This window comes from Heterocephalus glaber, unplaced genomic scaffold, assembly GCF_053883595.1.
Source record: "Heterocephalus glaber isolate CG9 unplaced genomic scaffold, H.glaber_assembly_v1.0 deba00000071, whole genome shotgun sequence".
In the NCBI taxonomy this organism is placed as follows: Eukaryota; Metazoa; Chordata; class Mammalia; order Rodentia; family Bathyergidae; genus Heterocephalus; species Heterocephalus glaber.
In genome coordinates this window covers 27,192,422-27,246,477 of record NW_028258137.1, presented here as the reverse complement: position 1 = coordinate 27,246,477, position 54,056 = coordinate 27,192,422, and the positions used below count along the sequence as shown (strand labels likewise).

Genomic DNA, 54,056 nt, shown 5'->3' with positions numbered 1-54,056 from the left:
CCTTTATCTACCAGTGTGAGCAGGAACACATCTTGACTGGGACATAGCCCCAGATTCCACATATTTGAAATCACAGAGACAATTTTTTGTGTGTGCTTTGTTTTTACATTTTTGTTTTGGTTTTGTTTTTACCCCCTCTTTCCTTTTCTTCTTTCTTCACCAGTTTTCCTTTGTCCTTCTTTCTTGCTTATCTCTTTTTCTTTATTTTTTCTGCTTGCCCCTTTTACTTTTTCTTCTCTTAATATTTTTCTTTCATTTTTAATCCCCATATCATTTATTTTTCTCCTCTTTTTCTTTTATCTTCTACTTCTCATCAGTTTTTTGCTTACTTTACCTAATTCTATAAATATCCTTCTACTCCCCAATAAGAGACTTTGTACCACTTCTCTCTCCTCCTTCTCATATCATACAGAATAAGGCTTCAAAATTTTCCTCTTGCAAACCACCAGCAGAGCTAAGAGACAACCCACAATGTGGGAAAAAATTTTTATCAACTGCTCCTCAGACAAAGGACTACTATCTAGAATATATAAAAAACTTTTAAAAATCAGACCTCCCAAATATAAAGACCCGATTCAAAAATGGGCATCTGAAATGAATAGGCATTTCTCAGACAAAGAAGTAAAAGCAGCAAATAAATATATGAAAAAATGTTCAACATCACTGGTCATTCGAGAGATGCAGATGAAAAGAACACTGAGATTCCACCTCACCCCAGAAAGAATGGCTGCTATCAAGAAATCAACCAATAACAAATGCTGGCAGGGTGGTGGAGAGAAAGGAACCCTTCTCCATGGTTGATGGGAGTGCAGACTAGTGCAACCACTGTGGAAATTAATATGGAGATACCTCAAAAAACTAGGATTGGCCAGGGATTTAGCTCAGTGGGTCCGCTGCCTGCCTTTCAAGTGCAAGGTCCAGAGTTCAATCCCAAGTACCCAAAAAAACCCAACCTAGGATTAGAGGTCTCGTTTGACTCACCTATTCCTCTGCTGGGTATCTTCCCAAAAGAATTAAAAGAATCATTCTACAGCGATATATGTGCACCAATGTTTACAGTGGCACAGTTTATAATACAAAAAGCTTGGAAACAGCCCAAGTGCCCATCAACTGGAGACTGGATAAAGAAGACGTGGGTTTTTTCAAAAAATAAAATGGAGTACTACTCAGCCATAAAGAATGAAAAACTAGAGACATTTATAGCTAAGAGGATGTACATTGAGGCCATGCTCTTAAGTGAAATAAATAGGACACATGTGTAAATACCGAATAGTTTCTCTGGTGTGAGAAACTAAAAGTATAAATAAGGATCAAAATGTATAATTGATAATGTGAAATAGGTAGAAAAGGTCTAAAGAGGTAGGGGAAGTGGGAGGGGTAGGGGAAAGGAAAGAAGGCAAAGGAAAAAAATGTGAGAAAAGGAAAAAATTGGAAACAAAGTCTTTTTAAAGAGGGATGGGTGGAGGGGTTGAAGAGAAGGGAGGGGAATGGGGAAAAAATAAGAACCAAGATATATCATGTAAAGGTACAAGTTCCCAGTAATGAATGTAACTGTATTGTATACCTAAAATGTACCAATAAACTTAATTAAAAATTTTTCTCTTGCATTTCCCCACTCCCAAACCCAAATCTTTAATAATATTAACAGTGAAGCTTTATTAATCTTTTGATAGTTAACTGTAAAATTGCAAATGAATTCTTTTTTACCTTTAGTGGATATATAACTGTCATATTTAGTATGTATGATCTGTAACCTGGTTTGTCTTAATCTTTACACAATAATTGTGAATTTCTTTTCTAAGGTTAAGGGTGGTATGTAATAAATTCTTATGGTATGTTAATATGCAATTTGTCTTAGATGATACCACTGTAGCTAATTTGCTTGATATTACTAGGTTTGTATAATTGTGGCTATTTCTCTGTAAGCCAAACTCAGATTACCTTTGTGATTAACCTAACCAAGGAAGTGAAAGACCACTACAATGAAAACTACAGTACTCTGAAAAAGGAGATCGAAGAGCGCATGAGAAAATGGAAACACATGTGCCGGGGATGTAGCTCAGTGGTACTGTGCCTGCCTGACAAGCAAAAGGTCCTGAGTTCGATTCCCAATACCAGGAAAAAAAGAAAATGGAAAGATATCCCCTGTTCCTGGAGAGGCAGACCCAATACAGTTAAAATGGCCATACTTCCAAAACTGTTATACAAATTTAACTCAATCCCAATCAAAATACCAATAGTAAACTGGGCATGATGTCACACAACTATAATCCCAGTACTTGGGAGGCTGAGGCAAGAGGATTGCTGCAAGTTGGAGGACAACCTGAACTACATAGTGAGACCCTGTCTCAAACAAACAAACAAAAAACACCAAACAGACAAAACACACACACACACACACAATACGAATAGTATTCCTCACAGAACTAGAGAAAACACTCTTAAAATTTATAGAGAACCAGAAGAGAGTCAGAAGAGCAAAAGCAATTGTGGGCAACAAGGGCAAGGCAGAAGGCATCATGATCCCTAACTTCAAGTTATACTTGAAAGCTACAGTGATAAAAACAGCAAGGCAGCTGGGTGTGGTGGTGCACACCAGCACTAAGGAGGAAGGGGCAGGAGGATTCCCAAGAGTTCGAGGCCAGCCTGGGCTATTTAGTGAGTTCAAGTCCAGCCTGAAATACAAAGAGAGACCCTGGCTCAAATAACAACAAAACAAAACAGACTTGTGGATCAATGGAGCAGAATAAAGGATGCAGAAATAATTCCAGGCACACTCAACTACCTTATCTTTGACAAAGGAGCTACATGCTTTCACTGGAGGAAAGATAGCCTCTACAACAAATGGTGCTGGGAAAACTGGCTGTCCACATGCAAAAGATTGAACCTAGATGTGAACTTAAAACTACTCTAAAAAATTAAGTCTATTAAAATCTACTGGATAAACTCTGAAAAAAAAAGATTGAACCTAGACTCATATCTCTCACTGTGCACTAAACTAAAATCATAATGGATCAAAGATCTAAATATTAAAATAGAAACAGGGCCAGGGATTTAGCTCAGTGGTTACAGTGCCTGCCTCACAAGCACAAGGTCCCGAGTTCAATCCCTGGTACCAAAAGAAAAAGAAAAAGAATCTGCTGGAAGACAAAAATAGGTAAAATTCTTGAAGACATAGGTGTAGGCAAAGACTTTCTAATCAGAACCCCAGTTGCATAAAAATTGTACTAGGAACCAACAAATGGGATCACATCAAATTAAAAACCTTCCGGGGGCCCAGATTTAGCTCAGTGGTGCCACCGCCTGCCTCGAAAGCACAAGGTCCTGAGTTCAATCTCTGCTACCAAAAATAAATAAATAATAAATAAAAACCTTCTGCACAGCAAAGGAAACTACCAACAGAGTGAAGAGACAACCAAAAGAATGGGAAAAAATTTTTGCCAGGTACTCCTCACAAAAAGGACTAATTTCTAGAATATATAACAAACTCAAAAAATTTTGAGAACCTTCCCCCAAATTTAAAGACCCAATAGAGAACTGGGCATCTGAAATAAATAGACATTTCTCAGATGAAGAAGCACAAATGACCAATAAACACATGAAAAACTGTTCAACATCACTGGCCATTACAGAAATGCAATTTCACACTACACTTAGATACCATCTTACTCCAGGAAGAACGGGTATTGTTTAGAAATCTAATAATAACAAGTGCTGACAATGATATGGGGAAAAAGGAACTCTTCTGCATTTTTTTTTCCCTGTACCAGGGACCTTGGGCTTGTGAGGTGTGGCGCCACTGAGCTAAATCCCCGGCCCTGTTCTGCATTGGTTTTTTGTTGTTGTTGTTGTTTTTCTTAAATGTATAACTTTATTATTATTCACTAAACAGACACATATACAAAAATTAAAATTATTCAAAGAAAAGCAATACAAGGGAAAGAAAACTATAATAATATTCAAATATAATAGAACTCAACCAAAGCAAAACTGAAAAGTACTTAAACATTTTTCCATATAATTTCAAAAACATCTAAGGCATGAACAAGACATCAGAAGATGTGATTTGTTTTAGAAAGATTTTCAAAACTAATATTGAACAAATAGTGGTATGGAGAAAAAATTCTAATTAGCTAGTAGACCCTATAGAGGCCAAATTTTTTTTTAATTTAAATTTCAATATAGTCATGTGACACATGATGGATATATAATCTGAGAAATATGTTATTAGGCAACTTAACCCATGTGTATCACAAAGTACCACACAGAATACCAACTTCTAAATGCAAACTTAGAAGGTATACGTCAATCATCTGTGATGGCTCCTTGATATTATCCAAATAAGCAGTTAAACACAAGATACATGAGGCTACCACTGGCATAGCAGCACACTGTTTTACAGTAAACTCTTTTATACAAGTAGGACTATGCTCTAAAGGATGAAAAGCACAGCATGTTATGATAAGTACCTGAAAAAATAACAGTCATTTATCACACTTTTGAGTACTGTATACTGTACATAGTTGTATGTGCTTCTTCTGGAAACACACCCTCCCCTCCTTTGATCTCAGTGACTCTTCCTCCCCAACCCACTGATGAGCTCCAGTCTAGTCTCTATCTACACCTCTTCCTATAGTTTTAAACACAATCTATATATGGTCTTTCCAGATTCCAGCCTGTAACTCTGATCTCTCCCCTTCCCCTCCTGCCACCCCTACCCTTTTGAACCTTTTCTTCATATTTCAAATTATCAGTTATTCATTTTAATCCTTAATTACATTTTCAGTTTCTCACACTAGAGAAACAATTCGGTGTTTACACATGTGTGTCCTATTTATTTCACTTAAGAGGATGGCCTCAATATGTATCCATTTAGCTATAAATGTTTCTAGTTTCTCGTTCTTTATGGCCGAGTAGTAAGCACTCCATTTTATAAAAAAAAAACACATCTTCTTTATCCAGTCTCCAGTTGATGGGCACTTGGGCTGTTTCCAAGCTTTAGCTATTACAAACTGTGTTGCTATAAACATAGGTGCACATATATCACTATGGTATGATTCTTTTAATTCTTTTGGCAAGATACCCAGCAGGGGGATAGCTGGGTCAAATGGGACCTCTAAGCCTAGTTCTTTGAAGTATCTTCATATTGATTTCCACAGTGGTTGCACCAGTCTGCACTCCCACCAACAATGGAGAAGGGTTCCTTTCTCTCCACACCCCTGCCAGCATTTGTTATTGGATGATTTCTTTATAATAGCCATTCTTTCTGGGGTGAGGTGGAATCTCAGTGTTGTTTTCATCTGCATCTCTCGAATGACCAGTGATGTTGAACATTTTTTCATATGTTTATTTGCTGCTTTTACTTCTTTGTCTGAGAAATGCCTGTTCATTTCAGATGCCCATTTTTGAATTGGGTCTTTGAATTTGGGGGGTCTGATTTTTTTCAGTTCTTTGTAGATTCTAGATAGTAGTCCTTTGTTTAAGGTACAGGTGCTGAAAATTTTTTCCCACATTGTAGGTCGTCTCTTAGCTCTGTTGGTGATTTCTCTTGCTGTGCAGAAGCTTTTTTTTTTTTTTTTTTTTTTCGTACCAGGGATCAAACTCGGGTCCTTGCGCTTGCGCAGCAGGTGGCTAAACCACTGAGCTAAATCCCCAGCCCCAGAAGCTTTTTAATAAGATGAGATCCCAGTTGTTGATTCTTTGTGCTAGTTCCTGTTCTACTGAGGTTTTTTTTATAAAGTCTTTTCCTATGCCAATGTTGTCACGAGTTCTACCGAACTTATCTTCCAGCAAATTTAATGTTTCTGTCTTAATATCTAGATCTTTAATCCACTTCATCTTAGTTTAGTGCATGGTGATAGGTATGGGTCTAGTTTTAATCTTTGGCAGGTTGAAATCCAGTTTTTCCAACACCATTTATTAAATAGGGTATCTTTCCTCCAATGAGGATGGCTCCTTTGTCAAAGATGAGGTGGCTGAGTATGTCTGGAGTTGTTTCTGCATCTTCTAATCTGTTCCACTGGTCCTCAGGTCTCTTTCTTTGTCAGTACTATGCTGTTTTTATCACAGCAGCTTTGTAGTATAGTTTCAAGTTGGGGATTGTGATACCCCCAGCCATGTATGTCTCTGTTGCCTAGAATTTCTTTTGCTATTCTAGGTCTCTTCTGACCAGTAATCTTCTGACCAGCCACCTCTGACCAGTAATCTCGGTGGAAGAGCTCCAAAATGATATAGGGGGAAGAGATGTAACTCCCAAACCTACTAGATATCTGAAGCACGAGTTCATGTTGGATTCATAGGGAGTAACAGATGCTCCAGAGGGCCTGTTCTGCATTGTTGATGGGAATGCAAACTGGTACAAACACTGTGGAAATCAGTATGGAGATTCCTCAGAAAACTAAAAACAGAAATTCCATTCGACTCTGCTGCTTCCCTTTTAATATGTTTCCGGAAATAATTAAACACATAAACATATCATATTACAGTGATCCATGCATATCCATGTTTATAGCAGCACAATTCATAATCGCTAAGTCTTGGAAGCAGGCTATATGTCTATCAACAGATGAATGGATAAAGAAAATGTATTTATAAACAATGAAGTACTACTGTGACATAAAGAAAGATAAACTTGAGTCATCTGTAGGAAAATGGGTGCACCTTGAGATCATAATGTTAAGTGAAATATTCAGACATACAAGTTTAAATATTTCATGGTTTCTCTTTTATGATAAACCTAATATGTAAATAAACTGCAAAATAAAAGACAAAATGGGGAAAAAAGAAAGAGAGAAAATGTTACTGTAATCCAGCATGGCCAATTAGCTAAAAGTGTACCTTAATATAGTGTAATTGTCTTATGTGTTTTATGGTTTTTGGCCTGTTAGTCTGGCTGTTACTCTGTGTTTATGATAATTAATTTCATAAAGACTTAAATAATAAATAAATAAAATTTTTTTTTTGGTACCATGGATCGAACTCAGGATTTTGTGCTTGCCAGGCAGGCAGTGTGCCACTAAGCTACATCCCCAGCCCTTAAATAATAAGTAAATGAATCTGACACTGGCAAAAAATTTTTTTTAAGGGGAACAGAGAGGAAGGGAGAAAAAAATGAATTGAGATGTATTATATACATATACCAATTCTCCACAATGAATATAATTTTTTGGTATCAGGAATCGAACTCAAGATTTTGTGCTTGCCAGGCAGGTACAGCACCATTGAGCTACATTCCTAGCCTGAATGTAATTATTATGTACGGCAAACATGTACAAATAAAAAAAATTTTAAAGAAGTGGTCAGTGGTAGAGTGCTTGCCTAGTATACACAAATGCACAAGCAAGGCCTTGGGTTCAATCCTCGTTACAAAGTTAAGGTGGTACCTCAAGGCTTGAGGAAGATCCAGGAGAAATACTTTTGCCAAAATACTTCCAGAATATGTACCTTTAAATAGCTCCTCCCAGCCAGGCATGGTGGCTCACCTGTGATTCCAACACTCTAGGAGGCTGAAGCAGGAGGATCACAAGATCAAGTTCAGCCTCAGAGACTTAAAGACTTACCCTGACTCAAAAATAAAATAAAATAAAATAAAATAAAATAAAATATAAACAGAGACTGTACCTCAGTGCAAAGGCAATGGGTTCAATCCAAAAAATAAATGCCACAAAAATAAATAATAGCCCCTCTCTGCACCTGAAAATGTAGGCTGACCAAGGGGAGGGGAATGGGAAAAAAAGGAGCAAGATATATCATGTACAGATACAGGTACAAAATCCCTATGATGGATGTTCATTATATATATCTAAAATATACCAATAAAAAAAATGGTAGGCTGACCAGCCAACCCCGGTGGCTTGTTTGAAGAGCACTCCGGCTTCGAAGAGGAGGAAGCATCAGTGCCCCACCAGGAAAGCTGCTGGGAAACTAGCCAGGAAGCTACTGCAGGCATGGGGGGGTGGGCAGTGGAAATGAAAAGGACCGCAGCCACAGGAGACGGGAGAGGTGAAAGTTCAGGCTTTGGCAGTTGATGGAAAGTGAAAGGTGGAGAGAGAAAAACGGAAGGATTGACTGCAGCTGGTACCTTTCCACAGACAGGGGGACAGCAGGAATCTGGGGGCAGCAGGAACCTGGGAACAGAGATGGTGAGTTCATTTTGGGGTAGAAGTTACCTGTGGTTCATCTGGGTGAAGATGTCAGATGGTTCCTATGGAGCTAAAGCTCTGGGAGACTCTGAAAAATTCGGAAAAGCAAGCAAGGAGGGTGAGAAGAAACAGAGGTCCAGCCACAGAGGCCTCAGGACTGCTAGAAGCTGAGAGCACTGGGAGGCTCAGTGTTTCTGAGCAGATAGGCAAGAAACAGATTGATCAGGTCTTTAGACTGCATATAGGTGGACAGGTGGTGACCCTGGAGAGAGCCAGATCTAAGTGGGCTGCAGGTCCAGGAGAGGGCAAGAGCAAGATACAGATAAAGGGAGGAGAGGTGTTTTAAAGGAGAATTGGAAAATATTTCAATACTAATGGAGGGGGGAGGGTACCGGGGACTGGGAGTGGTTTACCACTGAGCTATACCCCAGCCCTTTTTATTTTTTGTTTTTTTATTTTAAGACAGGGTCTTGAATTTGTGATCCTACTGCCTCAGCCTTCCAAGTAGCTGGGGTCACAGGCCTATGTCACTGCTCCAAGCTTGCTAATGAGCTCCTTTGAAAAGACTTTATCTCTGGGCTGGGGAAGTAGCTCAGTGCTATGGTAGAGGGTTTGGGTTATTTCCCCAATACTTCCTCACAGAGGTCTGGGTGGAGCTCAGTTTTAGATAATTGAAAGGTACAAAGTCTCCTTCTTTATTCCCAGAGGAAGGAAGAAATACCTGGGCTTTGATCACCTCCCAGACCTCCCTCCTCTTGAAAGCTCATCCCCCAGGCAGAAAGCTCCTAGGGAGACTGCTCTGGGAGCAATTCTAAATCTGGGCTGATGACAACTGCATGTAGGGCTGTAGCATTTCACTCCCATCCCCAACCTCCAACAAGGCTTCCCCAGAATCCACCTTTCCCTCCTCTGGGAGCACAGGGCTGCCACAAGCCTGACCCTCATCCCAGGAAGTCACAAGCCAGGTCCACATCCACCCTCTCCCCCCAGATGGAGACCAGAGGTCTGCCTGCAGCTGCACCTAGCAGGAAGGGGCCATGCCTGCACACAGCCTCTGCAGAAGAGCCATGCAAGGGTCACAGTGTCTACTCTGGGACATAGAAAAGCTGGACACTGGGATTCCCAGGGCCCTTTTTTTTCCTCTTTCTTCTCCTTCTTTGCTTGTTTGTTTTTTGTTTGGGGAGGATTTTTTGTTTCTGATTTTTGCGAAATGGTCTCCATACATAGCCCAGGTTGGCCTTGAACTTGCAGTCCTCCTGTCTTAGCCTCCTTAGTGCTAGGATTACAGCTCTGTATCACCAGGCCTAGCTCTGGAGCTGTAACTGGATGGAGGGTCCTATAGGGATTCTTTCTAGTTCTTGATGTCTTGAGGAAAGAATTGGAAAAGATGCAGAGAGGTGAAAGTGTATTGAAAGTAGAAGAGAAGTGCCCTCCACAAGGTGAGAGCAGGCTGGTGAACAGACTCACAGTGGCCCTGAGGATAAGGGAAAGGGGTCTTTTGTATCCAAAATCCCTGGGTTGGTGTCCCCTTCATGCAAGTAAGGCATTGGGATAGTTGTCTCATCCAAAACTCACTTGGCTTGGTGCTAGATTTAAACTGCCCTATAGAAAGACTCACTTGGCTTCCCACCAGATATAAATGAAGGACTAAAAATAGCACTTTTCTGCTGGGCATGGTGGTGCATGTCTACAATCTCATCATTCAGGAGGCTGAGGCAGAAGGATCACCAGTTTGAGGCCAGCCTGGGCTACATAGTAAGTTCAAGGCCAATTTGAACTATATATCGAGAACTTGTCTCAAAAAAAAATATAAATAAATAAATAAAAATTTAAAAGGGACTTTTCTGATTGGTCCCACAAACAGCACCAGATTCAAGTGAGGGACTGAAGGTACTGCTTTCTGATTGTTTCTATGTACAGTGCTCAGGAGCCATGGAGTCATTTTGGGTCCTGTGTTTTGCACATGTCCTCTGGGTTTTTAGGACCTTTGACACTTTCTGCCAACTTAGTTTTCCAGTTTGCCCCAGCCTTAATCTCCTGCCTCAGAGTCCCTTTTCAACTCTGCCTCCCAACCAGCAAAGGGTTGCTCCTTTGCCAGGCGTGGTAGTACATGCCTGTTTTCCAGCCTAGCTAGGTCAATGAGGTGATTTAGTGAGACCCTGACTCAAAATTTTAAAAAGCTCAGTACAAAAGCCTGTGTTCATTCCCTAGAACTGGGAAAAAAATAAAAGGAAAAATGAGTTTATTTACAATCTGGCCACATTTGGGGGCAGCTAGTCCATCCCCTTTCAAAAGTTCAGAAGTGCCCCGCTCTATGAAAGGGGTAGAACAGAAGCCAGGACATATCTGTATGTAGATTTAAACAAGCACTGGCCCGGATGGGAAGTATTGAATCCTCCTTGGTACGGGGGTGCGGTGCGATGGGGGTCCAATGGCAGATTTCACTCAAGGACGCGAAAGCATGGAGAAGCAGCCCATCTCTAAAAGAAAAAATTCTAATTTTTAAAGATTTATTTTACCTTCTTGGTTACTTCATCAGAGAAAACCATTTCAGGACACACCAGTGAGAGACAGGCATTTTCCTAGGCAGTTAGAGAGTAAGATGAAGTAGGGAAGAAGTCTGAGTCTGGTGGCACCCACCTGTAGTCCTGGCAGGCACACTGGGAGGCTGAGGCAGGCGGACTGCAAGTTCAAGCCCAGCCTAGGCCACTCAGCAGTGAGTGAGATCCTGTCTCAAAAATAAAGAATAAAAAAGGGTAGAGATGGGTCGGGATTTAGCTCAGTGATTCTGTCACCTGCCTCGCAAGTGCAAGGTCACAAGTTCGATCCCCCGTACCAAAAAAGAAAAAAAAGGTAGAGGATATAGTTAGCGCAAAGGTTCTGGGTTCAATCCCCTGTACTGGGTAAAAAACAAAGTAGGCAGGAACCGAAGTTTAAGCAGCTGAAAGAGGCACATTTCTGATGGACGGCCTATGGACGACAGGCTAAGGCCTGGTTTTTTAGATTTGCTGGGGCATGCTGGAGTGTGGTTATCATTCACTTGCCTCTGGTTTCCAAAGGAGGCTGCAGAAGTCCTTATTGCTTAAGGAGGCAATTGGGTCTCAGTTTTGTGGAAGCTCTGCTGGAATCCTGCGTGACAGTAGGTTTAAGGCAATGACTGGAGACTTCCGGGCACAGCTGAGTGACCCTGTAAATCTCTTCTTTTGGTGTCCTCAGTCTTCAAGGGGGATGAGATAGGTTATGCAAAATCAGGGCTAATCAACCTTGTTTTGCAGACTTTTAGGCAGATACTCCCTGAATGATTAACTTGCCTATACTCTAGATTGAGGAGGGATTTGACCCACAGTTTTAAAGTATTAAAGGATACAATATGATGGTCAAGCTCTGTCTACATTTAGTTACCTATTGGACATCTGCAGGCCCTAGTGAAGGATCACAGTTTTGTTTTGTCTTTTTTTTTTTGTAGTTAAAAAAAAACTTCTTGTAAATCCTGAGTGCCTCAGAGAAAAATGCAAATCATGCCCTCCCCCTTTTTTGCCACTAGTTATTGCTAAAATGCCTTTGCACTGAGCTACATCCCCAGACCCGTTTTTTTTTTTTTTTTTTTTTTGAGACAAGATCTCACTAAACAGTTCAGGCTGGGCTTGAACTCACTATAGAACCTAGGCTGACCTCAAACTTGGGGTAGTTCTCCTGCCTCAGCCTCCTGAGTGCTGGGATTAAAGGCATGCACCACCATGCATGGCTACTGTCCACATTTCTATCAGCATTCTTGTTTCTTTCTTTGTTTGTTCTGGTACTGAGAATTGAACCCACTGCCTATGCACTGGAATATATCCCAAGCTTCTAACTTTTATTTATTTATTTAGAGACAGGGTCTTGCTATGTAGTCTAGGCTGACCTTGGACTTGTTATGTAGCCCAGGCTGGCCTCAAGCTCACGACAATCTTCCTGTCTCAGCCTCCTAGGTGCTGGGATTAGACATGTGCCACCATGCCAGCTTAATTTTCATTTTGAGACAGTCTCACTAAATTGGTAAATTGCTCAGGCTAGGCTGGAGCTTGCAATTCTCTGCCTCACCCTCTCAGAGTGCTGATTATAGGTGTGAGTCACTATGCCCAATCCTTTTTTCATTTTCATTTTAAGATAGGGTCTTGCCAAGCTCCCAGGCTGGTCTCAAACATGTAATCCTCCTGCCTCAGCCTCCCAGATTGCTTTGATTACAGGTGTGTGCCACTGTACCCAGCTTACAACAAGCTTCCAAGTGATTTCTATCATTATTATTCCTTCCTCCCACATGGAAAAACTGAGGCTCAGACACATTTATTTACCTGTGGCCATATGTTATTTGGTATATGACAGAGCCCAAATTTAAACTCATCAGTATGTTTCCAGGCCACACATTATGCTATCTGAATCCTCACAGCACTGTTATTATTATCCATCATACAAATGAGGAAACTAAGGCCTGCAGAAGTTAAGTGACTAGCTCTGGCTCCCACACATAGGAGACATTGCTTCTGGATTTCCATAATCTCTGACTCACCCAAGCATGTGAACTGACTCTGCTGCCTTTAGGAATGCTCAAGATGGTTTCCTCTCTGTGGGACTGTACTCACCTGATCCTAAGAGGTCCACGAGGCAGTGATCACTGAAAACACTGCGACTCAGAGAGGGGCAGTGACTGGCTAAGGTGACACCAACTCAGGCCCAGGTCTCTGGAATCTGTGTCCAGTGTTTTTGCCTCTGCACTGAGCTGCTCGCTCTTCTAATGCCCTTCCAGAGTCTCTGCTCAGCTCTAAAGGCCTGAGTCTGCCTGGCCTCCAGCCCTCACCACCTGGCCTATGTCAGTCAGAGCTCCTCAATGACCCTCACCACAACTGCTGCTGTGTCATCAAGGAAAAGGAGGCCACATGGTCTTAATCTTCCCTGCCCTACCCAAGACTCCTGCTAGGAAGCCCAGCCTTACTCAGCAGGGCCCATTCTCAGCCAGAATTCCCTCCATAAAGCAACAGCTAGGACCGTCATCCAGACGGAGCATCAGAGGATGCCCTGGGACCCCGAAGGCCTGTGGGATCCAGAGAAAGTGATCTTCTGGTACTGTGTTGCAGGGTGGCTAGGCAGAGTCAGCTGCACAGGCAGTGACCTGTGCAGTCACATGAGGCCCTGTGTTTATAAGATCTCTGCTCTTGGTTTAATGTTCTTGAAATTCTTAACTTTTGGATAAGGGCCAAGCTGGGATGTAGCTCAGTGGCGCTGTGCCTGCCTTGCAAGAGCAAGGTCCTGAGTTCGATCCCCAGTACGAAAAAAAAAAAAATGAACAAGGGCCCAGCAAATTCTATGTCCAGTTGGGTGGCCAGAAAGCTGCCCAGCTGCTTGGAAGATGGCCTCTCCTGTGTTGGCAAAGGCAGGTTGGCTTCCCCTATTGTCCTGGGGTCGTCAGGAGAACTCCAGCTGCCCAGGTTCTTACAGCTGGTCCCTGGCCTGTCTTCAGCTCTGCCAGCCATAGGTGATGGGGTGGGAGCAAAGGATCCTTCATGGTGAACTCCAACTGGACCCACAGACTGCAGCAGTCACCTGCTGCAAACCTCCCATCGTAAAGGTACCTGAGGCCCAGACAGGGAAAGAGACCTGCGTGAGTAGGTGTCTAAACCAACAGAGCGGGTCTTTCCCTACCGTAACCTGCATCCTGCTAAGGGAAGGGAAGCAGTGAAGAGGAGGACTCACACAGCACAGGGCTGGATCTTGGGAGATTTCTATCTTCTTAACTAAACTGGGTGAGGTTAGTTTAGACACTGGTAGGAAGGATCCTCAGAGGGTGGAAGCAGTCCTGCTTGGGATTCAATAAAGTAGCTAGGCCCAGCCAAGCCGCAGCATACATTCCTTTTAAAATGAAAAAAGGGGGTGGGGAGGCTGTGGGGATGTAGCTCAGTGATAGTGCTTGCCTAGCATATGTAAGGCTTTGGTTCAATTCCAAGCATCAAAAAAGAATTAAAGAAGAAAGAGGAGGAGGCAGAGGAAGAGGAAGAAGAAGAGGAAGAGGAGGAGGAGGAAAAGAAAATGGGGGCTGAGACTCTAACTCAATGGTAGAGTGCTTGCATAGCATTCATGAGGCCCTGGGGTTCATTCACGGCAACTTTTTTTAAAAAAGGAGAAAAGGGGGAAGAAAAAACCCCTGATTCCCCGGCAGAGCACCTTGCCAGGCTGCTTTTGGGAGAGTGGTATATGGACAGCCACTCCTGCTGTGTGCACACCCAGGGCCTGGCCCAGTGCTGAGGGCTTTTCAGCACTTAATCCGCCCACTCAACCTGTCAGATGCTTATTTCTGTTTCCACTTTGCAGATGTAGATTCAGAGTCGGGGAGGGAATGTGCTTTTCATGGGATTTTTTTCTGCAATACTTTTAGAGCTCAGCGATCCAACTGAGATAACACCTAGGAAGCATTCAATGCAGTGGCAAGCACACCATGAGTGTCTCAGAAAGGTCCCTAACGTAAGTCCTCAGCAGCTGGAAGTGGCAAAAACCAGGATTCAAATTCAGACCTATGCAGCTCCTGCCCTGTGTTTTAGTCCGTTTAGCAGGAGTATCCAAGTGCCCGAGTCTTGTCTGGGTAAACCTTGATTAATTTGAACTCAATTACAAGAATTCAGATTGAGGTTGATTTTTTTTTCCCCTGAGCTTCCAACCTTTAGGAGAAAAGAAGCAAGTCCTCAAGAACAAACCAGGAAAAGACCCAGGGATTTAGTTCAATGGCACTGCGCCTGCCTTGCAAGTGCAAGGTCCTGAGTTTGATCCCTGGTACTAAAAAACAAAACAAAACAGGAGTTATAATTTAGTCCATGAGGCAATTTCTCAGGAGTATTCCTACCCACTCTAGCTCATGGCCTGCACCTTCTGTCTGGCACTGGTTGAGCAGGCTGTGTTCCTCTTTGGTATGTGGCAGGGTGAGGCTGGAGGAGTTGGAAGGGACACTTACCTGCAAGGGCAGAGACCTGGGCAGTGTGACATCATCAGCTTCACGTCCTCACCCTTGATGCCCAGAGCCAGAAACTTCCAGGCTTTCTTGGTAGGGCTCTGTTGTAGCCCAGGCTTCCACATCTGCTTCTCCAGCTTTGGATCCTCCTTGATGATGAGCTCGATGCCAGCCTTGGAGCACAGCCCCCCTTCAAGCCCTCTTCCAGGGGTTGGGTCAGGGCATTCCTGATGGGCTTGTCCTGTGAGGAGTGTGGTCCTGGAGTATTCTGATTCAGGGATGCAGATGGGCCATGCTTCAGGTGCATGGCTGCCTATCCCAGTGCTGGGATGTGGTGACCACCACATTTTGGCTGTGTGCTGGAATGGGCATCAGCGAGGGACTCTCAAGCTCCAGGGTGTCTTGTTTATTCTGCAGTTTCAGAACCTGGGAGGATGAGAAAGGCAGGGCCTTGATGGGCAGGCTTTTAGGTGTGAGGCTGATGCAGGAGTCAGAGAACGACATGCTGGCATTGTCCAGTGGCCACAAGCCACTTCTTCTGCCACCTGAGCATGGAGGGCAGTGTGCTGATGCCTGAGCCCCTGCCCTCAGTGCTGAGGGAGATGGGGATGATGAGCTGGTGCTGCCGCCATGGCTCAGGTCTGAGATGACGTGGCCACCCAGGCAGTACTCAGACACCCTGGGCCCCCATGCAGCAGCCTGGGGCTGGGAGGCACTGCTGCTGTGGCTGCTGTGATGCTTGGAGCTGCACAGGGCTGCCACTGCTGCTGGCTCTGCAGAATGCTCCTTAAGGAGACTGAATTGACTGAGGCCACATCAACCCTCTGGGTGTGACTCGATCTCTTTTTTTTTTTTTGAGACAGGGTTTTGCTCTGTAGTTCAAATTGGCCTTGAACTCACTCTGTAGTTCACACTACCCTCGAACTCACAGCGATTCTCCTGCCTCAGGATTCTTAGTGGTGAAATTATATGTGGGTCCCATCATCTGAAAGTCTAGGGCTTCAGAGAGGCTACAGCCCATAGCAGGGATGAGGGTGTTTGCCACCTCCATCCCCTACTTGTATGTAGGGCAGGCTTGTTTCTGGCAGAGCTCGCCTGGTCTTCTTGCTTGGGGAGCTCCTCCCAGTGACCTGGTGTTGCACTGTGTCCAGCTCCTGGTTCTTAGAAGTGTCGCTGCTGAGGCTTCCTCCTCAGTCCCCTCCTCTTCCTTCAGGTAGGGGGCTCAGGGGGCCAGCTGCTCATAAGCCTTCCCTGCCCTTCCATAGGCTGGGTGCCTTGGTGGTGGTCCTGGTCCTTGGGCTCCAGCAGCAACTGCACAGCAGGTTTGCAGCCTTTAGATTTGCCAAAGAAGCCTCCCATGTCCACCTTTTGATGGTGGAGGTCCAGGGGTTCTTCACAGCATTGTGCATCATCTGTACTCCCCAATAGCATATTGGTGATCATGGCCCAGCAGTTGCCCAGCAATTTGTGAGCTTCCCAAACGATACAGTCCTGAGCTGGGCATGGTGGCACCTACCTATAAACCTAGCACTTGGGAGGCTGAGGTAGGAAGATCACCACGAGTTCGAGGCCAGCCTGAGCTACATAGCAAGATCCTGTCTCAAAAAAAAAAAATAAATTAAAAGAAAGAAAGAAAGAAAGAAAGAAAACAAATGAGCAAACAAATCAACAAAACAAAACAAAAACAAATGATACAACCCTCCTTCTTAGTTCAGCGGACTTCTGCACCTCAGTGTCCGGGAGGTTGTGCCTGTGCTCACTGCTTTCCCTTCAGGCACTTGACAATTAGTGTCCACCGCTCCCTGACATACTCCACAACCAGCTCAGTGACCTTCCGGGCTTCCCCTTTGGTTCATGGGTGCTTGAAAAGATCCTGACTCAAAACCCTCAGCCACCAAGACTGGCACCGACGATCCACACTGTCAGGAAAGTGGCTGGCCAGGAACTTCCAGTCCTGCTGTCAAAGTGCTTCACCAAGGTGCTCGCTCAGCGCTCGTCCTTGTGGGTCCATCTGACCTTACATGTGCTGTCTCTCCTCGGCAGTCTGAGCTGGTGTCCTGTGGTGCTCCATCCAGCTCCTCACCTCCCATCTGCCAGGACACGCCTTGGCCCAGGGCTGCTCAGCGCTCACCAGACCACCAGCCCAGCCAAGCGAGCAGGAGCCAGGCCTGGGAAAAGTCAGGGACTCCTCAGCTGTTCCAGCCTGGCTCCGCGCTCCCAGGTTTCAGTGTGCCTGCAAGTCCTGTGCCTGCCTGTAGGAACCACAGCCACTACCAGCGCACACAGATACACTTTCCTTTCCGTGAGCTTTCATGGCCACTGTACAACACATTCGCCAGTTACCTTGGTGGGAGCATAAATTGGGCAGGCTACACCGAACTGGGGAAATCTCTTCTACAGGATTCAGACATTATCTTATAGCATTCTTGGCCTCAGGGTTGGTGGGGGATAGAGGGTTAGCAAGCTTAGCTAAACATTCCAAGAATTTTACATAGAAGTCACTAAGATGTTAGGTCACATACAGAGATTGAAAGTAAATGGCTATTAAAAGGGCCTAAACATTCCTTACAGAACTAGAGAAAACAATCCTAAAATTCATATGGAACCAGAAGAGAGCCAGAATAGCAAAAGCAATCCTGGGCACCAAGAGCAAAGAAGGAGGCATCACAATCCTGGACTTCGAATTATGCTACATAGGTACAGTGATAAAAATGCATGGTATTGGCACAAAAACAGACATGTGGATCACTGAAACAGAATAGAGGGTAGAGAAACAATCTTAGACACATGGAGCCATTTGACCTTTTACAAAGGGACCAAAAACATACACTAGAGGAAAAATATCCTCTTTAATAAATGGTGCGGGGAAAACTGGCTATACACATGCAGAAGATGCAATCCAGACCCGAGCACTAAGCTAAAATCAAAATGGATCAAAGATCTAAATGTTAAAATAGAAATATTTAATCTGTTAGAAAACAAAATAAGTAAAATTCTTGAAGACAAGCTGGGCATGGTGGCCCTTGCCTGTAATCCCAGCACACTGGAAGTTCAGGCAGCAGGATTGCTATGAGTTCTAGGCCAGCCTGGGCTACACACAGTGAGTTCAAGGCCAGCCTGAACTACACAGCGAGACTCTATCTCATAAAAAAAAAAAATTATTGAAGACATAGATGTAGTCAAGGACTTTCTGAACAGAACCTCATCTGTACAAGAAATAGTGCCAAGAATTAACAAATGAGATCATATCAAATTTAAAACTTTCTGCACAGCAAATGAAACAACTAACAGAGTGAAGAGCAACCTAACCCACAGAATGGGGAAAAAAATTTGCAGCTATTCCTCAAAGGACTACTATCTAGAGTATAAAAAGAACTCAAAAAAAATCAGACCCCTCAATTTAAATTAGACTCCCAATAAAAAATGGGCATTTGAAATGAATAGACACTTTTCAGATGAAGAAGTAGAAATGGCAAATAAATACATGAAAAAATGCTCAACATCACTGGTCATTCAAGAGATGCAAATTAAAACAACACTGAGATTCCATCTTACTCCAGAAAGAATGGCTGTTAGCAAGAAATCAACCAATATGGGTCGGGGATTTAGCTCAGTGGTGTCACTGCCTGCCTTTACAAGTGCAAGGTCCTGAGTTCGATTCCCTGTACCAGAAGGAAAGAAAGAAAGAAAGAAAGAAAGAAAGAAAGAAAGAAAGAAAGAAAGAAAGAAAGAAAGAAAGAAAGAAAGAAAAAAGAAAAGAAAAGAAAGTCAACCAATAAGAAATGCTCGAGGGACTATGGGGAAAAAGGAACCCTTCTCCACTCTTGGTGGAAGTGTAGATTGGTGCAACCACTGTGGAAATCAGTGTGGAGATTCCTCAAAAAACTAAAACTAGAGGTTTCATTCAACCCAGCTATTCCCCTTCTTGGTATCTTCTGGAAAGAATTAAAAGCATCCTACCACAGTGATATACACAGACTCATGTTTCTAGCGCCACAGTTTGTAATAGCTAAATCTTGGAAACACCCCAAATCCCCATCAACTGGGCTTGGCTCATTTGTAGGAAAATGGATGTACCTTGAGACAATAATATTAAGTGAAATAAATCAGACATATAAGCTTAAATATCACATGGTTTCTCTTGTATGAAACCTGCAATATAAACAAAGAGAAAAATAAAAGATAATAGGAAACAAGTGTCGGGAGCCATTCTACATAATTTTTTGGGAAAAAATCATTTCATAATTAAATTATGATTAGGGCTGTATGAGGCCTAAGTCTTCTTGCCTATGGGCCAGCTATGGCATGCCGAAACATTTTGCCTCTGGTCACAACTGAGGCCTCAATGGTCCTGTGATGCTGTGATGCTCAAAGGCAAGATTACATCAGCTGAAGACATCCGGAGTCTTTGAGAACGACCGATTAGTAATACAAAAAGAGAAATGTTGGGGCCAGGGATTTAGCTCAGTGGTCCTGCCACCTCCTGCCTTGCAAGTGCAAGGTCCTGAGTTCAATCCCTGGTACCAAAAAACAAAAAGAGAAGGAGAAAGGTTTCACCTGGGGAGGGACAAATTCCTTATAGCTTAACTCATTCCACCTACTGTTATAAGAACATTTTTGTTCATCTCACTGTCCTAATCAGCATAAGCTCCTCATGGACCTAAGATCCTCGTAAGCATAAGATCCTCATCCTCATAGATTACCACTACCCTCTGAGTCATCTGATACTTCCTCTGATTATAAGATCCTCGTCCATGTCAATTTAGGATTATCACTGCCCTTTGCGTCATCTGATATTCCTAATGAACGCAATAAAAAGTGGCAAGCTCGGAGCGCCTTTGTTTTTTCTGTGTAGAGCAGCACTGATCAGGCCTTAGACCCACCCTTTTCTCTAATGCTGGTTTCCTGTCTTTATTCTCCAATTAGCTTTGTAATGTTATGGCTCACAGGAGACCAGGGCCTGTTGCAGGGGTTCTGGTAACGTCCCCTTTCCCATTCCCTATAAATAAGGAGATAGAGCTGGGGATTTAGCTCAGTGGTTCTCCTGCCTGCCTCACAAGCACAAGGTCCTGAGTTTGATCCCTGGTACCAAATAATAATAATGATAATAATAATAATGACACATATTTAGCATTAAAAAACAGGGAGATAGATTTTTTTGCAAATGGGAAGGGAACCAGGAGAAGGGGAAGTGGTTACAAAAAGAATTAAGATGTGTTATATACATCTACAACTCCCCATTAGGAATGTGATCATTATGCACTACTAAAAAATAAAAATTGAAAATAAAAATATAATGAATGTATAATAAAACAAAACAAAAACAAAACAACAGAAAAGAAACTGAGTTTGTTTATTCCTATAGTCTCAGAATAGGTAGGGGATTAATATGATAATCAGGAATTTGGTTAAGGAGAATGGTCACTTGGTTCTGGTTATCTGATGTCCACCACATAGAAACCTCTCATGTATATATATATACATATATATGTATATATATATATTTATATATATATTTTGGTACTGGGGATCAAACTTGGCACCTTGTGCTTTCGAGGCAGGAGGCAGAACCACTGAGCTAAATCCCCGGACCAAACCTCTCCTATACTAATACTGGTGTTCCTAGGACCTGGCCCAATTGGAGGGTCAGGTTGCTTCTCCCTGGGCCCCTGTTAATCATAAGCAGCCAGACAAGCAGGGCAGATGTGGTGTCTGTGAACTGCCAAAGCTCATGGTGAAGCTGAGAGGTTATGTCTGTCACACAGCCTTGCATGTTCCTGGCCAGTCCTCTTCCCTTCCTTGGCCTGAGTTTCTGGATGGCTCTGATGCTCCTGGCACTTCAGAGCCTCAGAGAGGATGCTCAGTTGCATAGAGCAAGGGGGAATTGGCTGATTTGGTTCAAGGTTTGTTGCAGGGCTCCCAAACTCAGAAGTTCCTGGGAGCCAGGCAGAGCATGGCACATACATACATGGGAAAGCATCAAGGTTGGAACTGAAGTGAACCAGAGAGTGGAATGCATCCAAGTCTAGCTAGTGGTTTCCAAGCAGGACCAAGGACCAGCACTGACAGGTAATCAAATTTCTCAGAAAAGCCAGATATTCAGATTTCCATGTAATGGCTTTGAAGTTTTGTTTTGGTTTGGTTTTTTGGGGTGTGTGTGTGTGTGTGTGTGTGTGTGTGTGTGTGTGTGTGTCAGGGGCAAACTGGGGATCCCCATTCTCCCCCATTCTCCCTTTCCCCAATGCCCCTTTTTGGATATAGGGTCTCTCTGAGTCACAGAGTTACACAGGCTGGGCTCAAATTTAGAATCCTCTTTTTTTTTTTTTTGGTACCGGGGATCGAACTCTGGTCCTTTTGCTTTCGAGGCATGTGGCAGAACCACTGAGCTAAATCCCTGGCCCTAGAATTCTCTTTTCTAAGCTCCCAGAGTGCTGAGATTACAGGTGTGTGTCACCACACCTGGCTCCCAGCCCTTTGAATTTTTGAATTTTTGTTTGGAGACAGGATCTCACAAAATTACTCAGGCTGTCCTCAAACTTGGCAATTCTCCTGCCTCAGTCTATCAAGCAGCCTGACTATAGGTGCACAGCAGCATGCCCAGCAATGGCTCTTAGTTTTAAAATGCTGCTTCTTTTGCATCCCCCTCCTTTCTTCCTCTTTCTCTTCTTGATTGTTCTACTTCTTTTTCTTTTCAAAGTGCAATCACAGGAGAGCTTCTATTTATTATCTATCTGGCTTGGGGACCTGGGAAGAGAGGCTGAAGACAATGTGATCTGCCAGAGCTGGCAGGAACCACAGAATCTCACCTTTGCATTTTGCAAATGAGGGACCAGAAGACAGAGGGACTGTGCCTAGGTCACAGCGTGACCAGAGCTCAGGCTCCATCCAGAAAGATTTCAATCCTTAAGGCCAAATTCAAGAGAGGAGACTTAGGGATATCGGAGCTCCTTGTGAAGAACTCGGTGGGGTGGGGATCTGCTTCCCCTCAGGCCTCCTCACCCAAGGTGGAGAGGAAACAGCATCCCGCCCAACCATCCCTGAGGCACTGGGGTGCCCACTTCCAATAGTGCAATTTAGTGAGAACCTGTTTCAAAATAAATAATAAAAGGGCTGGGGATGTAGCTCAGTGTGAAGGACCGCAGCTCAAACTCCAGTACCACAAACAAACAACTATAAAATAAAATAAATTTAGGGGTTGAGAGTGTACCTCAGCAGTAGAGTGCTTGCCTAACATGTGCAAGACCCTAAGTTCAATTCTCAGCCCCACAAAAAAATAAATCTTAAAAATCAAGTAGTACACAGAAGAGACATAGAATAGCAAAAGCAATTCTAGGCAACAGAGACATGGCTGGGGATATCACAATACCCAACTTCAAGCTATACTACAAAACTACTGTGATAAAAACAGCATGGTACTGGAGAACAAACAGACCGGAGGATCAGTGGAACAGATTAGAAGATGCAGAAACAACTCCAGACATACTCAGACACCTCATCTTTGACAAAGGAGCCAACCACCCTCACTGGAGGAAAGATAGCCTATTTAATAAATGGTGTTGGAAAAACTGGATTTCAACCTGCCAGAGATTAAAACTAGACCCATATCTATCACCATGCACTAAACTAAGATCTAAGGGCATTAAAGATCTAAATATTAAGACAGAAACACTAAACTTGCTGAAAGATAAGTTAGGTAGAACTCTTGAAGGTATTGGCATAGGAAAAGACTTCATGAACCAAACCTCAGTAGCACGGGAACTAGTAGAAAGACTCAACAACTGGGATTTCATCTTATTAAAAAAGCTTCTGCTCTGCAAGAGAAACCACCAACAGAGCTAACAGACAACATACAATGTGGGGAAAAAATTTTTTAGCACCTGTAACTCAGACAAAGGGCTACTATCTAGAATCTATAAAGAACTGAAAAAAATCAGACCCCCCAAATTTAAGGACCCAATTCAAAAATGGGCATCTGAAATGAACAGACAGTTCTCAGACAAAGAAGTAAAAGCAGCAAATAAACATACGAAAAAAGTTCAACATCACTGGTCATTTGAGAGATGCAGGTGAAAACAACACTGAGATTCCACCTCACCTCAAAAAGAGTGGCTGCTACCAAGAAATCAACCAATGCGCGGGATTTAGCTCAGTGGTTTCGCCGCCTGCTGTGCAAGCACAAGGACCTGAGTTCGATCCCCAGTACAAAAAAAAAAAGAAAAAAGAAATCCACCAATAAAAAATGCTGGCAGGGGTGTGGGGAGAAAGGAACCCTTCTCCATTGTTGGTGGGAGTGCAGACTGGTGCAACCACTACGGAAATTAGTGTGGAGATACCTCAAAGAACTAGGGCCCCATTTGACCCAGCTATTCCCCTGCTGGGTATTTTCCCAAAAGAATTAAAAGAATCATACCACAGAGATATATGTGCACCCATGTTTATAGTGGCACAGTATGCAATAGCTAAAGCTTGGAAACAGCCCAAGTGCCCATCAACTGGAAACTGGATAAAGACGTGGTTTTTTTCCAACAGCCAATATCATACTAAATGGCCAAAACCTGAAATCCTTCACACTAAAATCAGGAACAAGACAAGGATGTCCACTATCACCACTCTTGTTCAATATAGTTTTGGAAACATTAGCCACGGCAATTAGACAACAGAAAGAAATAAAAGGAATAAAGATAGGAAATGAAGAAGTCAAATTGTCATTATTTGCATATGACACGATACTCTATATAGAAGACCCCAAGAACTCCACCAAAAGTCTTCTAGACTTAATAACCAAATTCAGTCAAGTAGCTGGTTACAAGGTCAACACACAAAAGTCAGTAGCTTTCCTCTACACGAATGACAGACTCACTGAGAGAGAAATAGGGCAAATAATTCCTTTCACAATAGCATCCAAAAAACTGAAATACCTAGGAATCAACCTAATGAAAGAAATCAAAGACCTCTTCTCTGAAAACTATGGCACTCTGAAAAGAGAGATTGAAGATGATATCAGAAAATGGACAGACATCCCCTGCTCCTGGGTAGGAAGGATTAATATAGTGAAAATGGCCATACTTCCAAAACTGACATATAGATTCAATGTAATTCCAATTGAAATCCCAGCAGCATACTTCACGGACCGTGAGAAAACAATCCAAAAATTCCTTTGGAACAAGAAGAGACCCAGAATAGCAAAAGCAACTCTAGGTAACAGAGACACGGCAGGGGGTATCACAATCCCCAACCTGCAACTTTACTACAAAGCTACTGTGATAAAAACAGCATGGTACTGGCAAAGGAACAGACCTGAGGACCAATGGAACAGTTTAGAAGATGCAGAAACAATGCCAGACACACTCAGCCATCTTATCTTTGATAAAGGAACCATACACCCTCACTGGAGGAAAGATAGCCTCTTTAATAAATGGTGCTGGAAAAATTAGGTTTCAATTTGCCAAAGATTAAAACTAGACCTATATCTCTCACCATGCACTAAAGTAAAATCAAAATGGATTAAAGATCTAAATATTAAAATATAAACTCTGAACCAGTTGAAACAGAGGTTAGGTAGAACTCTTGAAGACATTGGTGTAGGAAAAGATTTTATGAATAAAACCTCAGTTGCCCATGAACTAGCACAAACAATCAACAAGTGGGATCTCTTCTTATTAAAAAGCTTCTGCACAGCAAGAGAAACGACCAGCAGTGTGAAGAGACAACCCACAATGTGGAAAAAAATCTTCACCTGCTTTTCCCCAGACAAAGGTCTACTATCTCGAATCTATAAAGAACTTAAAAAGATCAGACCTCCCAAATTTAAAGACCCAATCCAAAAATGGGCATCTGAAATGAACGGACACTTTTCAGACAAGGAAGTAGAAATAGCAAATGAATACATGAAAAAATGTTCAACATCACTGGTCATTCGAGAGATGCAAATGAAAACAATGCTGAGATTCCACCTCACTCCACAAAGAATGGCTGCTATCATGAAATCAACCAATAACAAATGCTGGTGGGGCTGTGGGGAAAGAGGAACCCTGCTCCACTGCTGGTGGAAGTGTAGACTGGTGCAACCACTGTGGAAATCAGTATGGAGATACCTCAAAGAACTAGGACTGGAAATCCCATTTGACCCTGCTATTCCACTGCTGGGGATCTTCCCCAAAGAATTAAAAGAATCATACCACAGTGATATATGTGCACCCATGTTCATAGCAGCACAGTTTGTGATATCTAAAACTTGGAAACAGCCCAAATGCCCATCAACTGGAGACTGGATAAAGAAAATGTGGGTTTTTTTTATAAAATGGAGTACTACTCAGCCATAAAAAAGGAGAAATTAGAGACATTTATAGCTAAATGGATGCACATTGAGGAGATACTCTTAAGTGAAATAAATAGGACACACATGTGTAAATACCAAATAGTTTCTCTGGTGTAAGAAACTGAAAGTGTAAATAAGCACTAAAATGTATAATAGGTAATGTGAAATAGGAAGAAAAGGGGCAAAGGGGAAGGAAGTGGGAGGGGTAGGGGAAAGGAAAGAAGGGTATGGAATTAATATGAGAAAGTGGAAAAATAGGAACAAAATCTTTGTAAATAGGGAGGAACTGAGGGGTTGAAAGGAAGGCTGGGCAAGGGTGAAAAATAAGAACCAAGAGAGATTATGTAAAGGTGCAAATTTCCAATGATGAATGTCATTATATGGTATACCTAAAATGTACCAATGATTAGAATGAATAATCAATAATGCAAAATAGGAAGAAAATGCCCAAAGGGGTAGGGGTAGTGGGACGGGCAAGGGAAAGGAAAAGGAAAAATGATGAGAAATGGAAAAAATGGAAATAAAATCTTTGTAAATAGGGAAGGGTGGAGGGGGTGAAGGGAGGGCTAGGAATGGGTAAAAAATAAGAACCAAGAGTCATCATGTAAAGGTACAAGTTCCCAGTGAGAAATATAATTGTGTTGTATACCTAAAATGTACCAAAAAAATAATTTAAGAAAAAAAAAGATTTTTTTTAATAAAATGGAGTACTACTCAGCCATAAGGAGTGAGAAACTAGAGTCATTTATAGCTAAATGGATGTATATTGAGGCCATCCTCTTAAGTGAAATAAATAGGACACACATGTGTAAATACCGAATACCTTCTCTAGTGTGAGAAACTGAAAGTGTAAATAAGGATTAAAAGGATTAATAACGAATAATTGATACTTTGAAATAGAAAAAGGTCCAAAGGGGTAGGGGTGGTGGGAGGGGATAGGGAAAGGAAAGAAGGGAAAGGGAAAATTATGAGAAAAGAAAAAAATGGAAAGGGTAAATAGGGAAGGGTGGAGGGGGTGAAGGGTGCACACATAATGGGGAAAAAAAAGTGAAAACCAAGATACACCATGTACAGGTACAAGCACCCAATGATAAATGTAAATGTATGGTATACCTAAACTGTACCAATAAAAGAATTTAAGGAAAGAAAAAATCAAGTGCTACAAAAAAGCTTTTATCAAATGCCATTAGTTCCTTGTCCCAATTCCATCTATATCTAGTGCTGCTCCTTACCTCTTTATTCTTACTCTTGGGGACCTTCCTTCTGTAGCACCCCACATTCCTGCTCCAACAGAACTGGCCAACTTTTGAACAGCTGCCCAGCTGTCTTTCTGAAACCATGCTGGTCATTTTTCTGAGGCTGATGCCTTGCATTTGGATACTCTGCCTGTTTCTTAATTTAGAGCTCAATTTTACTGTACCATATCTTTCACTGACTTTTGTGTGTGCGTGTGTGTGTGTGTGTGTGTGTGTGTGCGCGTGTGTATAGTCCTGGAGGTTGAACCCAGCACCCTAGCACTGAATTACATTTTCAGCCCTTTTTGATTTTAATTTTGAGATAGGTTCTTGCTAAATTGCCCAGGCTGCGCTTGAACTTAGTATCCTCCTACTCACCCTCCAGACTGCTGGGATTACAGGCATGAGCCACCATGCCGGGTTTTCTTTCACTAAGAAAGGTTGTTGGGATGCAAATTTAATTACCCTGTGCTTACTGGAAAATATCATTATTTCAGCCTCACACCTAACTGATGGCTTGGTTGCATACTGAAACCTAGGTTGAAAATCATTTTCATTCTGAATTCTTTTTTTTTGGTACCAGGGATCGAACTCAGGACCTTGCGCTTCAAGGCAGGTGGTAGAACCACTGAGCTAAATCCCGGCCCTTCATTTTGAATTTTGAAGCATCTTACAATAATGTTAAATGATACTGAGAACTCCGTGTTGTGTCCCCCTGCCCCACTTTGCAGAGAACTAAGGTTTTGTCTTTTTTTCCAGTCTGTGGTTCTTAAAAGTTTGACTACTAGATTAAATATAGAAACTCATAGCCAGGGATGTAGCTCAGAGGCACAGTGCCTGCCTGGCAAGCCCAAGGTCCTGAGTTTGATTCCCCATACCAAAAAAAACAAAAACAAAAACAAAAACAAAAAACAAGCCACAGAGACTCATGGCTTTCACTTCTGGGACATTTTCTTGGATTCTCTCTCTGAGAGTTTTTTTAGTATATAAATATATAAATTTTAACTTCAATTCACATTGTTAATGAGATTTATTCATATTGATTCTCTCTCTGGGTTTTTTTTTGCTGGGCAGGGTGTGTGGTCTGGGGATTGAATCCAGGAACTGTGGAGCTGCATCCCCAGCCCTGTTTATTTTATTTTGAGTCAGGATCTTGCTGAGTTAGCCAGGCCTCAAACATGGTATCTCCTGCCTCAGTCTTCTTTCTTTCTTTCTTTCTTTTTTTTTTTTTTTGAGACAGGGTCTTGCTATGTAGACCAGGCTGGCCTTGAACTGGAAGCAATCCTCCTGTTTCAGCCTCTCAAGTGCTAGGACTATAGGCATGCACCACCACACCCAACTCTGATTTTATTTATTTATTCATTTATTTTCCGGTACCGGGGATTGAACTCAGGACCTCGTACTTATCAGGCAAGCACAGCACCACTGAGCTACAGCCCCAGCCCTGATTTTATTTTTTAATCTGGCTGTCGTACTTCCTTTAGGGAGTGGTGCTGGGGATAGAATCCAGGGTCCTAAGCACACTAAGCAAATGCTCTACCAGTGAGCTGTGCTCCTGCCCTACCATGCTTTTAATTATCAGATGCTAGATCTTACTTTGTTCATTATTCAAAGCTTACCCCATTATTTTATATTTATTTATTTGTTTGTTTGTTTATTTATTTATTTATTTTGGTACCAGGGATTGAACTCAGGACCTTGCACTTGTGAGGCATTCGGTGGAACCACTGAGCTAAATCCCCGGCGCAGGTGTGTTCTTTCTTTACATCCGTTCTCCCTTACCTTGAAGTAAGTAAGGCTAGTGAATGGCATTTTTTTCTTTTTCTATTTCTCGGGCTGGGAGCCAACCCAGGGCCTTAAGCATGCTAAGTGCGCACTCTGCCTCTGAGCCGATCCTCGCCCATCATTCCCTGTAGAGATGGAGAAACAGAGGCCCTGACAGGCGGAGCTGCTGGCCAGCGGCTGGGGTCCACTTCAGTGGAGAGAGCTCAGCTGAGAAGAGTGGAGGCATGGACCTTAGCAGAGGGAGAGCCGATAGGGCCCCGGGGGAATCAGCTCAGGGACGCCCCCAGGAGAATATGGGCGGCTCCTCAAGAGAGTTTGCTGCAGGGATCATCTACGCTGTCTGAAAAGTTTCAACCCAGCCTGCCAGGCTCAGGCATCGCCTCTGCCTTCCAGATGTCTGATCAGGAGCTTGGATTACAGACATATGCCATCATGGCCAGGTCAATTTTGTTTTTAATGGAAGAATGATCAAATGTATGAATCCTTTGGCTCTTTCCTCTGGAAAACTCGCTGTGTTTGCAGGACATGGTCCCTGCCTTTTCCCCACATTTACTGAGGTCCTTCCTTTTTCCTTCCCTCCCACCCCATTCCTTTCTTCCTTTTTGTGGTACTGGGGATGAATTTTTCATCGTATCACACTTAGGAATTAGCAAATCTAGGTTTGTAATATTTAATTCTACACTCACCACACATACCTACACAATTAGCTTTGTTTTGTTTTAGCAACACTAGGATTGAATCCAGAGCCTTCATACCGAACTACACCCCAAGCCCTATTTTCATTTTTTACTTTGCAACAGGGACTTGCTAAGTTACCCACGCTAGGCTTGAACTTGCAATCCTCTTGCCTCAACTTCCCAGAGTGCTCCTATATAATTGGTTTTTTTCTTTTAAAATTTTTCTCTTTCTTTCTTTTCTTTCTCTCTCTCTCTTTCTTTTCTTTTTTTCTTTTTTTTGATACCAGGGATTGAACTCAGGAGGCAGGCGGCAGCACCACTGAGCTAAATCCCCGGCCAGCCTTTCTTTTTTTGAGACAAAGTCTCACTGTGTTACCCAGGTTGGTCCCAAACTCCTAGGCCTAAACAGTCCTCCTGTCTGGGTCTCTTAAATAGCTAGCTGGGACTTTAAGTGACTGGTCATCATACTCAGCTACACAAATAGTTTCTGTGACTATTTGATTGGTCTCATTTCCGCACTAGACTGGAGGCCATAACTTATAGGTGGCCCTGACCTAGTATAAGTGTGTCACTTAGTTGTACCAGGCAGCAGCCAGGTCGGTGGAAGCCCTGGTGACTCAAGCCCAAGTCTCCTCTGAGGCCACAAGTGCCCTTCCTCCACAAGCAGAAATGATGCAGAGGCGACTTCTAGTGACCAAAGGGGGAACTGCAGTTGCACACTCCCAGCACAGTGGGGACCGACATAGTCCTTGCTGCCTGGCAGGCATTCCACAAGGACAGTTATGCCTTGGATTTGTCATCTTTACATCTACAAGCTGGGCACCCTCACCACCACTTTATGCCCGAAGACAAGGAGGCTCCACGAAGGGCAAAAATTCCTTGAGCTCTCATGGTGTAAAAGGCCTCACTGGGTCTCAATCCGGGTCTGTCTGAGGCCGGAGATTTTGTCCACTAGGCCCCAGTTAGCCCTAGACCAGGGCCCCTCCCAGGCCTGATGACTCACAATCTGTAGCCTAAGGTGGTCTGTAAAGAAGCACTCCGACTTCCAGGAGGTAGTGGGAAAATCCTGCCCTGTGCTCCTGTGAAAAGAAATTGAATTTTCACATTTCTTTATAAATATGGCCTTTGGTCATAAAGCACTTCTGTGATTTTACAAGTACTTTTATTCCTTTTCTTTCTCTTTTTTCTTTCTTTTCAGTACTGGGAATGGAACTCAGGGAGAACTGAGCTACACTTCAGTCCTTTAAAAAATGTTTATTTTGACCCTGAGCATGGTGGTACATGTCCATAACCCCAGCACTCTGGGAGACTGAGGCAGGAGGAGTACAAGTTTGAGCCTAGCCTGGGCAAATTTGTGACTTATCAAGACCTTGACTTAAATTTTTTTCTTAAAAGGGCTGAGGATGTAGCTCAGTACAAAGACCCTAGGTTCAATCCCCAGTACCAGAAAAAAGGTTTTACTTTGAGACAGGGTCTTGTTAATTTGCTGTGCTTCAAATTTGAGATCTTCCTGTCTCAGGCTCCTGAGTAGCTGGGATTACAAGTGTGCACCACCATGCCTGGCTAAAGTACTTTCTTTACATTGACCTCTCTTTACCCTGTAAGGTAAATAAGGTCAGTGGTCATCATTCCTATTTTATTTTATTTTTTTATTTTTTTGGTACCAGAGATCGAACTCGGAACCTTGCCCTTGCAAGCCATGCGGCGGAACCACTGAGCTAAATCCCTGGGCCAAATCATTCCTATTTTAGAGAAAGAGGCCTGGAGAGGTGAAGCCACTTGCTCAGAGCCACTAGGCAGCAGGCTCTTCTTGATCTGGACTGGCTGGAAGAACACCCAAGGGTTCCAAGTCTGATGTTGGTGCTCATGTCATAGCAGGTTCCTGTGGTTTCCTTCTGGGTCAGAGGTCATTAGGTTGGTGAGAGTGCCCTCTGCTCACTTGGTTATTGGTGCATAGTAAGAGTAATTGCTAGCTCCACTCCGGTGACCAGTGTGACTGACCTGGGCAAACTATTTACCCTCTCCTCGCCTCGGCTTCTTTGGACTTGTGAGGCGCAGATAAGGATGAAGCAAGTGAAGCAATGGCACAGTGTTAAGAACTCAGCACAAGCTGCTATTCATTCCTTCATCTGCCCAACCACAGAGCTCCCAGGCCCCATGTGCCACACTGAGCTGAGATGCCCGCTGGACAAGGAAGACACGCTCTGGCCCCATGTAGCTTACAGTCCAATAGGGAGACAGACATTGATCAAGAGCTCACAAGTGTGGGGAAAGTTAAGATGGGGGTGACTTGAGTACAGTGTAGGAATGGCTAAGTCTGGTTGCCTGCTCTAGAGTTCATCTTTGGCATAGGTGTGATCTTTCCTTCCCTCAGGGTGAAAGGGAAAGCCAACCTGTTCCTCCAGCCAGCCATGAACCTTGGCCCAAAGCTGCCCTAATCTGGTGGCCCTTCCTGTGTTTCCTCCTTGAGGGGGAGGGGAGAGACTCCTTCCCACCCTCATTGAGTGTGAGTAGAAGGGAGAGTGTGATGAGAGAGATGGCTGGATATGACCCTAAGGGGGAGCCATACAAGTTAGGGGCCCAGGACTCTAGTTAATCACCTCTGCAGCTCTCCTATAGCCAGGTAATGCTCCACCTACACTGGCCACCTTTTCAGTTTCTTAGGCCACATTCCTCCTACTGCACTTTTTTTCTTTTTTGAGGCAAGAGTCTTACCAAGTAGGCCAGGCTGGCCTTGAACTTTGGATCCTCCTGCCTGAGTACTGGGATTCCAGGCCACCACACCTAACTCACCACAGGGCCTTTACATATGCAGTTCACACTGCCTGGAAAGGTCTTCCCACTGCTCTGCATTTAGTTAATTCCTGCTCATCATTCAGGGGCCAGGTCAAACATTACCTCCTCCAGGAAGCCTTCCTGGACTCCCAGACAAGTTTGATGGTCCCTGCTGAAGTCTGGCTCTGAATGTCCCCCTAGGCCCATGTGCTGATGGCTGGATCCCCAGCCTGTGGAGCTTAAGGTGTGGAAACTTTAAGAGGTAGGGTCCACTTGGAAGAAGTTAGGTCATTGCGAGTAAGCCATTAAAGGAGACATGGGGATGCTGGCCCCTACCTATCTCTTACTCTCAGCTGCCATGAAGTGCACAGGCCCCCTGGGCCATGTGCACTCACCATAGTGCACTGTGCTGCTACAGGCCCAAGGCAACAGGGCCACACAAACTCCTGCTACCGTGAACCAAAATAGACCTTCCCTCCTTCGATTATTTTGGCTGTTTTGTTCCAGAAGTAGAAGGCTAACAACCCCAAAAGGACACCCTCTTTTCCCTTCTTTTCTTGGGATTCACCATAGCCTACAAGTGTACGTGTGTAACTGCTTGCTTGTCATCAGTCTTCCCAGAAGACTGAGACCACAGAAGGGTTTGTTCTGCTGAGGATTCTTGCCAGCACTAAGCATGGTGAGCAGCTCTGTCACCAGGACAGGGGAATACATGTCCCAGAAAAAATGGGGTGGGTGCTTAGGCGTTGGGTGCTCACTCCAGATTTGGGGCCATGGAGGGACATGTAGCTCGAGGCCACAGAGGTGCAGGAAGGACAGTGAGGGCTGGAGTCAGGGCAAGGGTACTAGGACTGGAGACAGAGTTACATCCCCAAGGCAGTGGGGAAGGACTGGAGGACATGGAAGAAAAGGGAGTTCAGAGCCACTCGTGGGCCTCTGCTTGGTGCTTGGTGCCTCACATAGTACAGGTGTCACAGGTGAGTGCCATCTGCACATTCCACCCCAACCTCCCTCCCTCCTGTCCACAGCCTGGGTGCTGTGCCCAGCATCAGACACAGGACACAGCTCAGCAGCATGAGCCCCCTTTATTAACCATCTTCCCATCTCTGAGTGTGCATGGGTAGAAAAGAAATACCCCGATAGGGAGGGGCGGGGAGAGGGCAGGAAGGGACCCCTGAGGTCTGGCTCAGAGGCTGGAGTCCAGCTCCTTTCCTGGACCAGCCCACCTCTGCGACCCGGCCTCACCCGCGCCCCCTCCAACGTGACACTGGAGGCTGTGCAGCTGTGGACCACGCAGCACCTTCCTAGTCTTGCAGGGCCTGGTGCTGTGCAGGAGGCTAAGAGAGGACAGCAGAGGGGCCCTGGCCTGGGTGCAGGGAAGAACAGGCACCAGGAGGGGATGTGGGAAAAGGCACCCACCTGCCTCTACTTCTTAGGTCTGACTGCCCTGACTGGTAGGCTGCTGCCTGGGTGTGGGGGCTCTCATTCCCAGACGGAAGGTTGAGGTAGGAGGGGCCTAGGAAATGCTGGGGTTACCTGGAAGAAGCCTGATTCTGAACCTGGGAATTATCAAAGTGAGTGGGGCAGAGGAGGGGTCAAATGGGAACATGAAGCGAGAGAACAGTGAACCTCCCATCCTATGGGTCAACAATCCAGGGGTGACCTCAATGTGACTGACAGGATGCTGAGGCCAGGCCTGACAGAGGCAGAGCTGAGGAAGCTGATGAGAGGTCTTCCCCGACCTTTAAATAATAAAAACCTTGAACTACACAGAGAAATGGGATAGGGGTGAAGAAGGGAGGGAGCAGCCATTATCCAGGTTGGAAGGGGAAATTTCCAGGCTGTCAAAGCAACCCAGCTGTCCTCCCTCTCTGGGTTGGCTGGGGAGGGGGAAGAGCAGTGGCAGAGAGAAGCAATCGCTGAAAAAGATGTGTGACGTTCACCTGGATTCAGGCCAGCCCAGCCCTCGTGGAGGCTCTGAAAGGTTCCCGGCCTCCTCTATCACCCACCCTTGGGCCTCTGAAAATCTGAGAGAAAAGCAGACTCCCCTCTGCCCATGCGGAAAGCAACAGAGGAGTATTCAGCACCACGGCACGAGCACCCCTGGCTGCAGAGCTGGGCAGGCACCATTTGTAAACATTAGACTTGGTGATGTCTGAGGATGTAAGGGACCCAACCTGGACTCTCAGGTTTGGGAAAGAGGCAGGATGGGGTCCCTAGGACTTAAGGAATGTCAACCAGCCACAGGAAAGAGGCTACCAGACTCACTGTGGGGCCAGGAGGGAGTGGACAAGGCTGCATCTACCTGTCTGAGCATTTGTATGACTGCAGTGCTACCTCTGAGAGCTGCCAGACCCCAGAAGAGGCCACTACTGACCATGGCTGCTGATGGACTGGAGCTGGCACTGAGCCCTGGGGTACCAAGCACAGCCCCTATGCAGGACAGGCTGTTCTGGGGAAGATGCTGGACCTTTTGACACGGTGTTTTCTCTCTCTTTTTTTTTTTTTTTGAGCAAGGGTCTCACTATATATTTCAGGCTGACCCTGAACTCACTATGTAGCCTTAGCTGGCCTTGAACTTGAGGTGATCCTCTTGGCTCAGCCTCCTGAGTGCTGGGATTCAGGCATGTGCCACCAAGCCTGACCTGGGACTGTCGTCACCCATGGGCTCCAGGCATGGAGAAATGGAGAGTTGGAAAGTGAAGTTCCTTTATGACACAAGATGTTCTGCCACCATCCATGGCACTGCCAGGGCTGGCAGAAAGCTGGGTCTGAGCAGTCCACAGGTGTGGGGCTGACACTGCTCCAGCACTGCCCTTGGAAGATGTGCGGGGGTCATCCCACCAGCTGGAATGATGTTGGCCTTTGGGTGGGCCCATTGCTGTAAGACACGTTCCTGGGTCCAATGGCCAAGGCCATGTGCTTCTTTTGAGGCAGTGGTTATCCCAAGAGATCCACAAAGATGGCGTTGGCTGTAGTCTGGCCGAAGATGAAGGCTCCCAGAGTGACCAAGAGAACTCCATAACTGACCAATGCCCACCAGCTGCAGGGTAGGGGATGAGAAGGGCCTGATCAGTCATCCTGTCAGTGACTGCAGACTTATGTACCTATATACACACACCCATATATACACATATGTACACTTCAGTTAAACCCCATAACCACTTATAGTATTGCAGTTGGTAGAGCACTTCAGACTTCCCAATAACTTTTTCATAAAAAGGCATGAGGCCAGTTGTATTACCCTAGTGCACAGGCAAGGAGACTAAGAGCTGATGGGATGAACTGACTGTTCACAGCTTGCCTAGTGAAGGGCCAGGGTTAGAGTTCAGATATTCTGCTGGGACGACGGTTAGGAGAAAACAGGTGGCTTGCAGTGTGATCCATTTCATTAAAAAAGAGGCAAAAGGCAAACATCTGGCCTTGGGATGTAGCTCAGTAGTAGAGCACTTGCCTAGCTTATGTGAGGCCCTGGGTTTAATCCCTAATACCGGAAAGAAAAACAAAGCAAACACCTGCAAACATATGTGTCAAAAACAGCAACAGGATTATATCACTTGGTATTGAGATTATTTTTATTTTCTTCTTTATACGTCTGTAGTATGTTTTAAAGTTTGTGTTTTTGTTTGTTTTGCTTTGTTTCCGAGACAAGGTCTGGCTATGTAGCTCAGGCTAGCTTCAAACTAGTGATACTCCTGCCTCAGCTTCCTGAGTGCTGGGATTATATGCATGCACCACCATGCCTGCTGTATATTTAAATTTTTTTCTTTAATAAAAAAGTAGTATTACAGAATAGTTGTTCTTAAATCATGTAACCTTTTTTCAATCTCTACTACTCAGGGAAATGTGCACATTAAAGCAGTGTGATGTTTTTTCATCCCCTAGCCCTAGTCTAAGTTGTCTGTAGCAGACATCCCTGCCCAGTACTAGCTATGAATGGCACCTGCTTCTTGCTTTCCCTAATTCAGCTATATTGTTTTATATCAGGAGTCAGACCAAAGCTCTTCGTGACTCAAATGAGCACATCAGCTGGTGGACTGGGCGACTATAGGCCCTCCCTCAATCGCTGCCACGGAAACCTAGGCCCTGGTCTGTGAAGTGGCAGGGCTCTGCTGAGTTGCATGCAGCTGAGGTCAGTGCGGCCCCAATTAAAACCCTTTCCCCTGAATCATGGCTTCTCACTGACCTGATGGGTTGCTCGCTAATTGCACCTGGTCCCAGTACCTGTTTGTTCTATCCAAGCAAGATAAGTAGTGCTTCCTCCCTAACAGCCCTGCCTGGCACCATCATGCCAGGTGTTCGGCAGTATTTCACCAGATGCCTTCAAAGCATACCCTACTCCTTATTCCTTCCCACGACTGTATTCAATAAATACTGGATGCGCTTGGGGGCCTTTGTCTTTGCTGCCATCAGCAGCACTGACCAGGACCTAAGACCCAGCTTTACCATTCTAAGTCTCCTTTCCCTCTGCTCTTGAATTTGCCTCGTGCTCTCGTGGCTCACAGGCCAGCACCCACGACAGAGGTCTTGGTAAAGTCCCCTTCCCCGTTCCCTACAATTTCCCAGGCTGGGCTTGAAGTTGCAATCCTCACACCTCAGCCTTCTGAGAAGCTGGGATTACAGGCACGTGTCACTGCAAGTCCCATGATTCTTGCAATACTAAGGGACTGAACCCAGCACCTCTGTACTGAGGTACATTCCAGGCTCTTTCTTCGTTCTTTCAGACCGCTCTTGCTAAGTCACTAAGTTGCCCGGGTTGGGCTGGAACTTGGGATCTTCTTGCTTCAGCCTCCTAGAATTCTAGGATTACAGGTGTGCACCGCCAGGCCTAGCTAAGTACACAAATCTCTTGAGTCCTACTTTAGGTCCCCACCAGTTTCCCCATGCCCACCTCCCTGAGAGGACCTTCAGCACTGGCCCTGCTTTACCTGGCTGGTTTCACCTCTTCCATCTCAGAGAGTTTGGCTTGAATGAGGCACAGCCCTGGAAGAGAAGTAGCCCTGTGTTTGTAGGGTGGGGGCTCCCTCCCTCTGCCCAGCCCCCCCCCGCCATCCCGACTAAGAGGCAATGTTGATGGTTGAGAAAGGTCTACGTTTACTCCTCCAGAGAGTCCCTGCCTCACTCTCCATGGAGCTGGAGACCTGGGCTCTGCTCTCCCAGCACAGGCCAACATCTGGCAGGCACCCTTCGGCTGCACGTGAGATTCACAGCAGAGGGGACAGTACTCAATGTGACTCAGTGGTGGCTCACACCCCCAGGGTCCTTCCCAGCGCACTCCTGGACTGATGTGGCTCCCTTGATCCCAGCCGAGTGGGAAGGGCTTTCAAAGAGGACTCCGGACAGAATATGGGTGAACTTGTGGCAGATAGGGCAGGTCAGTTTCCCGAGGATCTGCAGTAGGGCTGTGCCTAGGGCTCAGGTCTCCTGACTTCTGTGTCCCCCTTTCCCTCTGGGCTGTACTGGGTGGAACCCAGTATCTATCTACTGCTGAGTTCGAGATGCAGGTGGCCACTTTCCTGGGCAGGTTCCGAGCCAGTGGGGAGCGGAGGGCAGGGAGGCCTCGGGAGTCCATGCTACAGGGCTATAGATCAGGGGCACCAGGCTCTGCACCTGGGAAGATGAAGATGAAGCAGGCAGCCAGGCCTCCGATGACTGCGATGACCTTGCCGATGTCAGGGATGAAGAGCGCCAGCAGCAGGGTGAGCAGGAACCACACCAGCGTCTGCAGCACTCGTCGCCGCCGCTCCCGCCCCACGTCCTCCTCCACTGGCATCCCCTGGTAGCGCAGCCACAGGCCTTCGACCACCGCCCTGCCCACAAGAGGAGGGGCTCAGAGGTGCCCTAATGACACCTCCACCTCGAGCTCACAGCAGCCAGACCCCACATGGGGCAGATCGTGGGTAAGGCCCTGATTCCTGAGCCTCAGTTTCTTCTGCAACAGAAGAGCACTGCCCTTGGTGCTGTGGAGATGAGATGGTGGATGCAAAGGGCTCAGTGGTCTGCTTCATCTTGTGGGAACCAGCACTGTTAATCTTCAAAAGGAACTGTTCTGGGTTTCTAAGAGGCCAGGAGTCCATGTGACAGCTCAGGAAAGGATCTGGACTAGATTCTTGGAGAACAGACTGCTCAGGACAAAGGTACCCCCCGAGACCCAGCTTGGAGTATGCGAGGGGGCCATCCTGGGCACGGACTCTTCTATGGGCTTCAGTTTCTTCCCAGTGGGTTTCACAGAAGCCCAAGGGCCATGCTGAAGGGCGCACAGGGGCTTTGTGTATGTGGGGAGGAGCCTCACCGTCCACAGAAGTGCAGGATGGGGTAAGAGGTGAGCACACTCAGGATGATGAAGGCTCGGGCCACAGCCACTGCTACGTCCTCTGAGGGATAGGACAGGAGCACGTCGGGGTCCACAGCAGCTCCAAAGGTCAGGAACCCACAGATGCCTGTGGCCAGGGACAAGGGGGCCAGGTCAGGCAACCCTGGGACCCTGGGAAGGGGGTGGACTGCTAACTCCTGCTGGGTACAACATCAGCAGGGGAGGATGCTGAGCAGCTCTTGAGGCTTGGACTGAGCCTCAGGCGGAGTCGAGCTGGGAGCAGTGGCCTCTGCACAGCCTTCTCAGATGCCCCCTTGCTGGAAGCCCTCTTGACCCCGAACTGCTGCCTTTTTGAACTTGACCTTGGCCCTCACATTGCTGTCTCAGAATTTCTACACTAACTCTTCCATCTGCTCTGATCTTCATGCTGCCATCTCACTGTTCAGGTCTTGGGTCAGATGTCCCCTCCTCAGACACCCTGCCTTGACAATCCAACGTTATCCCAGCACTCGCTCATCAAAGACTTTTATTCCCTTCAGAGCATGCATCTCTCTCTGAATTGCCTTTAAAACTGGTGTAATCTCTGCCTCCCCAGGCAGAGCATGCGCTTCAGAACAGGGCCTTGGCCCATCTGCCTCTCACACTCCAAGCTGTGGCTTCAGGGGCAGGAACAGAACCAGTCCAGGTGGTTCAGGTGCCCCTTCCCGGGCTCCTAGTCCTGCCCCCTCCCATCCAAACCATTCCACACAGCAGCCAGAGTCCTCTTTTCCCAAGCCATACTCCCTGCTTAAAATGGTTCCTCTCAGGATACCAACAGCAGCTGGCTCCTCCTGTCACCTGCCTGGGCTGCCACCTGCCCCCAACTCCCTGCTACACAGCTACACAGACCTCCTGTCCCTGCCTCAGAAGCTTGGCATTTTGCAGTTTCTTGTCTGTGACACTCCTCCCCTGCTTGGTATATTCTGGCTCTCTCATCATCCCTCTGCCTTCTCCAATGCCACCTATTTGGAGAGGAGCCTTCTGTGAAAGCCACCCCCATCCAGTCCCACCCACCCCTTCCTGGTTTCACTGCCATGATGGCACCTGCCACTGTCTGGAAGTTATCGCTGATTCCTTTTTCTCTCTTGTACAACTGTCTCTTCAATGAGACTGTCACCCCCATAGGGGCAGGGCAAGGCCCATCCGTCTCCATGGCATCCCCACACTGAGAACAGCTCTTGGTGTTTACTAGGCACCCATTCAGAACTGACGAATGAATGGATAGACACACCTCTTCCATCTTGGCAGAGGCAGCCCCAGGCAGCCCCAGTTCAAGCCAATGTCTACAGATCCTATTGGGAATGCAGGGCTGTCCCCAGCAGAGGTGGGCCCAAGGATTTGAGGACTCTGTGGGTGGGGTGTGAGACACTCTATACCTGGCCCTGGGAGGGGAGCACTCACCTGTGCCCATGTAGACAGCCAGGGCTATGACCATGGCAGCGGTCACCACCCCGCCCCAGGTCTTCACCTCAGGCTGCTGCATGCTGTTGAAGACGGGCACACTGCTCACGTGGCACTGTCCGGGTGAAGAGCACGGTCATGGTGGGAAAGTGACCTCACCCCCAGTTTCCAGAGGGAGGGACCTTGGGGACAGAGGCTGCAGGGACAAGGGGCAAGCTCTGGGGACCCCGCTTTATCCTTCCTCCCAGGACTCCCCCATCCTGCCCGTAATATGGGTTCTATCCCAGGGTGGAGATGAGCTGAGGGGACACCAGGACTTTGCAGCTGGCACCTGAAATCCAAAGCAGATGGTGGGCATGGCATTGAACACAGCCATCCAGGAAGCTGGCCTGTGGACAAATACAAATGTGTGTCTGCCTGTGAACCCCTCTGAGCCACCAAATGTACCCTGATTCTTCATTCATCCCATGATAGTCTCTAGCAACCAGCATTCTACACACTGAACACACAGTAAGTCTGAGACTAGAGAGAGGAGACATCTCCTTTTACAGTTCAGCAAATGAGGCTCTGAAAGGCCTTTCTGGGACTAAAATCCAGGATTCCTAGCTCAAGGACTCATGCCTTTGTTTCTCTGGTATATTCCATTAAAAAAAAAAAAAAGTGATTGGGCTGGGGATTTAGCTCAGTGGTTCCGGCACCTGCCTCACAAGCACAAGGTCCTGAGTTTGATCCTTGGTACCAAAAAAAAAGAAAGTGATAAAACAGATTTATCCATATACAGAAGATACAAAAATTACCGATAAACGCAAGTTGGAAAAATGTGCAATTGCATCCTATCAGTCCCCACAGCCTGGTGCCTTGTCTCGCACCAGCTCATTTCTCGGATGTCGGTGGCAGGCAGTCTCCTCCTGCCTCTGGCTCTCACTCTTCCCTCCAGTAAGAGACCAGAACCTCTGCCGCCTTCCTGCAATCCCCCTTGAGTCAGCCTGATGACTTTGGGAGGATTTACCTGTGTGGCATTTTGATGCCTGACCTATAGCACCTCCAGGGGCCTAGATGGCAGCTTCTACCCTACGTTTCCCAGGGGCCCTCACCCACCTGGTTAGGATGTCCCCTGGGGTCATCTCTTTATCTGGCCAGATGTATTTGATGATAACGATGGCAGTGACATACCAGGTGCCCACGACGCTCAGGAAGCTGTAGGAAGGAGAAACTGACTTCCAACTCCCCAGCCCCAGCAGCTCCCTGTCTAATTTTATCCCCTGGGGTGCCCGTCCCCAGCTCTAGGGACCACAGCTGTCCAATGAACACTAGGGACGCTGCCAAGCAAGGACTTGAGAGATGCCTGAGAAGTCAGTTTCAGAGACCTGCCATAGCTAGGAAGGGGGTGGATAGCCAATGGGGACCTAAGTGGTGTTGGGAAATGCACTGATTCAACTCCACAGCTCAGAGAACTGGGCTGTAGAGCACATTTACAACTTCAATCACAGGAGCCAAGCCTTGGCCTGCTAGCAGGCCATACTCTGGGCCAGGCCTGAGAGAACCAGGAGCTGCTGAAGCTAAAGGGCGAGAGTACAAATAGTGGAATGCCAATATTGCTGGGACTGTGGAGACGGCTGACTGTGACCCTTTCCTTTACAGACTGGAAGATAGTATAGAGCTCTGCAGCTGTTCAGATTCTAAGCCAGGAAGCCAGGCTTCTCCCTTCATGTTGAGTTGCATGGAAGAGGCTGGCAGGTGGACGTTCTCAAATGATCACAAATCCTGTCCTCTCAGGAGAAACCAAGGCCCAGGCTAGCAGGATACTCTCACATTCCCAGCCATCACCCGTCTCTTCCTTGACAAGAATATTTAAAACTGAATCTCTCACTGATGCCAAGGGGTGCTGTCTTCCCCAATGGGGACAGAAAAGGAAGGTCTTAGGCCTGACACCACGCAAGCCCTGGTCCACCTTGCATTGCCCACTTTGCTCCCTGAGCAGGCAAGGGGTCATGGAGGAGAAGAGCTCCCAGCAGTCCTTGGCTCTCCAGCTGCCTGTGATCAGGGCTTCTGTCTGGCCCAGGCTGGGGTGGGGCCTCCAAACCTGGCATATTTCTGGAAGCCAATCTCCCTGGGGATGGAGAGGGGCAGGATGAACATGAAGGCAGTGAGGCTGATGGTGAACTTTCGGTCTGTGTACCAGGGGCTGCTGATGGCCTCCTCAGGCTCCTTTGCCATCACCGCTATAACTGCAGAGGGAGGGAGGGAGGAGGGAATGTCATGCCAGGCCACCACAGGGTGTGGCCCTCTGCTCTGCTGGGCCCCAGGACCTCCCTCAATGGGCCCAGTAGCCTGGAGGGAGGATTTCCACATGAAGGCCAAGTAAGTGTACAGCTTTTCCCTCCACGATCCCCAGGGCCAAGGGGGAGGACTGGAGTGGGCATGCTGGGGAGAACCTCACTCTTGTCTTGCTGGTCGCCAATGATGATGAGGAAAGCAATGCAGGTGCCGAAGGTGTAGGTGGCGATGGCCACCTCACACAGCACACCTGTCAGCTTGCCACACACGGCCCACACCACCTCCTGGTAGGTCCTCTCATTGCTGGCCTGGGAGCAGTAGGCCAGGATGACGAGGCCACTGATGATGAAAACCAGCATGCCCTGCAGCGAGGACAGAACAAGAGGGTGTAGGGAAGGCCTTCGAGCCAAGCTCAGCATTTACTGGGCCAGTGCCCAAAGTGAGTCTGGAAAATGGGTCTCAATTTGTAAGGCAATTTGAATAGACTGCTAGAGGTTGCCAAGTCGAGATTTTCTTTAAACTCTCATGGGCCCATTACTCAGCTTCAAAAATAACCAATTCATGGTCAATCTTGCTGCCTCTTATTCCCCTACTCCCTCTAGATTATTTTGAAGTCAATGCAAGCTATCTTATCATTTCATCAGTAAATATTAGTAGTCCTCTAAGAAAGAGTCCTTTAAAAAAAAACAAAAACAAAAACAGAACCATAAAATCCACGTAACACCTAAAACATTAAATTTGCATTGATGGTCAAATCTCTTTGATGGGGAAGACTTTTGAATCCTCACCTGGGCTCATACTAAAGGGTGCTGGAATAGACTGGGAATGACTGCCATGTGCAACAGAGGGAAGAATGGCAGTCTGCCCCTGCTGACCATGCCTGATCCAGAGCCCCCTGATGAAGCTGCATATGCTGCATATCTGCAGCATATGCAGCTGCATCTCTGCTGCCAGCCCAGGCACTCACCATTTGCAGCATGACACCAGCTGTCACGCCCCCTGCAGTGCTGAAGGCTGCTGGGAAGTTGAGCAGTCCTGCGCCCAGGCAGGCATTGACGACGATGAAGATGGCCCCAAGCGTGGAAGTGGTGCCTCTGTCAGGGCCCCCAGGAAAGGCGTCACCCTCACTCTTGGGGACCATGTCCACACAGGGACTCTGCAGCAGACGAGCCCGCTCCCCAGCATCTGTGCTGGGGCCCCACTCGCTGTAGTCACTGTTGATGCTGACCTGGGCCATGGCACTGAGAGCCCTCTTCCTTCAAGGGCTGTGGGCTCTGCCTTACGACCACATCCCAGGGGTGCAGAGGGAACACTTGCCTGTTCGGGGCTGTTATTTTATGGAGACTCTTTTCAGCCTAGATGGGATAAAGGCAAGTACTTCGGTTATCCTGGAATACGGAGGCTAGGGGACAGAAAGATAAAACAACTTTGCCAAGATCACAAGGTAGCCAGGTGAATGCCTGTAATCCCAGCACTCTGGGAAGCTGAGGCAGGAAGATTGCCAGTTCAAGGCCTGCCTGGGAAACTTGGTGAGATCTCATCTCAAATTAAAAAACAAAAGGGCCAGGGATATTGCTCAGTGTGAACGCTCTGGGTTCAATCCCCAGTACTACGTTGTGTGGAGTGGCAGACAAAGGAAGGTGTCAGGTACAAACTCTGCTTGTTTTAGTCTGTAGGGAAAATGAGACCTGAACATAAAGAGAAGGTGTTAACATGTTGGGACTAGAGAGGCCCCAGTGATCAGGTACGTCACAGCTGTATCTTACCTCATTCAATCCTATGGCAGTCTTGTCAAGAGTTTCAGAGAGACAAAATCACTGATCTAGGGTCACACATTGGCCAGCTGACACACACAATTTGGACCCACATCTGTGTGTCTTCCCAGGCAGTTTCCACATCACAGGGTCCTACAAGGATCTCTCCCCAGGAACTGTGGGTGTTTCAATGCACACAGCCCAGTGCACCTCCTTGTAGTCCAGACACTAAATCATGTGTGGCTTTCAAGGCCCTCAAAATTCAAGCTAATTCTCACTCCTTTCCCACATGACAAGTCCCCCATACCTTTCACATGTGTCCTCGGAACAATAACCAATAATCCCATCCTTGAAATGTTCCCAGCCCCTCTTTGCCAGCCCCCTATTCCAGACTCATTTCTTCCCATTTTCTCAGCCGCTCACTGAGGCTTTCTTGGAGCCACGTGAGGGCCTAGCACTGCTCAGCCTGGTTACCTTTTGGCTTTCTCTCATGTGCTACCACTTCACGGCACCAGGATCGCTCTCTTGGGTCAGATTACAAGACTCTGAGGCTGAACATGTGGTCTTGTCATTAACTGACCACCACTCTGGCAGCTATAGAAGGTTTTACCTAATTTAATCTTCAATACAGTCCTAAAAGTGACATAACAGTCACCACTTTACCAAGGAGGAAACTGAATCCCAGGGCCATTAAGCCATTTAGCATTCTACCTGGGGCCATACAGCAGTAAGTGATGGAGCTGGGATTTTAAAACTAGGCCTGAATCCCTAGCACCACAAAGAAACAAATAACAACAGCATCAACAGCAACAAAACCCTGGTCTGTCTGGCCATCGAGCATCCATCTGTTTGTGTTTGTGCCACCCTGGACCCAAGATGGCACCATGGACATGGCTGAACTCAGATATCACGCTTGCCACTTGACTCTCTTTTTTTTTGTTGGTACTGGGGATGAAACTCGGGTCCTTGTGCTTGTGCAGCAGGCGGTGAAACCACTGAGCTAAATCCCTGGCCCACTGACTGACTGACTCTCTTCATTCTGGGCAAACACAGATAAACTGCAGTTTTCCCCTCAGCTTTGGCCCTTTCTTGAAAACCAGAAAGAAGTTTCTTCTCTCCAGAATCTTGAGATGCTCTGAGGAATCCAGCCCTGAAAACTGACCCTCAGTATGCTCAAGGTTCAGCTATGGCCCAAGACCTTCAAGAGAAATAATAGTCTTAAAGAACCAAGCCCAAACTCAGTTCAAGAGTGGCTCTGAGCAGGCAGAATCTGTGATATGGGACTCAGATTAGACTATTAGGTCTCACTGCTGACTCTTCCACTTTCCAGCTGTGTGACCTTGGGCAAGTCACTTCACACCTCTAAGCCTTTACATCGTACATTCCTATGAGGACTGTGTTAATACCACCGAGGGCTGAGCACTCAATAAATGGTCATAGGGCTGGGGATGTAATTCAGTGGTAGAGCAGATGGTTAGCATGTGTGAGGCCCTGTGTTCAATCCCCAGCAATCCCCTGCCCCAGAAGGGGTCATGGCTTTTGTTATGTTTGCAAATGTCCCTTCCCATTTTGCCCAACCCCTACAATGTGTAAGAAGCCTCAACCCTGAGTAAGCAGAGATCAAATAATTATCAAACTGGGGCCTGGTGCTACTTGGCAGGTAACACTGGGCACAAAGGCATTGGGACAGCTAATGGGAGGAAGAGCAAGGTGAAGGCCAGATTAGAGGGCAGGGGCTGGGCTCGGGAGGTAGCCCAGTGGTAGAACATGTGCTTAGCACATACAAACAAGGCGTTGGGTTCAATCCCCAGCATGCAATCCCTGAAAAAAAAGAGTAATGAGGAGCCATGAGACACCTTCCAGGGGTAGCTTTTGATTAGTTACCACCTAGGCTGGCAAAATCTGCCAGACTCCTTTCCCCAGTCTCTTCCTTCCTAAATCCCGATCGCAGGGTATTCAGACAAAATTCATTCTATTCTCCACTTCTCCCTCTCTGGCTTACCTCTCTGTGGCCCATAGGAAGAGAAAGAAACTGATTGGGTTCTGCCAAAAGAACAACCTAACCACCGTCAATCACACAGACATTCTCTCTGCGGCGTCAACCCCCTGGGGGTCTAGAATGGCTACTGGGGCCCCCCGGAATGCTTCCCAGTTGCTTCTCCTTATGATGGGATGAACAAAGCTGGGAAGTGTACCTTCTTGAGAAAGAGAGAAGAAAATGCAAATGAGGGGCACACAGTCCCAGAAGGGATATCCTTCTGCTGCTCCCAGATTCAGAAAGATCAGACCCCACCACAGGACTTCATCCTCTTACACAACCTGTCCCTAAACTAACAACTCAGCAAAAAATCAAAGCAGTGAGTAGTGAAGACAGAGTCTTGGGACTCCCAGGATTCCAGCCTGGTTCCAGAGCAGTCTGAGACCACCTCTTCCACCTGCTCACACCGTGAGGTCGACTGGGTGACTTGTCCAAGTCATAAGCCCAGGGGGGCTCCTGACCCTCCAAGGAGCAGATTTTCTTTTGCTCCCACCCCACCCTACCCCACCCCAGTGCTCCCACCACACAGGAGCTCAAGCTGAGATCCTCACAGATCTGGGGGGCTGAGTGCCTCCATCTCCACCACCCATTACTCAGCTCCCTTGTTCCCAGCTTACCTGCTCTATCGAACTACTTGGCTATGGTAGAAGGAGGTTGTTTCTTCTTCCTAGATGGCTGGGATCTGGTTCTCCTCGCTTCCCGGTAGGCTCAAGTTCTTTCTCAAGACTTTAACTAAAATCTGCAGTCAGCATAGAGAAGAGTTTGGGGTGTTTCTGGGCTGGCTCAGCAGAGCGGGGAGGGGGACTCAGCTCTGACACCAACTCATAGAATGAAGTGCCAGAGGGAATAGGGGAAAGGCTCACGGGGGGCAGAGATAAGACTAAAGTCACAGTGGGTACTTGGCAGGGTCACAGATACAAGCCTGATGCCCATATGCTCTGGACTTAGTTGTAACTATGGCAGCAGGCCCCTCAGATCCCACCCCGGGCGGGTTCTCAGTCCAGCCTGGAGTTGGAGCCCTACTACACAGGGGTTGGGCTGCACTGGGACTTGGGCTAGGAGCGGGGCGGGGGCGATTCTCAGGCTGTAGTGACGATGGTGGGTGACGTCGGCTCACTAGCGAGGGGCTCCCGGGACTCGATCCTGGCCTAGGTTTAGGTGGAGTCCGGGGCAGCACGGCCGGTGCCACAAAGGGTGGGCAAGGGGCGAAGCCGGGGTCCGGAGTCCTGCAGGAAACGGACCCGAGTTCTGCCTCGGAGTGGGACTCCAGGGACCCTAGCACCTGACGCATCCACCCTCCACGGCTCCCACCTCCTGCCACCTACCTAGTGTGCTTCATTCCCTAGCCGGCTGCGGAGGCACGTGAGCACGGATCACATGACAGTCTAGTTCTGGCCAGCCGCGGTTCACCTTGGGAGTTGTAGTTTCCAGTAAGTGTGAGTCTTGGAAAGCCAACTCCCTGAGTCATCAGCCTGACAGCATTGTCCTGAGCCAGCCTGGCCCCCAGTCAACCCGTGTTTATTTCACTATTTTTAAGCCCGGCCTCTTGGTCAAGCCAGACACTGCCCTCTCCTTGGAACAGCAATGGAGGTTTGGCACCGTCCACAGTCTGGGGCGGAGGCCCAGAGCTATTTGGCTTCACTAAACTTCCCAGTCTCTTGTCTATGTATTTGTGCCCACTGGCCAGTGCCCGTGGAGTTTGCCTTACTGAAGATTGTGGGAGACTGTTTTTACCTCCTTGAGCCCTGGTCTTTCCTAAAAGAGGGAGGACTGGGCTGAGTATTGTTCCTGGGCACAAACTGGGACCTAGATTCTAGAACATTTCTGAGACATTGTAGGCTCCCAGTAAACATTTGTTGAATGAGGGAATGGGTGTCCAGAGTTGTGACTTCTGTTCTTGGCTGTGTCACTCATAACTTGTTATTTTTGGCATTCTGATTCCCTCTTCTGTGTGTTGTGGGTTTTTTATCACACCTGCCTCTCCATTGCATCAGAGGTCCTCAATGCTAAGAAAGTATGGGATGTGGCTTGGAAACCCAAGTCTCGTTTTTAAAGTTGGAGATGTTATTGAGATCATTATAGATTCATATGCCTTTCTTTTTTCTTTTCTTTCCTTTTTTTTTTTTTTTTTGACACATTCTTGTTGTGTACAGTAGTTCAGGCTGATCTTGAACTCACTGTGTAACCCAGGCTGGTCTGGAAGTAGTGTGGATCCTCCTGCCTAAGCCTCCCCAGTGCTGGAATTACAGGCTTGTGCCCCCCAATTCACATGCATTTATAAGAAATAATGCAAAGAGAGCCTATGTACCCTTTATCCAGTTTCCTTCAATGAAGATATTTTACAGAACTATAGTACAATACTATGACTTGGAGATTAGGATTGACATAATCTACTGATTTTATTCCTAGTTTTACTTGTTCTCTCTCTCTCCTCCCTCTCTCTCTCTCTGCATTTGGTTCTATAAAATTTTGTTACACGTGTGAGGTTTGTATATCCACATCATGTGGAAGAAATTGAACATTTCCATAACCATAAGATCCTTCCTACTTTTCATACTTGCTTCCCTGCTGCAAGACCCCATTAAAATCACTCGTCTGTTTTCTATTTTTGAAAATGTGTCACTTCAAAGACACTGTAATGGAACCAGGCTGTCTTAGTCATTTCAGGTTGCTATCACATAATACCATAAACTGAGTGGCTTAACCAACAGAGATTTATTTCTCACAGTTCTGGAAGCTGAGAAGTCAATGATCAGAGTAAAAGCAGGATGGGCTATTCTACTTTATAGATGACCAACTTCTTACTGTGTCATCACATGGTGGAGAGTTGAAAGAAAGCAAGCTCTCTCTTGTTCCTTCTTCTATTTATTTGTTTAGATGCTGGGACTGAACTCAAGGTCTCCTGAATGGTAGGCAAGCACTCTACCACTGAGCTCTATGCCCAGCCCTCCTGTCTCTTCTTCTTCTTCTTTTTTTTTTTTCAACCGGGGGTTGAACTCGGGTCCTTACGCTTTCGAGCCAGGCGACGGAACCACTGAGCTAAATCCCCGGTCCTGTCTCTTCTTTTAATTAAGAGCATTTATCTCCTCATGAGGGTTTCACTCTTCATGACTTCATCACCTCCCAAAGAACCAAACCTCAAATAGATGACATTGAGGGTTATAGTTTCAACCTATCAGTTTTGAGGGTACACAACATTCAGTCCATGGGACATATAGTGAACATTTTAGGGTTGGGTTTTAAAAAATGCAACATAATTCCCCAGAAACTCATCCCAAATGTGTACAAGTGTGTGTATAGGTTTTATTGCTGAATAGTATTCCATACTATGTCTGTTGAATAATTTGTTTACTTCAATTATTTGTCGAAGGACATGTTAGCTACTTGAAGTTTAAAAAAAATAACAATAGCTTTATTGAGATATTATCCATCTAAAATAAAATCAGCCCCATTTAAAGGGGATCAGGTGGTTTTAGTATCATGAGGGTTGTACAAACATTGCCACTATCTAATTTCAGAATATCATTCCCCAATCCCTGTAACCATTAGCAGCTCTCCACATCCCTCCTTCCTCCTGTCCCCTGATAACTACTGGTAGAATTGTGTGTCTATGGACATGCCTGTTCATTTGTTTTGAGGTGTTGGGGATTGAACTCAAGGCCTTTGCACTGAGCTACATCTCTCGCCCTTTTTTATTTTTAATTTTGATACAGGGTCTTGCTAAGTTACCAAATTGCTCAGGCTGGGCTTAAATTTACAATCCTCTTGGCTCAGCCTCCCAGAGTGCTGTGATTATAGGCATGCACCACCATGCCTGGCTACTTTATTCACTTTTATTGCTGAATAATATTTCATTGTATGGCTATATCACATTTGTTTATTATTCACTGTGGATGGATATTTGTGTTGTTTCCACTTTTTGGCTATTGTGAATAATGTTGGTATGAATGTTCATGTACAAGTTTTTGTGAACATGTTTTATTCTCTTAGGTAATGCAGAAGTAGAAATGATGGGTAAAATATATATATATTTTGGTACCAGGGATCAAACTTGGGAAATTGAGCTTGCAAGGCAGGCTGCAGAACAACTGAGCTAAATCCCCGGCCCTGATGGGTAAAATAGTAACTATGTTTAACCATTCTAGGAACTTCCAGGTGGTTTTCCAAAGCAGTTGCACCATTTTATACTCCTACCAGCAGTGTGTGAGGGTTCCAGTTTCTTCACATCCACACTGATGTTTTTTGTAGTTTATCTTTTGTGTGTGTGTGTGTTACTGGGAATCAAAGCTAGGGGTGCTCTACCACTGAGCTACATGCTCAGCCCCCTCATCATCATCATCATCATCATCATCATCATCAGTACTGAGGATGTACACCCAGGGCTTGTGCACTGAGCTACATCTGTAGCCTGTTCTACTTCTAAATTTTGAGACAGGTCTTCTTGCTAAATTGTCTAGGCAAGACTTTAATTTACTACCATTCTGCCTCAGCCTCCCTAAATGTTGGGATGACAGGTGTGTATCAGTGTGGCTGGCTTTTCTATCATTTTTATCATAGCTGTCCTATTGGTATGAAGCGATTAATCTCATTGTGGTTTTTGTTTGAGTTTTCTTCATAAATAATGATACTAGCATCTTTTCATGTGCTTATTGGCTATATCTTCAATGAAAAAATGTCTGTTCAGATGTTTTACCACTTATTAATTGGATTTTTTGGGGAACTGGGGATTCAACTCAGGGGCTTAACACTAAGCTATGATCTCAATACTTTTTATTTTTTATTGTGAGACAGGTGAGGAATTCCTGGATCCATACATGAACTCCCTGATTCTGATTATGACATTATAGAATTACCAAAATATGTTTTTTGTATAATTCCTTTTCTAAAAGTTTTTTTTTTAATTTGTAAGAGCTGTATTTTTTTTCTGATTTTTGAGGTAATATATGGAAAAGAATGTATAGATCAAAATAAAAGTCACCAGTATTACCAATCCAGGGATAATTCCTGTGAACATCTTGATATAATTATTCTAGACATTTTATATATGCATATTATACATGTAAAATAGTAAGCATAAGATCAAAATTACTTTATTATCTTTTAAAACTTACTGTATTCTGGATATCATTTCTTGTAAATAAGTATAATCATAAAAATTACAATTTTACATCTGCACACATTTGAACTGGAATACCAGATCTATTTAGCTATTCTTTATTCAATTTTCCATGATTATAAACAATACACTGATAAAGAATGAAACCAGCATGCATGATGGTGAAGGCATTTTTGGGACCCTGAACACTTGAATCCAGCTGTTAGACCCCTCAGCCAAAACTACCAGTAGATCGGTGTTGGGTTGTTCACATACTTGAACCAGTTCATGTACATGAGCAAATTCTCTTTTATTGCTTATGTCAGTTCAAGTTGGCTTTTGGCATGTCATAGTCGCTTTCTTATTGCTAACACACAATACCTGACACTCACAACTTAAAGGAGGAGAGGTTTATTATCATGTTTTAGTTCATGTTTGGCTGGCTCCAAAGAAGGAACAGCATGGCAGACAGGCATGGTGGAGGGAAAGCTGCTCACCTCATGGCAGCTGAGAAGCAGAGAAAGAAGGGATGAGCTGGGAAGGAGATAAACTCTTCCAGATCATGGTCCCAGTGATCTGCTTCATCAGAGCAAGCCCCACTTCCTAACATCCATTTAGTTTATCACCCTGATGATTCAATCACCTTTGAAAGCCCCACTTACCAGGTGGATTGTGGTGAGTTCACTGGTCAGCCTGAACTACATAGCAAGGCCTTGTCTCCACAAAACAAAACAAAACAGCCCATGGGGCTCTTGGGGAGCATTTAGATATAAACCATAATGTGCCACTTGCAACCACGAGTCCCAGCTGATAGACTCTACAGCCTCATGGCCAAGAGGGAAAAAAAATGAAGGGTGCCTTACTGTTCTAAGCACAATGACCTATCCAGTATTTGCTCTTGAATATTTATTGAGGGTTGTCATGGGCATCAAGTAAGATCATGTACATTTTGAAATGCTATGTAGATAAAGGTAAAGGATTATCAAACATCAACTTACAGAAATTCTCAGGTGGAATTCTTTCACATGGCCCAGTAATTGGTCCCAAAGATCTTTGGATAGTAAGTAAATTCCTTTTTGGATTTAGAGAGTGGATTTCATTTCTGTAGATTTCCCAAGCCCACCACCTCGCTGGGGACTTTTTTTATACTGGAGATTTGAACACATGACCTTGTGGATGCTAAACAAGGACTTTGTCACTAACTACATGCCAGCCTTTTACAATTTTTTATTATTTATCTTTGTGTGTATGTGTGTGTGTGGTGGGGTGGGGTACTGGACAACCCCTGTCCTTCACGCTGAGCTATATCTGCAACCCTTTTTATTTATTGAAACAGGATTTTACTAAGCTGCCCAGGCTGGGTTCAAACTTGCAACCCTCCTGCCTCAGCCTCTGAGTCCTTGGATTACAAGAGTGCACTACGATGCTCAGGCTATTTTTATGCTGTATAGTTTGAGACAGGGTCTTGCTAAATTGCACAGGCTAAGACTCTTTTGTAGCTGAGACTACAGGTGTGCACCACTATACCAGGTGCTAGTCTCAATTTTAGCCATTTGGTTGGTGCACAGTGGTTTCTCAAGAGTGGCTTTAGATGATTTCCCTAATGAATAATGATTTTGAAATGCCATACTTTGGCTATGCATATCTAAACTCCGCTATCTTTTTTTGTGAAGTGACTGTCCAAGTCTTTTGCTCATTTTAAAATTGGCTTATCATATTGAATTGTTGGAATCATTTATATATCTAGATTCTAGTACTTATTATTTGCACGTATTGTTAATATTTTGGTCTATATATTGCCTCTTTATTCCTTTAATTGGTTTCCTTGGTTGAAAAGCCTTGTTTTAAGTTTGTGTCCTGTTCATGAAACATTTGCCTAGAATTTTGAAGACATTCTCATTTTTTTCCTAGAACTTTTATTGTTTTCCTATCCTCATTTAGGTCTGTGATTCATCTTGAACTCATTTTTGTATATAATATCAAGTAGGGAAGGTAAAAATTCATTCTTTTTATTTATCATCCAGTGGAGCACATGCCTGTTCCTCTTAGTCTTTATCTTTGAATGAGAGCAGAACGTGGAGGGGAGGAACTGGGGGCTGGCAGAAACACTCCCCTGGGCCCACACAGCGAAGCTCTGCATGACCCAGGTTATGTGTACACATGGTGAAATGGTGACCATTGCTCCTCTTCTGGTGTCATTAGTTGGTAGGAGGGGCAGGGCTGCTTAGCACTCAGTCTCTATCCCAAAGTACAGTGCAACAATGGTACCTTCACACTTCTTTCTTTAGCCCTGCCTCCTCTGCTGCTCTGTAAGCCAAGGAGGGCTGTTACACAAAGGGACAGTTGGTTCTTCCTGGGAAATTGGCTCCTTCTAGGCCTTGCTTGTACTGTTGTGGCAGGGGTTTCTTTTTCTTTCTTTTTTTCACTACATACATGCTTTTATTACCTAATTAATTAATTATTTTTTTTGAGATAGGGTCTTGCTGTGTATTACAGGCTGCCCTTGAACTCCCAACATGGTTTAAAAACTTGCAACTCCTGAGGGATTTAGCTCAGTGGTTCTGCTGCCTGCCTTGAAAGCGCAAGGATATGAGTTCAATCCCCGGTACCAAAAAAAAAAAAACCCCAAAACTTGCAACTCTTAATTATTTTCAGATTCTTCCAGAAGGTTCCGTGTGGTGCTCTTTGTTCTGCTGATCTCAATTTGTTTGGAAAGATTTTGTCTCTTAACTGAAGATAGCAACACTTAAGTGAAATCTTGGACCTGGGGTAAAGAACTTGAGCCACCTATGGGCAGTAGCCTCCCTTGTCTTTCCAGAGGTAGAGTGGACCTTTTATTTTTCTGGTTTTTTTGAGACAAGGTCTCACTATGTAGTTCAGCCTGGCCTTGAACTCACTATGTAGCCCAGGCCGGCCTTAAATTCATGGCAATCATCCTGGATCAGCCTCTGAGTGTTGGGATTATAGTTGTGCCCCCACATGCTCAGCATTGAGGAAATTATTTTCTCTCTAAAATGAGCATACATTATTTCTATCATTTAGAAAAAATATCAACAATTTTATATCACTCTGAAAAAAGAAAAATTGGTCCTTCTGTTAAGTTATAAATAAACTGGTAATTTTTATGATAAAAAGCCATAACTCTGAAGTAAAGGTTTAAAACAATTTTTGGGATGGGATGTGGCTCAGGGGTAGACTGCTTGCCTCGCATGTATAAGGCCCTAGGGTTGATCCC

General features: G+C 45.5%; 1 protein-coding gene and 1 pseudogene across 2 annotated transcripts; both read right to left on the bottom strand.

Annotated features, from left to right (window-relative positions):
• Positions 1 to 15,411: 15,411 nt before the first annotated feature.
• Positions 15,412 to 27,082, bottom strand: LOC110348727 (myb-related protein B pseudogene; annotated as a pseudogene).
• Positions 27,083 to 32,972: 5,890 nt separating this feature from the next.
• Slc38a7 (solute carrier family 38 member 7) lies at positions 32,973 to 47,155 on the bottom strand. Of its 2 annotated transcripts, none has more exons than XM_004843121.4 (12): positions 47,052 to 47,155; positions 46,344 to 46,465; positions 42,902 to 43,289; positions 42,098 to 42,296; positions 41,741 to 41,885; positions 40,756 to 40,854; positions 39,989 to 40,046; positions 39,658 to 39,772; positions 38,197 to 38,344; positions 37,515 to 37,714; positions 36,833 to 36,887; positions 32,973 to 34,947 (listed from the first exon to the last, which is right to left on the bottom strand). In XM_004843121.4, exons 3-12 carry the CDS (start codon positions 43,169 to 43,171, stop codon positions 34,845 to 34,847), a joined length of 1,392 nt encoding a protein of 463 aa, XP_004843178.1. In that variant the 5' UTR covers positions 43,172 to 43,289; positions 46,344 to 46,465; positions 47,052 to 47,155; the 3' UTR covers positions 32,973 to 34,844. The 2 variants fall into 2 exon arrangements, with proteins under 2 accessions (XP_004843178.1, XP_021112614.1); XM_021256955.2 differs by lacking the exon at positions 47,052 to 47,155 and adding an exon at positions 46,844 to 46,952.
• Between the last annotated feature and the right edge of the window lie 6,901 nt (positions 47,156 to 54,056).

Excerpts from the sequence above, each read along its gene's own strand:
- Slc38a7 (XM_004843121.4), bottom strand. The coding sequence starts at position 43,171 with ATGGCCCAGGTCAGCATCAACAGTGACTACAGCGAGTGGGGCCCCAGC. Across the intron at positions 38,345-39,657 it reads GGCTGTCTACATGGGCACAG|GCATCTGTGGGTTCCTGACC; the intron begins GTGAGTGCTCCC and ends CCCTGGCCACAG. Across the intron at positions 37,715-38,196 it reads ATCCTGCACTTCTGTGGACG|GGCGGTGGTCGAAGGCCTGT; the intron begins GTGAGGCTCCTC and ends TCTTGTGGGCAG.